Consider the following 70,227-nt stretch of genomic DNA (forward strand, 5'->3'; position numbering starts at 1 on the left):
ACAGTGACACCTGCTGGGGCCTCTGGGAACAGCAGCTGGAGAGCCGCTGGTGTGAGCGTTGGGGGGAAGGTAAGGGCAATTAATAGCACCTCACCACACACCTGGAAGTCTGCCTCAGCTGTGAAACTCTCATCCCCTTTCCAGGAAGAAGCACAAGGAGGTGCAGAGGGATCGGGGCCATTGGAATTCCAACGGGGGCTCCCAGGGAAAGCCAGGGCCCCGGGGATGTGAGCCGCATTCCTCAGCACTGGTGGTTTTTGAACTTCATCCACAGAGTCTGGTTTCTAGGGATGTACCAGAAAGAAGTCTGAAATTGTTCTTTGAATTTCTATGTGAAATGGAATTAGAAGGGCAAAGAACAAGTACACCCTCTGTGTATCTTTGTGTTATATTGCATTGATAAGAGGAAGAAAGGTTTGTAACACTGCGAATGTCAAGGATTGAAAACAGTCCGGGTGATCATAGTAACGTTAATTCTGAACAAATTGGGAGGAATAAATAAGATAATGAAATGAATTAGCACAGTGCCTGACACCTAGTAAATACTCAGTATGCTGGGCAATCATTTGATAAAATGAAACCCACGGTGGAGAGAGCCGTCAGCCTCCCTGGTGAGCCAGGATGGAGATGAGCAGAGCCGCCCACGGCCAGGGGGCGATGGCTTGGTTGGAAGCAACCAGCTGACCTGTGTCCTTCTAATGCACAGGTGTGCCGCTTAGTAACCCCTGGAATAAATAACAAGCCAGATGTGTGAATAAAGAAATCCAGGGATAAGGATTTCAGTTTGTGAAATAACCCTCCCCCTCAGGAAGAAGCCAGTGCAGGACTCCTGCAAGTGTTTCAGATATCATTTGTGTTACCCTCACACCCCTTCTCTTGTCTAATCCAATTCCATCTGTGGTGACGGGGCTAGAGAGAGAACCCAGACTAGCCAAATGTTGGTGCTCCCTGGGCAGAGTTTGGACTATAAGTGGGAAAATATTTGGGGGGGGGTGCTGATGTTGGGAGCTCAGCAGGCACTGGCCCCTGTCTTGGTGCATTACATGTTTCCCCATCTCATCCTCATTGAAGCCCCATGTGAGAGCTGGCATCACTGTCATGTCACAGATCAGGGAACTGCGGCCAAGGAGGCAGCGTGACCTAGCCAAAGTCACAGGTCTAGGAAGTGCTAGAATTTCGATGTGAACCCAGATCCACCTCACTCTGAAGCCAGGGAGAGAGGGCCGACTCTAAAGGGCTGAGCCTGGGTACACAGGACAGTGGTGGTGTCCCCACAGGGCATGTGCCTGGGGGAAGGTTTGGAGGGATAGCTAATGGTTAGCAAGACTCAGTTTCCCACTCATGGGGCAGAGGATCGACCTGGAATACACCTTTAGGGCTGCCATGAACAACTGCACAGGTTGTGCCCTACAAAATGGTACCCACAGAGGAGGGCCCGTTGTATCACAGGCGTATCCGCAGTGACCACTTCCTGATGGTGGAAGTAAAATGCGTGGAGGAGGAGACACCTGTTTCTCAATCACTCAGAGGGGCTGCGTGGGCGGGCCTTTCCCACCGGTACCTGGCAGGTACCTCACATCTTCCTCCACCCTAGAGAGTAAGCAGGTATTGGGGCAACTCCGGGCCACAGCCTGGCAGTGGAGGAACCTGGCGCCTTTTCTGCCCCATCTTGTTTCTCCCGGCAGTCACAGAGGGAACACAGGGAGCAAAGCCTTTACTGTATGCTGGTCCTGCTGTTTCCTCTCAGAGGTGACTGGCTGACAATTCAAGCTTTTGCTCTCCTTGCTGGAGCAGGACTTCATAATTGGGGATGAGGGAAGGACGGAAGGAGAGGGGAGAGGGAGAGTGTGGAGCCCAGGGGTGAGTGGGAGGGAAGATGCAGAGCGTGGGGGGGGGGGTTCCACATCATGGATTTATCTTTTTGTAACATCATAGATCATTCGGGGAAGGGGCGAGCCCCGAGCCTGCTTCCTGGAGCAGTATTTGTTGTGACAAGCATAGGAGTACACCACGCTTCACACAGACGCAGCCCATCAAACTCCGGGTGTATGAAACAGATGACTGGCATGAAGGTGTGTGCAGGCAAAGGGGATCATTCACCACATGAAACAGTTCACCAGGGCGGGTTCCTTCACTAAGGAATTTCAAATGAATTTCCACAAGTTTAAAATATTCTTATTTATAACAGTATTTATTGAATGTTTATTTTATTAGACAGACAAATACATCTGTGGCCTTCTTCACAGCATGCACCCTGTCCCCATGACCACAGCCAATTGGACCTGGTATGGATACCTGACCCCAGGACGACCTGTCCATAACTAGCCAACAGCCTTTGACAAGTCCAGGCAGCACCGTGTGGTGTCCCCTTTTTCCCCTAAGACAAGTATTGGAATACATGGCAGATGCCACTGGGCCCCAAGCCAAGTAGCTGTGGCCCTGTGAGGGTGTCGGAGCAGTCATGACACAGGCTGTAAGTTTTAAGAAGCAGGAACCAGGAGTTGATAGAAGCAGAAGCAGAAAGATGTGTTTAGAAAGGGTGCAGGGTGAGAAGGCAGCACAAAGAGGGAGAGAGAGGGGCAGAGCCCGAGCTGAAGGTCCCCTTGGCGGGAGCCTTAGCCTGGCAGTGCGGCTTGATTACCCTCATTATGCAGCCTTTTCTGTCTTCTAACAGCAGCCTCCTTTCCTAGGATCCTTCCAGGTCACTGTGTGGCCCCCTCCCTGACTCGGCTTACAATAGGAGGCAGGAGGTGGGGAGTTTTAGGGTTGGAAGGTTCATCTCTAGGAAAGAGGGTGCCAAATAGGAGAGGGATGAGGCCCAAGGCTCCCTGGAAGTCTGACTAATCCACCTTGCCAATTATGCGGCACCTACAATGTTGCAGGCACATTTTACACGTTCTCTCATTTAATCCTCACAACCAGCCCAGAGAACAGCTCTATCCCTGTTTCACAGTCAGGGAAATGGGGGCTCTGAGAGATTTTAAGGGACTTGCCTAAGGTCACTGGCTAAGAAGGAAAGCCCCAAAGCCAGTAAAGGCATCCTGGCTGTCCAGGGCCATAAACACTGCTGAGCTGCTTTGTAGGAGGAAGAAGAAAAAGACATTCATCAGTCGTCATCACCGAGTGAGAGGAGAGCTCGCCCGGTACCAGGCACCTCTGGGTGAGGAGGGGCTAGGCAGGTGAGGGGAGAATCCGAAAGAAAGAAGCCTCATCTACGGTCCCCAAGATCGTGCCGACAGGCTGACAAAGCTGTGTCCCGGAATTGAAAGCCATTTAAACTCCCGGCCGTTGGAGGCAATAGGGCTTGGGGAAGGGAGAGCTCTGGGGCTGAGTGTGGGAGGGTTCCTGGAGGGGACGGGCTTGTGGGGCGGGCAGGGGCTGGAGAGGAGAGGAGGAATGGGGACTGGCTGGGCGCCGGGAGGGGAAGAAGGGGCCCTCCGGGCTCAGGAATGCGGGGCAGGAGGGGACGGGAGATGGAGAATTCTGCAGTATGAGGAAGGACGACTGGGAGACCTGCATCCCGTCGGCTCTCTGAGAGCCCTTGAGCGAGTCACTTCCTCCTCTGAGCTTCGCGTTTGCCATGTGCAAAGTGAAGAGGTTGGGGCGACGCCTCTGGGCCCTTCCTGCTCTGCTCTGGTGGGGGTCTCCTGTCTCTTAGGGAACAGCCCCCCCAGAGCTAAGCATCCTCCTTCACCCGCGGCCGCCACAAGCGGCAGCACCGGTCACCAGCAGGGGGCGCTCCTGCAGAAGGCTGGCCGCCGCGGCCGCCCTCAGCTCCGTCTGCCTGGCCAGGGTGTCAGGACAGGAAGGTCCTCCCTTCTCCGTCCCTCCCTGCCCGCTCGGGTCACTTGTCTTCCCGTGCTGTCCCTTTCCACTCCATGTTCTGGGATTAGCTGGCTGGGAGGTTCCTGGAATCCAGGTTCTCGGGCAGGTCACTTCGCTTCGCTGTGCCTCGGTTTCCCCATGCGCAAACCGGGTTGTGAGAGGAAGAGATGAGTTACTGGATGCGAGAGACTTCCAGCCACAGGCTGAAGTAGACGTCCTGCTGCTTCACATCCCCTCATCTTTCCCGGGGCAGGGGATGCTGCTGTTTCCACCCACCAGGGAGCGCTCGAGCCTCTCCCCCGACTGTCAGGGTTACAGTTTGCTTTAAACTTTTATTCAAAGTTCTTTTATGCGAAGGTAGAAGTAATTTCTGGATTCCATATGGCACCTGGCACGGTGAGTGACGCTCAAAAAGTAATTATGGGATGACTGGTTTTTTGAAAACATCTGGATGGAAGCTGCCTCTTCTGAATGGAAGGTGTTCACTTTCATCCTCACATTTCTCACCACTGTTCTGTGAGGAAGGCAGCTAGGGACTGTTATATCCACTTTATGGATGAGGAAACCGAGGTCATAGAGGAAGCCAAGGACAAGGTTAAGTTAGGACCCAGGGTTCTCTCCGTTCAACTACAGGTGTCCCATCCTGTTGTAGTCAGCGACCCCTATTGGAGACCTGTGGTATTACACCCAGGCCATAACACGCTGAATGCCTGGTCAAGAAGAGGAAGGTTGGCACAACCCGGTGATAGAAGCCAAGAGGGAGAGACTGCGGTAAACCTTGACACTGGACCTGGAGGGTGAAAATGAGATTCCAGATCAATAACACAGGGCAGTAAGGTTCAGCAAGACTCAAAGGCATTTTCTATTCTAAAGTCCCCAACACCCTTTCAATCTACGTCACTCCAAGGGTGAACTCAATATAGCAAAGGGATGCTCTGGTAGGGCCATCCCTCAGAATTATAGTGACAAGTGGCAAAACTTGATTCCTCCTCAAACATTTATGAGGCAAATTAGGATGGACTGTGCCATTTGGTAAAGTGAAGAAAGATGGACCGAGAAGTGACTGCAAGATCCAGCTCAAGTATCAACACATCTCAGAAATGCCCTGGACACCCCTTCTCTGGGACAATGAATGGACTGTCCCCTCACCTGGGTTCCCCTCTCATTTGGTACTTTCTTCTCTTTACTGCAGTGCAGTGATGAAACACATGGCCTCTGGTGCTAGCTCCCTGGGTTCCAACCCCACCTCCAAGCTTACTAGCTGACCGGTTACTTAACCTCTCTGTGCCTCAGTTTCTTCATCTGCAAAATATTATGGACCAGATGAGTTAATATTCTTATAGGACTTAGAACAATGCTTGGCACATAGCTAGTACCCAATAACTAGCTTACACTTACATAGAAATGTCGAAATGCTGTATGCATTTATTTACATGTCTTTCCCAACAAACTGTGTGCTCCGCAAGGACAGGACCTGGCTTAAGAGTCTCTTCCTCCCTGGGCTTAGCACTAGATTCCCCATCAAAGTTTGTTAAATTGAATAGTATACAATCATACTTTAGATGAAATGAAGATTTTGCGGTAAAATGGAGTTAGTCACTTTTTTTTTTAAGAGTTAAGCCTAAGCTTACTGTTTCCCAGAAACAAACCAAGGTCTGAGTCTCTCCTCTCCCCAGTTTAAATAAAGACCTCTGGCCGGGCCACTGGAGTCCCACAGTGAGTTCAGAAAAACATGCTGTCGTCCAACTGTCTACTAGTCAAGGCTTTGTTAACAGGCACTCCCTGCATACTTATTAGTCCCTGTAGTTGTGAAAATGTGACCTGTGCGGGCTACCTCCTAAAACCGTGCAAGGGATCGCGTTCCTCCAGGCCCAGCTGCACTGGGAACTTCGCGATGGGATCCCCCTTGTCTCTCTTTTCCCTTTCAGGGGGCGGGAAGGTGCTCAGATGAAAGCAAACGCAGAGGACAATGATGAGAATGCCTCTATTCAGAGTCGAATCTTTAGAATGTTATTTATAGTAAATTCTGGCATTATTTTTTTTCATCTCGATTACTTAAGAAAGCTGTCTTTCTTGCCTTTCTCCTTCCTTTCCTTCTTCCATTTTTCTTTCTTTGGAGCTGTATTAGGAGCCATGCCTTGTGTGGAACACCATCCTATCGTAAAGCACCCCAAAGTCGAACCTTTCCTTGGCGCTTTGCCTGTGGGAAGGCCATGGGGGGATCACAATAGCCGAGGACAGAACGCACGCTGCCCAGCACTGCTCACCCAGCCTCTCTGTGTCTTAGGCTTCTGGACATGTGAACCCCGGGGGCGGGTATAATCATGGTGAGCCCAGTGCCCAGACAGAGCACGGACATATATGTCAACTGACATTTATGAGTTGACGTATGGGGACAATGGAGTAGGCTGTTAGAAATTGAGATTGTCCATCCAGGTTGCTGTCTACCTACCGACCCACCTACCTGCCTACCTATATACGATTACTAGACAGAACTGGGCCCCTCAGAACCCTCTTCCCAGTTCCAGCCATCCTGGTTGGACTCAGCTAGGTGCAACTCACGATGCTAGGCTCAACGTCTTGTCTCTCATGTAGACTATAAAATCAAGGGCAGGGTTTGGAGCCATCAGTACGTCAGGTCTGACCTGTCTAGGCTCCAGTGTTTATTTGTTCATTAATTCAGATATTTAATGATTCCTTTACTGTGGGCTGAAGCTCGGTACCACTAGGGGACAAGATGTGAGGTATAAAAGGAACAGGGGACAGAGTCTAAGTCCTTGAGGAATCTGTAGTGTATACATAGTAGGGGTGTTTGACACCCCCAAACTCAAGGACAGTGTCCATGAACATAGTCACTAGCATAAAATTAAGCTGTGCCAATAAAGTCTTTAGGGGCAAAGTGGTGAGTGAGCAGAGCCGGGAGTGGTCAGTCAAGGCGGGCTTCCTGGAGGGGTAGTGCACCAGGGCAGGAAACATCCCCCCACCCCCGAATATCTTCCCGGCCAATGCTTGAAGTTCTACCATTAGTGATTTATTCTTGTGTGTCTGTCCCTTCCCCCCTTTAAGGAATTTTCTTTCCATTATAAATGTTAAACATGCTTGTAATAGAAAACTTGGAAAATACAAAGAGGATAAAAACATTTTTTGCCCACATTTTCAATCTCCAAAGCACCCACGTTTTTTTTTTTTAACATTCTGGTGTCTTTCTCCACTGTCTTTTCTTGTTGTTTTCAAGCATAGCCTTGAGTCTCTTGCAAGTGGGATCCAGTAGCCCACTTTTCCCACCTAGTTTCAGTCCTATTTCAGTCTGATGTTCTGGAAACTCAGGTCCCCAGTCACCAAGTGCCAGTGAGTTGCATGACATCCAGAAAGTTACTCACCTTTCTGGACTTTAGTGTCCTATCTGTCTAGTGGGGACAGTAATGCCCAACGTGCCACATCTCAGCATCCCAGAGACAAATAATGCCAGTGAGAGTCAAGTCCAGTCCAAATGTGTACATGTAGGACGGACGGGATTGGTAAAAACAGAAGTAGTCATAATGAGGCCACAGCAAAAAAGGCCGGGTCACAGGGAGCAGGGTAAGGACAGGCAGAAGGACAGGTGAGCCCACCCACCCCAGTCCTTTTGGGGCCTCCCTGGGACCAGCTCTTCTGAGCAGCTGTGCCTCAGACCCTGCCTGGGCACTGGTGCCTTCACTCAAAGCTGCTCAGGCATTGCCTGCCCCACTTCCTGTCAGGTCGAGTCCATTTCCAGTGTGGCGTGAAGGTGATTAGAGGGAGCTAGCATGCTGGAATTCCTCTTTTTTGCTAGCTCATGGCCTGGTGGTGAGTTTGGGGGATTGCGTGATTGCTGGGATCTGCCTGGGGCCTGGGCTTGGCTGGGGTTTGGAGTTATGAGGGACCTGGGGCCAGACAAAGATGGATGGTTCCTGGAGGGGAGGAGGGAAAGGTCTGGAGGCACCCTAGAGCTGGATTCTATGCAGCCATCCATCGCAAGCCTTTCAGCCACACGTTTGTGTGTGTGTGTGCGTGTGTGATGCAGGGGGAGAGAGCCCAGCCCCGAGCTGTAGCTGCCTTGGGCTGGTCGGTGGAGACAGGTAGCTGCATGTGGCTGTCTAAGAATGCTTCTCTTGCATACCTGTGTGAACGTGTGGGTCCAGGAGCAGCTGTGGGTCTGCCTAGGAATTTAGACACCCATGGGGGAGGTGTGGGGGAGCCTGTGTGTCACTGAATGCCTGGACTCATGTTGCATAGAGACAAAGTTTGTGTGAGCGTGTATGCATGTGTGTCACGGAGCATGCATCTGAGCCTGGGAAGGGGTGCTGCTGTGAGCATGCATCGTGTCAGTAGGACACTTTCCATCACTGCAACCCCAGAAAAAGGCACAGACCAAAGTTACAAGCTGGCAACAACACTTATGTCCTGAGCATCTACCCTATGCTGGGCCCTGTGCCAGGCTCCGGGGACACAGGGAGAAATAAAATGCAGGTGTGCCCTCGAGGAGCTCACGGGGCAGAGGGGGAGGTGGGAGTAACAAGCCATTTATGGCACAAGGCTGTAAGTCCCAAGGGCCGCCCCTCATGTCTTTCCTCAGGGATCCCACAAGCCCAGAGCTGTGGAGATGAGCTATTTTCCCCACTCTCTCCCCCTCCAGACCTTGAGGACCAGCACTCAGAAGGTACCCGATGCTTCGTGGGAATGAATGATGCAAAGGCCACCGTGAGTCTCACTGGGCCTGGGCAGCCCTCAGTCACACAGCCAATCGGGAGCCACAACCAGTGTGACAGTTCCCCTGGAGCTGGGCTCACCTCCTGCTTCCACTACTTAGAGCTGGGTCACAGGCACCAGCTGCTTAAGCTCTCTGAGCCTCAGTTTCCTCACCTGTGCAATGGGGATAACGATTGCCCCAACCTCACAGGGGGCTCGAGGCTTCAGTGAAGCTATGTGCCGAGCCTGGCACACACGTAGAGCTTGGTACACGGGAGCCGCTGTTGGAATTATTATCAGTAACAGGTGCTGCCACCTGGGCAGTTCTGCGATGCCCTGTTGACCAGAAAGACAGAAGCAGAACTCTGAGCCTTCATGGGCAAGCTAGGGGTCAGCCCAGCAGGCAGAGACCTGCACAGTTCTAACATCAGGAGGAAGGAGCCCGAGGGTGGCATCCGTGCCATTGGCTAGCGGGGGTTCAAAAACATCCATCTGGATATTTTCTGTGTATCTTACTATCCAGCCACAGATATTTCCATCGAATCTTTGGTGCTTCCTCCAATTTCTTTACATCACATCCTTAGCCATCAGATGTCAACATCTAACTTTTATGAAATGTTGAAAATGCATCACTTGGGGAGAATGTGCTCTGCCCTCTTCCCCCACCTTTCCAGGCGGGTGCATGCTTGTGCGTGCTTGTGTATACGGCGCGTGCTTTCGGACAGGAGGGGCAGCTGGGGTAGCTCAAGCTGGACCTGGACGTGCTCCCTCCTCACCGGCCCGCACTCGGGTGCCTTGCGCACGGCTGGGGCTTGGTGGGGACTCTTTCTCCTGTCTGACTCACACTGGTCCAGCTTGGCCCCTCCTACGGGGCCTCACTGAGCCTCGTTCAGGGTCTCACCAGTGGTGTGCTGGAACCGCTCAGACTGGCTTGCAGGGCCCACTGTGCAAATCCCTCCCTAGCTCTGGAGAGCAGGATGACGCCACACTCTATGTAGCTTGGAATCAGCCATGGTGGGAATATTTACAGCACGGAAATCAGCAAACGATACAAATCAGATACCCATCCACCCCCTGAAAGCACGTAATCACTTACCAGCACACAACTGGTCCTGCCTGCAGTTATAACAACCCAACGTTGAGGGCCAGCACCTGCTGGGCCTTTGGCACCACTCCTATCTGTACGAAAATCCTGGGAGATATTTGTCATCACCTCCACTTCATATTTGGGGTTCATAATTTACATGATTTGATGCCAGCTGTCTGCCCACCACACTGGGTTGTGTGCCTCAGTAAATAGAATCATGAGATTTGATAGACTGACAGAGTCGTGAAAGATCATGGATCATCTAATCACTCCACTCATTTGACAAGGAGACTGAGCTCAGCGAGGCTCACTACAGCCGGGGGTGGGGCGTGGGGGAGGTGGGCTTCCTTTACTAACGTCACCTAACATCGCAGCTCCCATCTCCCGGCCGGTCTCCCAGCCCCTCGTCAAGCTGGCGTCCACCCACAAGGCCAAGGTTGCTGTCACCTGACGTTCTGCACGCATGGCTGATTTTTTTGGGAAACTTACATGCAGATCTTGACATTCAGTGCAAGCTATATTTTGTTTTGCTTGATTTGACCCAGTGTTCCGGACTCTCAAAAACATTTTTAATTTCGTTTGGGTCATTTGCTGTATGCCTCGCTCCCTGACTGGTGCCTCCCACTGCCTTGATCACTGCACCTTTGCCGCAGGAATTGGGGGTAAACTTTTAAAAAGAATAAGCCAGAGAGAGAGACACCCATCCGGTCTGACAGACTTTCTGGCACACTGTGGAAAGTAGGTTCCTCCCTGGCCTCCCACCCCCACCGCACTCGACCTGCCCCGCTGACCAGAGAATCTGGATTTTTGTCCCAGGAACGTCAGCAGCGCTTTGTCAAACGCCCACCGAGGGCACGCTTTGCATCTCGCCCTGGACACAGTCTCGCGTTGGGAAAGCGGGTTCTCTTTCCCTCCTCCGCTCTAAGGGACCCCTTTTTGCCGGGCAGCAGGGTCCCCCAGCCAATAGACGTGGATCTCCCGCTCCGGGAGAGCGGCTCTGCGTCAGGACCCGGCCCCGCCCTCAAAGAGTCCCGGGACCGGGGCAGAGACCGGGACCGCCGGGCAGCGGAGCGGACCCCGCGCGGCTTCTCCACAGACTCCAGGCGCCGCCCTCCTTCTACGCCCCCCACCCCTTGTACCTCCGGGGAGAGAATCCTGTGCGTCCCTTCCCCCCGCCCGGGAGAAGCACAAACTCCTTCGTCCCCACCTCGGACCCCATCCCAGCCTCTCCAGGCCCGGGGGGCTTCACGTTCCGCCGCCGCGTCCCCAGGCAGGCGCGGCGTCAGGTGAGCTCTCACCTGGAGCGGGTGGGAGGGGGAGATGGGGGCGGGGCGGGGGCGGGCCCGGGGCGGTGGCCCCACCCGCAACGGGGCGGGGCGAGGCCGGCGGGGCCAATGGGGCGGGGGGCTCGCCGCCCGGGGGTGCCGTCAGCGCCGCTCGCTCCCCCCGAGCGCGCTCCGCCCCGCCCGGGTTTAAAGCCCCGCGGGCGGCTGGTGGCGGCGCTGCGAGCGCTGAGCGGCGCAAGGAGATGCGAGAGGGCGCCGCGCCGCCGGCACCATGCGCCCCCCGCCCGCGCTGGCCCTGGCCGCGCTCTGCCTGCTGGCGCTGCCCGCCGCCGCCGCCGCCGCCTACTTCGGGTCAGTGCCCGCCGCGCCCCCGGCCGAGCCCCCGCAGCCTGCGTCCCCCTCCTCCGGCCGCAGCAGGGCCAACTTTTCCCTCCCGCTGGCCCCAACCCCGCGGGATCTCGAACTCAGACCTTAGTCCCTGGGCGCCCGGCCCCACCTCGCGGTCCGACTTCGCGCCCCGAGCTCCGTCTCTGGCTTCCCTGGCCCCGATCGCATCTTCTAGCGTCCGAATGTCGGGTCCCCTCCGCCGCCGCCCTTCTCACCCCGCGGTGTCGGAGACCTCATCCCGCTCGCTCCGCGGGTCTCGCCTCCCAGCCCAAGCTCCCGGACTCTACATGCGTCTTAGACCCTGACCCCGTCCGCTCGGGCTCTCACTACCCCTGCCTGTCCAGGTGTCCCTCCCGCGCTCTGATGCCCTCTCCGCATCCTCGCTCAGTGCCCGTCTGCCCCTCTCCTGGGCTCTGTCCAGCCACAGTCCTTGCCTCGAGCTCCCTCCCCACGCTCTGCCTTCGCCGGGCGGAGCGGAGACCCGGAGGGCTGGGTGGATGGTGGAAGCGGTTGTTACTGAGGCCCGGGGAGGGGATCGCGCCTATCCAAGGGGAATGGAGGAACCTGCGGACCGTGGGGAGGGTCCGCTGGAGACGCGGCAGGGAACCGTCCGCTGGTGAAACCCCGACCACGTCTCAGACCTGGCGTCGGGTGAACTCTCAGAATGACGAAGAGAGCGGGAGGGGAGGCGGTGTACGTGATTGGGAAAGGAGGAGCAGAGCTGGGGTCACATCTGCGGAGAGAGTAGGGGTGGGAGCGGGGAGAGTTTGGAGCGCAAGTTACAGGGCGATTGTTCCTCCCTCTCTGACCCTGAACTGCAGGGACTTGGGGTGGGTGATGGGGTCGTGGGTGCGAAGGCAATTTCCTGACCTCCACCCAAAGCCTGCTCCCAATATGCAGTCTGTTACTGTAAAGCGCACCGCTTTGTGAGATTCACCCTAAATCAGGGTGAGGTTCATAGTCTGACTACAGCAAAGACAAAAACCAAAACAAAACTGCAAGCAGGTGACCTGCCAGAGACTGCTCTTCAGGACCTGCCAGGGAGGGCATGTCAGGGTCTGAGGTCCCGCACAGGCTGGAGTAAGGGCTGTGGGCTAATTCCAGGTCATGACCCTGGTTAAAGCATGCCTTGCCTGTGGGCAATGGCCTCTCCTGAAATATATGGGGGGAGGCAGTCATCCCAGACCCTAGCTCTGAGCTCAGCTTGCTGGTGACCTGGGAAGACCTTCCCTCTCTGGGCCTCAGTCACCCCTTTTGTACACAGAAGGGGCTGTACTTTATGCGACTGAACCTCTGGATGCCCTCCCAGAGCAGGGCACACGCATGTCTGTTTCCTGATGATTTCAGGCTTGAAGGCACTGCTGCTGCCTCCACAGAGAGGCTATAAGGGTTAGGCACAGACTATCAGGTGGATCCCCACCCTGCCACTTGCTAGCTGTGTGCTCTTGGCCAGGTCACTTCACCTCTCTGTGCCTCGGTTTCTCATTTGTAAAATGAGGCTAATAGTGCTTATTTCATATGAGGGTTATGTGAGTTAGTTATTGTAAAGCTCTTAGAACAGGGTGTAGCTCATAGTCAATGCTCAACTAATGCTAGTGATGATGATGATGATGATTAAGGAGACCAGGTGCAGTATCTTGATGTCCCAGCCCTGACAGGGGTTTCTGAGCCGGAATGGAGAGTAGGAGGACAAATGGCACCTGCATCATCTTGGACACCAGCTCATTTCCACAATTCTTTTGTTTGCTTGGGTTTGGGGGTTGAGGATGGAGCAGGGGCTAGGTGGGGTGGGAAGAGAGGGGCTCCAGGAGGCCTGGACCACCCTGGCTCATGTGGTTGGAAGGGAAAGGAGTTTGTAGGGGTGCCCAGGATTAGAACTGGAGGCCTGTGAAAACAGGGCAGCCTTGGAAATGAGAGGGTGATGGTGGATGAGGCCTGGGGTAGGGCTGAGTATTGGAGCCGTGTATCGGGTCACCTAAGTTTGGTCATGAGCCCAGCTGGGAAGTGCTGGCCACCACCATGCCAGTTGGTAAAGCAGAGAATAAGCTAAAATTGGGGCCTTGCGCTGTCATGGGTTTGGTCTCAGAGAACAGACGGGATTCAGCCTGTCTCACTGAGTTCTCACTGAGGATACCCTGCTGTGACTCAGTCAGGCCAGGTTTTCCAGCTCCCTATCAGAATTTGCTCTCTGGAAGAAATCTCTATCAGTCATACATGCTGTAGTGAGAATGTGAGGCAATGTGCTCTTCCTTTCTCCAGGTCATTTGCATTTGAAATCTTATTTCTATTATAAGATAAAGTGTTTTGGCATCCTGATAAAAGAAAATTCGAACATCAGGAGGGCAGGTGAGGCCAATCTTCTTGGGGTCTTTGAAATCATAGAATCATAGACTTAAGAGTTGGAAGTGACCCCTGATAGATCTCTGGTCCAACTCCCTGCTTCGAGCAGGTCATGTATTCCCATTTTTCAGAGGAAGCAACCATCATCCCCAAACGACAGTGAGCACAGCTGCTTCTGGTGCTTTTGCATGAGCCTAGCGCCTCATTCTGTTGACAGTGATATTAACGTAATAATTAGTATTGCAGTATGGCCCTCTCTCATCTGATCCTCAGATCACTTTTTTTTTTTTTTTGAGGAAGATTAGCCCTGAGCTAACATCTGCTGCCAATCCTCCTCTTTTTGCTGAGGAAGATTGGCCCTGAGCTAACATTCATCCCCATCTTCCTCTACTTTATATGTGGGATGCCTGCCACAGCATCGCTTGCCAAGCAGTGCCATGTCTGCACCCGGGATCCCACCCCGGCGAACCCCAGGCCGCCAAAGTGGAATGTGTGAACCTAACCACTGCTCCACCAGGCCGGCCCCACTCAGATCATTCTTGAGGTCTATAGGATGGGTGTAAATAGTTCCCAAAAGGAAACCGAGGGTCAGAAATGTTCAGTGACTCACCGTATGTCATACAGCAAGTTAGTGGGAGAGGCAGGATAGAAACCAGGGCCTGCCTCCAGGCTGGCTCCTTGCCCTGCAGAGGAGAGCCTCCAGAGCTAATGCTGTGTCGTCCCCACGGGGGTGCGGGGTGTGGGTGGAGGGTAGCCCCATCCCCTGCTGGGTTAACTCTATCAGACCCTCTTGGCTGTAGTGGGATGGATGAGGCCACACCATTCTCCTCGGTCCTCAGCAGTGGGATGGAGAGCAGTGGGATGTTGAGACCTGCTGTGGTGTCAGATGGGCTCCCAGAGGACAGCGGGATGACAGCGGGATGAGAGGTGGACCAGAGGTCAGGGGCCCAGGTTTGTTCTGGCTCTGGACCACTCTGTGTTGCCCACAGTCAAGTCACTGCCTCCAGGGCCTTTAGCACCTGGGGGTCCTAATGTTCCCTAACAGGCTAGTCCTGGCTTAGAGGTCTAGGACTCTTCAAGAGCTCATGTTCTGGCTTGGACGGCTTGGGAATTCTGCAAATATTAACTTTCGTGATGTTTTATAAATGAACACTCACTGTATTATGTGATGAGCTGGGCGCACGACAGACCTTGTCAGCCAGTCCAGGCGTTAAGTCATTCCAAGGGCTTTGTAGCTGGAAATAGTTCCTGTACATGCTACTTTTAAGTCATAGCTGACTATGATGCTGCTTATTAAATGTGCGACCTCTGCGCTGGTTGGTTTCTTTCCTATCTAGGGATGGTGCAGAGAAGTTTACAAAAGCACACGCTTTTGAGCCAGCTAGACCTGAGTTTGAATCTTGGCCTCACCTCTTGCTAGCTGTGTGACTTTGGGCAAATGTCTTCACCTTGCTGAGCTTTGGGGGATGATAATTTCCACCCTAAAGGCTGGCATGAGGCTTAATTGAGACAATGAATGAAAGGGCCTGATTAGGTGCCTAACACAGACTGAGTGCTCAGTGTAACCTCCCTCTTGCTAGTTGCTGGGCTTCCAACCATCTTCTTGAGTTGTGGAAGTGTCATCATTGTGCACAAGCAAAACAAACTTTATTTTATTTTTTTCCAAATCAACGTTACATACAGTAGAATGCATGCATTGTAAGTGCACAGTTTGGGTTTTAACAGACACACACCCCTGTGTAGCTACAACTACATTACAATACAGAACATTTCCATTGTCCCAAAGGATCCCTGTGCTCCTCTGCAGTCAACCCTCCCCTACCAGCCCCTGCTTTCTGTCACTATAGGTTAGTTTTGCCCATTGTAGAGTTCGTATAACAGAATCACATGGTACATAGCCTTTTGTGTCTGAACTCGTTTGCTCCAAATAATGCTTGTGAGATTCATCCATGTTGTTGCCTATATCTGTAGCACATTCCTTTTCACCACTGAGTAGTATTCCATTGTATGGATGTACCACAATGTTTGTTCATTCACCAGTTGATAGACATTTGGATTGTTTCCAGTTGGCGGCTATTCCAGATAAACATTCAGGTACGTGTCTTTTTGTGGGCATATGTATTTCTTTCTCTTGGATAAATATCTAGGACTAGATTGTTAGATCGTATGGTACCTGTATGTTTACCTTTATAAGAAACAGCCAAACAGTATTCCAAAGTGGTCGTACCATTTTACACAGTAATCTACGAGAGTTCCAATTACTCCTTATTCTTGTTGGCTACTGTCAGTCTTAACTTTGGTGATTTTAGTGGGTATGTACTGGTATCTCATTGTGGTTTTAATTTCCATCTTCCCATTGATGAATGGTGTGTTGAACATTTTTTCATGTGCATATTGGTCATTCAAAAATCTTTTTCATTGGGTTATTATATTGAGTTATAAGACTTCTATATGTATTTTGCAGTTTGTCAGAAAATACTTGGAATATTTTATCCCCATCTGTGGCTTCCCTTTTCATTTTCTTGATGATATCTTATGAAGAATAGAAGTTTTAAATTTTGATGAAGTGCAATTTTTCAACTCTGTCTTGTATGGCTTGTGCTTTCTATTTTCTTGCTGAGGAAGATTCACCCTGCACTAACATCTATTGCCAATCTTCCTCTTTTTTTGCTTGAGTAAGATTAGTCCTGAGCTAACATCTCTGCCAGTCTTCCTCTATTTTGTATGTGGAATGCCGCCACAGCATGGCTGACAAGTGGTATGGTCTGCCCAGGATCCAAACCCACGAACCCAGGCCGCCAAAGCAGCGCACGCCAAACTTAACCACTAGGCCGCAGGGCTGGCCCCTGGATTGTGCTTTTTTTGTGTCCTATCCAAGAGATCTCTACCTACCAGAGGTGGCAGATTTCCTTCTATGTTTTCCTCTAGAGGCTTTATCGTTTTACCTTTTTACGCTTAGGTCTATGATTCGTTTTGAGTTAATTTGTGTGTATGGTGTGAGATAAAGGTCAAAGTTTACTGTTTTACGTGTGGATATCCGCTTGTTCCAGCACCACTTGTTGACAAGATGACCTTTTCTCCATCGTCATCTTTGTTACAAATTAATTGATCCAACACGGGAGGGCCTGTTTCTGGGCCTCTATTCTGTTCCATTAATCTGTATGCTTATCCTGTGCCTTTTCCACACTGTCTTGATTACTGTCGCTGTTTAATAAGTCTTGAAACCAAGGACTATCGGTTCTCTGACTGTCCTTTTTTTTCAAGATTGTTTCGACTACTCTAGGTTCTTTGTATGTCCACATAAATTTTAGTATCAACTTATCAATATCTGCAGGAAAGGGGTTGGAATTGCACTGAATCTATAAATCAATTTATAGAACACTGATATTCTAACACTTGTGAGTTTCCTGGTTTATAAACAGCAATCTCTCTCTATTTAGGGCTTTTGAAATTTCTTTCAGGAGTGGTTTGTAATTTTGAGTGTACACGTCTTGCAAATATTTAAAAAAAAACTGTTCCTAAGTGTTTTATGTATTTGGATGGTATTGTTTTTATTTAAAAATGACATTTTTAGAAATCGATTGAGTCTTGAGACAAACAGGGTTGAAGCGAAGACGGGTGAAGTAAATTTTACTGCCTTGGGGTGGTGGATTGCAAGCCAAACATCGCTGATAAGAATCACTGTGTTTGGGGAAGGAATTTAGGCCGGCTTGTCCCTGGCCAGGCTGTAATTCCCCGAGGAGCTGGCCTCTAGTGTTGAGCTCACGGTCAAACCAGCCTCTTCCACGGATGGTGGTGGGGTTTCTGAGGCTGAAGAGGGGAAAAAGGAGGGGAGGGAAGAGGAGCAGGCGACTCCTGGGTGGCATGTCCTAAGGAAGAGTAGTGCTCCTGCCTTCAGGGTTTTGTGCTCAGGGAGAAGTTGGGCTCAGGAGGAGCTGGGCCCTGTGCTGGGAGGGAGACTCCCACCCCAGCATCAGCCTGAGCAGGGTGGGAGATGGCCCAAGGCCCTGCTATAGTGTAAAGAGCACTGGGCTTAGAGTCACACAATCAAGTTCAAATCCTCCATCAACCACGTACTGAGCAGATCAGCTGCTCTGACCTCAGTTTGCCCATCTATAAAATGAGCTAATCCCTACCTCCTAATGTTGTGAGGGTTAAAGAAATATGCATAAAAGTGCTGCAATGCTATCCATATATAGGGAACCCAAGAAGTCTAGGTTAGTCTTAGAGCACCCCAAGCTAAGGAGTGTCTTTGGTGACATCTGTTCCTTCTTCTTTTCACCTTCACTTAATACAGTTATTGTACAATTCACAACAAGTTGAATCCTTCCTGTGCTTAGTACTTTATGTGCATCGTCTCATTTAACTATTGTGACAGCCCAGGAGGTAGGTGCTGGTGTGATTATCTTTACTTACAGGTGAGTCAAGAAAAAGCTCAGAGAGGCCAAGTGCCTTGCCCAAAGGCACACAGTTAGTAGTCAGCAGCACTGAGGTTTGAGTTCTAGTCTGTCAGAATCCAGAGCCAACCTCTACCTCCCTGCTCCCCCGGGAGCTCTGACCCTCCGAGCCCTCCACCCTGTCCTCCACACCCTCCACTTGGCGTACGTCATAGGTGTCTCTTGTACTGCATGTCTTAAACTCTTGGTTTGTTATCTAGTTTTTCATATGTTCATGTCTCCAACTCATGCATAGCACCCCGTAGGCAGAGGTCTTGGGACCCTGCTGTTGGTTGAGTCCCTGCACAGTCCCTGGCATCGTCTGCTGGTCCACAGTGAATGTCTGGGTGGCAGTCCCCTCTCCCTTTTGCTGGCCCTTCCCCTCCCCCAGAACCTCCCCCTCTGCCCCATCACGTTTGCTCTTTCATCCACTCACACTCGGCTCTCTTACGTACCGCTGCTTTGCCACCACATGGCCTCTGTCAGGACAGGAACTGGGAGCAAAGCAGGGAGCAGAGGCTTGTCCCCATCAGACCCCAGAAGTCAGCCACACCTGCCTTCCGTGGGAATCCTGGTGGTGGCCGAGATGAGCTGGGGGCAGGGCAGCCCAGATCCCCTCACCGGAGAAGAAGATTGAAGAGGGAATGAGGAGGAGTCTCAAAGAGCCAGGAGAGTTCAGTCAGTTCTGGAAATTCCAAAGAGACTGGTTTTAGGGCAAGAGCAGAGGAGGTCTGCTTTCCTGACAGTTACAACCCCTTTGAGGACAGACGTGCTTCAAAATTCAAAATTTTTTGGCTTTTGGAATGGTAATATAATGCATACTGTGTATAACATAACCTCCCTAGCAAGGTCTAGGGCAGCACCCCGCAACCAGACACTGTATTATTTTTGCATAAAACATCTGCACAGTGGGTTAAATAAAGACTGTAAATATTCTCACCTTGGTTCAGGTTGGGACTTGCTGCCATATGAGTTCACCACAACCACACAAAAGATCTGTAGTTGTCCGAGCTTTCTGGAGTTTGGAATTATAGAGAAAGGTTTGTGAACCTGCGGGAAACTCCAGAAAGCTCGGATGCCACAAGAGGCTGTACAAGCTGAGTTTTAAAGAAAGACTTGGGCCAAGTTCTTGGCTGGTCCTCACTGGGCATCAGAAGGAGGCTGGGGACAGGAGGACATCAGCAGAGACTGTCTGTACAGCCCTGAGGATGAAGAAGAAAGTGCTAACCACGTAGACCTGATGGTACTATATCCACAAAAGTGGGAAAAGACAAAGAACAAGGATGATTAGAGTGGGATGAGGATGGCAAGTAAGGAGGGCTTCCTGGAGGAGGCAGGCAAGCATCACAGCATGCTAGAGCTGGATGGGGCCTCAGGATCACCTTTCCCATTCCCTGCATTTTTGAATCAAGTGTTGAAAAAGGAAGCGGCTATAAGAGTCCAGGGGATCCCTGAGGGTTTTGGGGCTGGAAACGGCATCCCAGGTAGGGACTACAGCGTGAAGAAAGGCAGGGAGGTTAGATTGAGCTGGCCATGGCAGAGGACAAAGAGGAGACTGGCCTGAGGGCAGGAGCCCTCTGCCAAGGCCCTGACTGGCTCTGTGTCCAGGATGGTCCAAGGTGGGAAGTTGTTCTGGAGGACCCTGCTCCATCCCGGAGGGAGCCGCTCACAACTTCCTCATCACCTGGGGCTGGCCTGACCACCTGGCCCTCCCTACTCGTGTTCAGGGAGTGGTTCCGGGAGCTGAGGGGAGGGCTGTGGAGATGTGTGGGCTGTCCCTCGGACCTGTGAGAGGACAGAGGGGACATCTCTGCCTAGAGAACCTGCATACCGAGGAGCTGTCCTTGTCCCAGACAGGTTGCGCACGAGGAGTGCCCCAGGGGCCGGCTCTTCCAGGGCCCACAGCCCCGCCCGAGCCCGCCTGTCCATGGGGAAGAGGGTGGCCACTCAAGAGCTTGCCAAGTTGCTTAGTTGGTCAACTGACCATGGTTAAATAGCTTAACCGGTTACCCAGGAGCCAGGATCCCATGGTTGGGGCAGAGCTGGGTAGGGGTGTCGCTGGCCTCAAAGAGATACAGCCTCAGCGACTGCTTGCCTTTCTGAGCCTCCTGAGCTGCTCCTCCCGGGTGAGGGCTGGGCCTGTGAGCCCAGAGCTGGGGAGGCCTGTCTGTTCTCAGCTGCTCTCGCCTCTGCCCCACCCCTCATCACCCCAGGCTCCCCCTTCCACTCTCTCTCTTCATACTACTGGAACCTCTCCTTTGATCTTCCTTCTATCTAGCAAAGCATGTTCTCAGGCACTGGCATTGTATCAGACTCTCACACTTTAGTATGAATAGGCAGGCCACTTCTCTAAGTTTTATTTCCAACGTTTGGCTGAAAAGAGACTGAGTTTTATATCTGGAAAAAGTAGCCTTTTAAACAAAGGATCCTTCTCTCCCTTTCTGAGGGCCCACCTCTTGGGCTTCCGGGGAGGTCAGAAGAGTCCTGACTGGGCTTCCTTCCCTCCTACCTGTCTTGTGTTCCTGTCACCCTAGATGTTTGCTGCGGTGACAATTGATTTTGCCTCCCTGAAGTGTAGCACTGAAACTGAAAGCAGAAACCATCAGGCTTATAGAGGGTGTCAGAAGACCCGGGGCACAGTCCCAGCCCTGCCACTAACTCAGCGGGTGACCTTGGATGATAAATCTTACACCAACTCCCAGGGCACCAGACAGGTTAAAGCAGAGACCTGCTCACTTGGCAAACCTCTCGCCCTCCTGCCTTCCCCCAGAAGCCTCTGGGACACCTCCCAGGAGCCGTCAGGGCAGATCCTCTGACTGGGTGCTCTTGAAGGACTTCTCCAGCCCTAAAATGTAATGATTCCAATGGCGTGCATTCGGACCCAGCAGGGAACTGGGGGAGATGTTCAGAATCCCAGACTGGTAGAGGGGAGGGATTCCTCCCCACGGGAGTGACTTTTGGTACCCTCCATGGCCACTGTGCCACCCAATCCATGCATGCCAGGGACAAAGGCTTCCTCTCCTCAGCTCCAGCCTGAGCCTGAGTGACAACGGAGAGAGACAGGAGGGAGGCGGGGGCAGCATTTCCTCCACAGATGTTGCACAAGCCACGCGCTCGAAATACCCGAGATTGTTGAGATGCAAAGCAGGCTTGCTGTGCGGGCTGCTTGCTGCCCACTTATCTGGTGAGCGCACGTCCCGATGCCATCCTCCTCCGTGGCAGCCCATCTTGGCTGCGAAACAGGAAGTGGAGCTGTTCTTGGAGAGACAAAGCCTGCAGCTGGGCCGGCTCTTTTCTCTCTGAGCCAGCGGTGGTGGGGGGCCGAGGCTTGGCATGGGCTCTGGGGGGAGGTGGTGACGAGATTCAGTCCTCGAGGTGGGTCCTGAGGTTAAGAGCAGGGGAGGAAAGGAAGGCTGGATCCAGGAGGGGCTGAGGGGACCCCAGCGAGGGAAGAGTGAGTGGTCTCCCTTATTTCAGTCTGCTGTGGGAGACCTGGCCTGAAGCTGATGCTCAGTGAAGTCCTTTATATTTATATTGCAATGAAGGAGTGAGTGAAGGAGGGTGTGGGGGGAGTTGGCGTATGATAGGAGATGGTAACTGCCCGATTCAGTGGGCTGCTCATTAAGGACATCTTCTTGGAGGAGGTGTGAGGTGCCATTGAGTCCTCAGAGGAGAGAGGAGGCTGCGAGATGAAGGGAAGGATGTGCTGGTCAGCAGCATAAACCTGGGGGCTCCTCAGATGACGGGAGGAGGGGGGAGAAGCCCGGGGTGGGTGTTGCGGGGTCCCCCTCTCTGAAGAAGGACTGTCTGGAGCCATGCGCCCTCTCTTCCTGGGCCAGGCACTGGCCTCTCTAACTCTCCTCTGCTGGGGAGAGGTGGGTAGTGGAGAGTGTGGGGTGAGGGTGGGGAGTGTGTGTGTGTGTGTGTGTGTGTGTGTGTGTGTGTGTGTGTGTGTAGGGGCTTTAGTGAGGGCCTGGAGAGGTGGACTGAGATGCTTGAGATGAAAGCACAAAGGGAGCACTTACCATGCAAATGGCCCTGCAGCGGAAGCCTGTTATCAGGAGCATCTAATGGGGTTTGGCAGGGCCAAGGCCAATGCTCCAGGCAGGGCAAGGCTTTCCTGGTTCCCAGGCAGCTGCCTGCCATTGGCATGGGCCCTGGTGCCAGGCACAGCTCCTGGCCCCTCCAGCTAAGGGTCCAGACACACTGGCGTTACCTGGTGCCCTGGGAACCGCCAGCCTTATCCTGCTTTTCCCACCCACTCACCCACCCACATCCTGGGGGCAGCCTCCTCTGGAGCCATCAGACCCTCTCGAGCAGAAACAAGGATGAGGTAGGGGTGAAAGAACAGAACCTGGGGCACCCGTAGGTGAAGGGAAATGCCCGACACCTGCCAGGTCCTCCCTGGCTAGCTGGGAGTGCTCCCTGGAGCGTTCTCCTGCCTCCTCCCCACCCAAAGGCCTCCCACTACAGGCAGGACAGGACTGGCCCTGATAAGATACTCACCCAGATAGGGCTAGGAGTTCTGATCTGGGTCCCTGAGCAGCTATGGATTGTTCCTTGGGGAGCTGGGCTGCGTCCCCTGCTTCTTGGGGCCACAGAGGGTCTAGAGTACTCCTGAATCCAACCCAAGTTCCCTCCAGACTGGGAGCTCCTTGAGGGCAGGAGCGCCTCCCAGCGCCCAGCACACACCTGGCACATGGCAGGAGCTTAATAAGGACACTTCTCTGGAGCTTACCATGTACCAGGCGCTGTTCCAAGAGCCCTAGAGATGTGAACTCATTTAATCCTTGCCACACCCCTGTGAGAGGCAGGTACTGTGGTTGCATTTTAGGGGGTTGGTGAAGTGCCTTGCCCAAGGCAGCACAACTGGTCAGGGGTGGAGGTAGGATTCGAACCCAGCCTGTCTGCCTCCGGTCACGTGCTCCCGCTGGTCAATGTGTATTTGTTAGATGGAATGAGCTCAGCCGGGGAGCGGACATGTCCCAGGTCACCAGTGAGTGCAGGCAGACCCGGGACTAGACTCCCCAGGCCAGAACCACCTTGGAGGCCTGAGGTCCATGGGTCCCTGCCCTCCAGCAGGTGTGAGCGATTGTCCCAAGGTGAACTCTGTTTCTTCTCAGGGGTTTGGTGGTCCCTGGGGCCAGGTGGGTGGGGTTCTCAGGCCTGGAGTGTTGGAGAGCATGGTTTCTTCAAGGGGAGGGGATCGTGCCCACTGACCCTGGACAGACTGGAACATGCAGCACTGGGATTCTTCTGTGGTCCAGGAGAAACCTGCCCAGGAGATGCCAGGGGTGGGCATGTGTATGAGAGTTCACTGGCACTGTTTAAGGAAATAAGTTGAGAAGTTTTCTAAATTTGATGTCATGGCACTATTTCTTCGAAGGAAATGTGATCCCAAACTGCAACACAGAAAACAAATAAAAGGGAAACTGAATCCTGGAAGGCCCCTGGGCTGTCTTCTCTGGCCCCGCAGGGGTCCCCAGGCAGGGCCAGGAGCCTTCTTTGAGAGCAGCCCTGGGCAGACCAGGGCCCAGCGTGGCCTGGGGCCTCTGTGCGGTTGGCTGCCTTTCCTGACCATTAATCGCTACTAAGTGTCATTACCGCTAATAAAATTAACCGACTTTATACTGGACTCCTGGGGCCATCAATCACAGGGTCTATTACATGAAATTAAAAAAAACAGGTGCCTGTGGATGAGGGAAAGGGTGTTTGTCGAGCCTGGCTCACAAGTGCAGCCTAGGGCACGCTGGTACTCCATGGCTGTCAGCAGGTCGTGATCAGGGACGGCACCCTTGGTTACACAAACCAGCTCCCAGCCTTGACGCTGTGCTCCAGATGGGAGTGTCTCCAGCAAGAACGCAGCTGACCTCAGGAAGACGCCGGAGCCAGGGGCAGAAAAGCTCCTCAGACTCTCCCTCCCACTCTCACCTCTGCTTCTCTCTATGTGTCTGATTTGTTCTTTTTCTCTCTCTTTGGACCAGCTTCCTCTTTTTATCTCCTGAGGTAGAGGCCCAATCACCCAAAGAAAGAAACAGAGAGCAAGCAACTGTATGCTCTCTTAATTAAAATTCCAAATTCCCAGAGAAAGGACTGATTGGCCCAGCTTGGGTCATGTGATCCTCATTGGTCCAATCCACAGGCCAGAGCAGCAAGCACATGTGATATAAAAAATGGCCAACAGGGGCCACATGGTAACCATGGAGATAGAAGGAACAGGTAGGCAGCCAACCCAACAGGTATCTGCAATAGTAATTTACAGGGCTTAGTAAGAAGCACCCAAAAAGTAATAGATGATATAATATAAATTATATATTAGATAATATAGCTATAATGATATAATAATAGCTATTGTTCTTAAAATGGCATTTGAGACAGGCCTTGAAGGATGTGCAGCCCTGTTGGCGAAAATTCCCATGCCTCTCTGCTGCTGTCTCATGTGTCAATCAGCTGGTATGAAACACAAGAACTGTGTGAGCAGAAGTTGCCCCTCACACCAGCCCCTGGTGTGGGGAGGAGGACATCTAAGGGGCTGGATGGCTGCTGCCCCCTTGCTCACTGCAGCCCCCGAGCTGCCCTCCACACTGGATGTCAGTCAGGTGGGGCCTCCTCAGCTGGAGTTGACATCGGATTCTGCTCTGGACCTGCCAAGGGTCAAGCTCGAAGGGTTTCCTGTGAGGCTGCAGGGAGGGGTTTGGGTGTAGACCTGGTGGACTGGAAATTTACCCATTTGCCCCCAGATTAATGATTAATGGGTCCCTGCCCTCACCCTGTCTGGGAGGGGAGCCCAGGGCCAGGCTGGGCCCGGAGGAGCCTGATAGCATCTGTCTCTGCTCGGAGGTTTCGGAGATATGCTCCACACTGGGTTGACTGCACCTGATGGGTTTGGAATCTATGGGCACTTTCTGGGGGCACCTGGGGCCTGGCCAGGATGCACACCCTCCCAGGGGCAGGCAGACAGGGTGGAGAATCCAGTCAGATGTCCTGGCTGGGGCAGGTGACTCCAAACAGGAGAGCCAGGCCCATGGCCCTTGGGACATGGGCCTCTCTGAACACTCAGGGCTTGGGCACAGGGCTTACCTTGGCCGGGGGGCACAAGAGCAGGAGCGACAAGTGCCACATCCAAGCAGGAGCCTTGAGAGACATGACCTGGTTCCGCCTTTTCTCTTTTACCTTGGCCATGAGGCCAGCATGTTCCAGAAAGGGGCTGCTTCCTCCAGCCCGGGTCCCAGAGTGACGTGTATTCCACCCACACTGAGGGCCACCGGGGTACGGGACAGCAAACATTTTGAACTAGGAAAGCATCTTACACATACTTGTGGGGAGAGGAAAGCTGCGTTCTAATCCTAGCCCCGACCTTGCTGCTGATCTGCCGTATGACTCGGGCCAGTCCCTGCCTCTTCATAAAACCTTTGTTTCCTGATCTGCACAAAGAGAAGACTCTGCCCAGGTCACAGAGTGAAGCATCTTGTAAGGGCAAGAAATTTTGAGAAACTCCAGCTAGCAGGAAGGTGAACCAGCATGTCCCAGGCACTGGTACTTTTCATGTGACCCTCCCAGCAGCTCCGGGAGGTAGAAAGGATCACTCTTCACTTTCCAGAGGAAAACTAAGGCTTTAAGTTTACACAGCTAGGAAGAGGCATCAGGCTTAGAACCCGGCAGCCTGACTCCAGAATCCATGGGCTTTGGATAGAGTAGAATGAGAAGTCTGGGGCTGATGGCCTGATGGAAATTCAGCTCCCTCCCCTTCATCCACCCATCTGTCAGTCCGTCCACCCGCCTACCCTTCCTTCGCTCCTTCCCTCCTTCCTTCCATCCAAACAGGTATTCCCCAGGCATCTCTGTGTAACAGGCACTGAGTGGCCAGATGGTTGAAGATCTACCTGGGAAGTTTGGAAGCGAGTTCGGCTGGCATGGGATTAGTGGGCGGCAACATAACGTAAGGGAGAGAGGAGCATCAGGAACACTGGCTGGGAGTCTGCTGTCTACACCCGTCTGTCTGTCCCCTCTCAGGATACAGCTCTCTCCTCTGGGCAGCAGCAGATACTATGTGCACTATTTCCCAAACTTTCCCTATTCCAGCTGCCCAGGGAATGTGGTAGATACACAGATCCCCAGGTCCCACTCCAGGCCACCCGTATCAGAATTGCCCAGTGTGGATCCTGGGAGTTCATATTTTTAACAAGCACCCCAGATGATTTTTCTGATTGGGCAGGTTTGGGAAATAGGGTGGGTAAGAAGAGCAGAGACTTTGGCGTCTGGAAAACTTGGGTTTGAGATCCTGCACTAGCCCCTGTTACAGGCACCTTGGTTTTCTACTGTGTAACATGGGGACATAGCCCCATGGGGCCAGCCTCCCTCCCAGAAGGGCAGTAAGTGAAGCCTCTGAGAAGGCCCCCTTCTCCTCACCTGCCCCATGTCCACAGGGATTGTCATCCTTCGTCTTCCCTGTCACAACCCCTAAAGGTCACTGGTCTCCCCCCTCTCGCCCTCTCTAGCCTGACTGGGCGGGAGGTCCTGACGCCCTTCCCAGGGCTGGGCACCGCCGCGGCCCCGGCGCAGGGTGGGGCCCACCTGAAGCAGTGTGACCTGCTGAAGCTGTCCCGCCGGCAGAAGCAGCTCTGTCGACGGGAGCCGGGCCTGGCGGAGACGCTGCAGGAGGCCGCGCACCTCAGCCTGCTCGAGTGCCAGTTCCAGTTCCGCCACGAGCGCTGGAACTGCAGCCTGGAGGGGAGGACGGCCCTGCTCAAGAGAGGTAGGGAGAAGGGCTGGGGAGGAGGGGGCTGCAGAGGAGGTTGGGGAGGAGGCGGGCTGGGCACGAGGCTGCCCTTCCTGTTCCCTTGGCACCTGTGCCCAGGCCACACTGCCCTTGTGAACCCAGAAGACTCCTGAGTGAGAAGAGTCCCGGGAGTTAATGAGACCCAGCCTTTCCCCCTTTTTGGAGAATGAAGGAGCAAGGAAGACACAGAAGAGGAGGGATAGCTCATCCTGGAGGAGCCCACAGATGAGATGGCTGGTCCCTCAGTCCTCTTCCTCAGCTTCCTCCACACACACACAAACGCACAACAAGGTGCAAGAGCAGATAAGCATGGAAGGCAGTTAACGGTTGGCCAAATAACATGAGACAGGCCCAATTCATTTGTTCACTCATTCACCTGTTTCTTTGTTCCTCACACCCATCGAACCATCCTTCCCCGCTTCCCTTCCATTCCTGTCCTGCCTCCCTCCCTCCCTCTCTGTATCCTTCCATGCCCCCACCCAGGCATCTATTCGCTAAGCATCTGTCGAGGCTCACAGAGAGCCAGGCACTGTGCTGGACACTGGAGGCACAGAGCTGGACAGGACCCCGTATGCCCTCGGAAAGCATACAACCTAGGAGGGAAAACAGGTCATCATATGACTCTATCACCCAGCAGCAAGGGGCTTTCACACAAAGCAGTGGTGGTGTACAGGGGCAGCCAGCCCCCTTTCAGGCCAGCTGCTCTCCATGACTGTGGAGGGTCTGGGGCAATGCCCCGCCCCAGTGTCACCAGCACCCCAGCACCCCAGCACCTTGGAGAGCAGGCAGGAGGCACCGAGCTCACGGGGGAGGCCAGCTTTGGCCATGCCAGCACAGTGCAAGAGTTGCCATGGTCCCAGAAGTGGGTGGCTGGTCAGTCTGGGACAAATCAGGCAGGAGACCCAAGGTCACTCTGTCACTGGGTCTCCTCCACAGTAGGTAGCAGAGAATGCCATTCGAGAGGCATCATGAAGCACAGGAAGCCCACAGGGCATATTTCCAGGGATCAGGGTTCTCAGAAATGGGTTGGTCCAACTTGCCCACATGTCTACATGGAGACACTATCAGTGGTTTAGCCCAGCTTTGCCCATCGCCAGGTGCCTGAGTCACTTCTTTTTGCATCGGAGTGTTCTTATCTGTTCAGCAGAGGGAGTAAGCCCTGTCCTGCCGCCCTGGGAGTCTGGGCACATACTCCACAGCGAATTTGAAAGTTCCATTGAAACAGTAACTGGCAGCCTGAGTTTATGGTGCAGGTGACAGGGAGGCTGCCCCGAGCTGTGTCCTCAGGCTCACATGCCCCTCGTCCTGCTCACCACCGCTAGCATCCCCACCGCCCCCTCCTGCCCTGGGACGGCAGCTGGCAGCCTCTGAGCCCACTCTCCTCCTCCCTCCCGGATCCCCCGGTGCCCGGCCCAGGTTTCAAGGAGACAGCCTTCCTGTATGCAGTGTCCTCGGCCGCCCTCACGCACACTTTGGCCCGGGCCTGCAGCGCTGGGCGCATGGAGCGCTGCACCTGCGATGACTCTCCAGGCCTGGAGAGCCGGCAGGCCTGGCAGTGGGGCGTGTGCGGCGACAACCTCAAGTACAGCACCAAGTTCCTGAGCAACTTCCTGGGGCCCAAGAGAGGAAGCAAGGACCTGCGGGCACGGGCAGATGCCCACAACACCCACGTGGGCATCAAGGTGAGCACATACCCAGGTGGCCCGTAACCCTGCCCAGCCAGAGTGCAGGGCTGGGGACCAGGGTCTGCAGGAGGCACTGGCCCTGGCCCCCAGCACACACACAGAGTGGTCCCAGGATGGACCTCATTCCTTCAACCAGCAGTGTTTGGGCATCTACTCTGGACCATTACTAGGTTCCAGGAAGTAGGGAAGGGTCTTGGGCATCATCAGTGGCTGGGAACCAGCTTGGGACCAGGCCTTGGTGAGGCGGGAACATGTTTGGAGAGGGATCTCCATTCCAAGGACTGGCCTTCCTGCGGGTCCTAGAAACCAACATTGTTTGCAAACTGATGTGGTAAAACCCCTGCCCCTCCTCCATTGTACAAATGGGAAGACAGAGGCCAGCGAAGGGGAGGGACTTAGCTGAGGTCACACAGCAGTGGGAGGACTGGAGGATAAAGAGTATCCAGGTCTATTGGGATGAGAAAGCTGAGAGAGGCTAGTGCTCCAATTCTTTAGGAAATTGAATTGTGTTCTGTGTCCTCATCACTGAGTTGGTATAAACCAGGGCTGCTATATTCAGTTGTGTAAGCTGTCTACTCCACAAGGACTCTGGGCCCAGGGGAGCAGCTGAGGCTGAGACCCGGCTCACATTGCTCTCAGAGAGGCATGCGCGTTGGCACAGGACTGCCTCTGCCCAGCAGGAGGGGAGCCTTGGGCTAGTGTGCATAAAGGTGCCACGTGGACTAGCTTGAGTCCTATTTGCCCCCCTCCTGTGAGCCTGCCCCTGTCTCTTTCCTATCCTCCTGACATTCCCCTGCCGGGGCTAGCGCTCTGGGACAGGTTTATACTGTGGGCCCCACCTCTGACAGCACCTCCATTCTGCCTCTCCTTGCAGGCCGTGAAGAGTGGCCTCAGGACCACGTGTAAGTGCCACGGTGTGTCCGGCTCCTGCGCCGTGCGCACCTGCTGGAAGCAGCTGTCCCCATTCCGCGAGATGGGCCAGGTGCTGAAGCTGCGCTACGACTCAGCTGTCAAGGTGTCCAGTGCCACCAATGAGGCCTTGGGCCGCCTGGAGTTGTGGGCACCCGCCAGGCCGGGCAGCCCCAACAAGGGCCTGGCCCCCCGGCCTGGGGACCTTGTCTACATGGAGGACTCACCCAGTTTCTGCCGGCCCAGCAAGTACTCGCCAGGCACGGCGGGCAGGGTGTGCTCCCGGGAGGCCAGCTGCAGCAGCCTGTGCTGCGGGCGGGGCTATGACACCCAGAGCCGCCTGGTGGCCTTCTCCTGCCACTGCCAGGTGCAGTGGTGCTGCTATGTGGAGTGCCAGCAGTGCGTGCAGGAGGAGCTCGTGTACACCTGCAAGCACTAGCCCTGTTGCCCAGTGTGCCAGCTGGCAGCCAGGACCTCCCGTGGCACCTGGTCACCTCGAAGCCACCCAGCTGTCCAGCCAGCCCCTCCGGGCAGGCACACACAGCATGCATGCACTCACCGACATACGTGCCAGTGCACACCTACTCCTCTCTCCACCAGGCCTCAGTAGCCTTTCCCTCCCTCAACACTCAGCAAAGAGAGGTGCGGGCCCACCCCTGACCCTGAGGATCCCCAGCCTGGCTGAGGACTTGGAGCAGGAGGGCAGACTGGAAAGGATGTGGAGGGAAATAAGGGAGACCAAGAGGAGAGCAGAACTGAGGGTTTGGAGGGGAAAGAGGGGACATCCCACCATCTCGATTCCTGAGATGAGTGGCCTAGAGGCAGCAAGATGTCGGGAGGCAAGCTCTGGGCCAAGAAGGTGCAAGGAGGCAGTGTCAACCAGAAACAAAGGACGGAGTCTGGCTGTCAGTCCAGCCCTCAGGCCCTGCTCAGGTCGCAGTGAGCCCTGGGGCTGTACCTCTTCACTACCCTGTGGCTTGGCTGTCAGAGAGAAGGCGGAAGGCTGGGTGGGAGGAGCTGTTGATTTGGAGAAAGGAAGGCTTGGGCTTGCGAGGACCCGAGTTAGATATGTGCCCTGGAGTCCTGTGTCCTTGATTTGGTTTTTAAAAGATGTCTGCGTGGAGGCCTCATTCTGGTCTTGAGAGCTGAGTTATCGGCACCCACCCAGCCCTGCTCAGTAAGAGCACCTGTGGAGGCCAGATCAGTAGGGAGAGCCGGTCCCCAGGGTGGGGCGCAGATCGTGCACCGAGGTTACACAGGGAGACAGTGACCTCTCCCATTTTCCCTGTGACATATAACCTTTAGTCTCAGGCCAGGAGAGGGTGACAGCCCCCTGGTGCCAGGCAGGGACATGGGGAGCTCAGTTTCTCAGTCTCCCCTTGAGCCCGCTTTGGTCAACTGCTTATGGCTGGGGTCCACCTGTGTGGCCCCAACACAGCTGAAGTTCGTGTACAGGAGGGTTTGTTTATGGTTCTGATTCTCATTACATTTCTACTCTGATAGCTGCTCATCTAATTAAGGGTTTTTTCCCTGGCTGGAGTTAAAGGCGTGAGAAAGTCTTTGCTAAGCCCGGCTCCTTGGGAGCCCCCTTCATTTACTAATGGCCCCCCACTTTGCCTCTTACCTGAGAATAGAAGTGACTTTACTAATTTCCTCTCATCCTGTGGACATTTCCAGTTCTACCAACTAAGGCTCAGTGTGGGAGGAGGAGAGAGAAACTGGCACACACACAAATACACGCACACATGCAGGTGTGCACACCCCTTGGACCTGCCAGGCTGAGCGTTCCTGTTTAGCAGCACATACCTCTCTGATTCAGGACCAAGACCTTGCAGGGGTCACTTTGCTGGAGGCTGCATGCTTCCCCAGCACAGGGCCCAATGCCAGGAGGAGGGGACCTCCCTTGGGAAGACTTTGGCTGCTTTGCCAGTCCTGCTGCGTCCTCTGTCAGCTTCCTTTCTCCCTGAACCCAGAGTTGCTGACCCTCTACTGAAACAGGAAACTTCAGAATTAGCCGAATGTTCAGAAACTGTCAGTGCAAGTCCCAGAAAGAAGCCCCGGGGCTGCCTGAGACCGCCAAGGGTCTGGAGGAGCTGCCCTGTCTTCAGTGGATCAGGATGAGCTTGCAAGATCCTGGAAGGATCCTTGACCGCAGAGGCTGTGATGAGAAGCCAGACTGGCCTGAGGCCCCTCACTGGACTGACTTTGCAGGAAGAGCAAAAAGGAGAGAGGGCTGGCTTTCTGGTTTCTCCCACTCCCCCAATGCGTGGAGACTTTCTCTCTGCCAGCTGATCCATCTTGCCCCTCTGAGACCCCAGCTCTGCTTCCACCCCGGCTCAGCCCAAGGCTCTCTGGCAGGAAGAGGGGGCCTGATCCCAAAACACACCATCTGCTTCCCAACTCTGTGGGCAGCAGGGCTGGTGTTCGGGAGGAGAGAGGGCAGAAGCTGAGGGACTGCAGCCGTGGCTGGCCACTAACACCAACCAGGCCAATGGCACGGGCACAGGCTCTGAGGGCCGCTTGGGCTGTGGGTCCTCCCTGTCCAGCATCTCCCTCTCTTCTCCTTTCTTGCTCCCACCCCTTTCTCTTCCAGTTGCCCCCAGAGGTTCACCTCAGCCCTGCTGGGGCCCCTAGGGACCAGTGACCACTGACTCCTCTTTCTACAGCTTTAAGGGAAACACTCACAGGGTATTTTTTGTCTACCTCACATATATAGTATTTAGGGCGAAAGAATAATTTATATAGCTAAGATATATGAGAAAATATTTATGTTATTTATATAGTTTCTATATTCCATGGGCAGCACCTGTGGGGTCTGTGTGTTCTGCTGGAAGCCATCTGTCTGGGGATATACAGCCTGGCCTGACTGGGGTCCCCACTGACCTGGACACCAGGTGACCGGAGAGGAGATGGCACTGTGTCCCGTGACCGGGTCTGTCTCATTGCTGGTGAGCGAGCATGCCGTCAGTGCATGAGCCCTGGTGGGCTCCATCTGGCTCCTCCTTGTGGTCTTTGTAAAATCTCTGCTCTTCCAGGTCCCAGGCTCCTCCTTCTGCTCTGGCAAAACTGTCTTGCTCATAATGATAATGACAACAAGGATGACCACACCTTGCATTTGTAAAGCACTTTCGATCTTCAGAAACACTTTCGTCCCCTTAATCTCACTTAATTTCCCCCACTATCCCTGTGGGTTCAGTGGGGCCACATTACTGTGCCCATTTCACAGATGCGGCTGAGAGATGCAGGGCTGTGCTCAAAGTCACACTGGAGAGGTTCGTTCAATGGATATTTCCTGAACTTCTGCGTGGGCCAGGCACCATGGGAGCTGACTTACTCTGAGCCTGGGAGCCCCAAAGCCTGGACACACCCTGAGCTCAAGAACCCAAGGAAGTGGCTGCTTCCCTGGCTGTGTGTGACCCTGGCCTTTTGGATCTGGACGGCACATCAGCATTTCCCTATGTGGAGTCCTGGGTCTCAGCGGCTGCAGCTCCCTGAGAGGCCTGGAGAGACGAGGACCCCGTGGAGGGCATGCCAGATGCTCCACCATCGGGCCCACCCTCCTTCTGCCCATGCTGCCCGAGAGTCAGGCTAATCACAGGGCCCCTCCCAGCCCACCAATGGGTTTTGTTTGTTCTCGTTTGTGTTTTTATTCTAAAAATGAATTATTTTCCATTGGCTTTCTGGCTTGTCTTGTAAAATCAGCTGCGCTGGCACACAGAGGCTGCATTCCCACCGGGCCACAGTCAGCTGGCAAGAGGGAGCCCCAGCAGACGGGATGCACGGGGCTCCCCCGTTTACCAAGTACCTCCCTCCTCAGCCCACCGCACTTTGGATGTTTCTGCCTGGCTCTGGTGGGCACGTCGTGTCTGCCCCCTGGTCCAGATGAGCTCAGCTTCCCTAGCATCCTCCACTGCCTGGCAGACAGACCAACAGACAGACTCGTGCCAACCCTGAAGATTGTTTCTTGCTTTCCAGAGTTTCCTTTCTCAACAACCAGGAACGTCAAATGCTTTTTGTCTCAACACATTTTAGAATTACAATGGGAGCTATCACATATCCAGTGCCTGTTATGTCCACCCATTCAATCATCGATCATTTGGGGAGTTCCTGCTGAGCGCCGGGCACCTCTCTGAGTGCTGGGGTGCAGCCGTGAGCAAGACCAAGTCCCCGTCTCGTGGGGCTGACACCCCGGGGGGGAGAGAGACACTAAACCAATAAACGACACGTCAGCTATTTGTACCTATTTTGTCCCGATTTATTGCAATAACCCTGCACATTGGACATGACCACCCCATCTTATGGTTAAGGAAGTGGAGGTTGGGAGATGTGAAGGCTCCTGAATTCCACTAGCAAGCAGTGGTGTTGAGGTCGGAGCACAGAGCTGCTGGCCTCCAAAGGGTGGATTCTTCCTGCTTTACTGCCGCCTTCCCCCAGACCCAGAGGTCAGTAGGGCAGGGATGGATCACCCCGGTTTATGGATTCTGGGTAAACTGAGGCTTAGAAGAAGTGACAGACCAAGTCAGACCGGGCTGGAGCCTGGGTCCCCTCCCAGAGAGGATAAGTATTTCTGGCGCCCTCACCCTATGGCCAGCAATGCAGGTTGGGGGACACGGGGACAATAAGACACAGCAGGAGCCTTTGGGGACTTACGGTCCCACAGGAGAAACGAGAGGCACCGCCACGCAATGGTTGGGGCCATTTATGCTTCAGCCCTGGAGGCCCTCCTCTGGCCACACTGCCTTCCCAGCATGCTTTGGGAAGAGCATGTCCTCAACCAGCTGCTGCTCCTGGGGGTTGGGTGGGGAAGGAGGCCCCTTCTGAGCAAAGGGCAGCAGAGAGGGCTTGTCCCTGCCCTGCCCCAGTTCCTCAGCCCTGCTGGAATCCACATGGGGTCCCCAGGGAGGAAACAGAGGGAGGTCCTGAGTCTGACCCTGAGGACACCTTTATTTCCATCTGCATGCCTGTCCTCGCATGTCCCTTCTGCCCTGTGTCCCCAGGCCTGAAGACCAGCTGGTTCTGAGTAGTGACAGAAGGGTCCACACGCAGTGACAGGCTCCAGGGTACCAAGGCATTTTCACCTGTGTCCTCACTTGAGCCTCACAAGGCAGGCACCCTTCTTCCCTTTTAACAGATGGGGAAACTGAGGCACAGAATAGTTAAATGACTCACTGCAGGCCACATAGGTAGGCAGCAGACCTGAGTCTTTGCCTCCAAACTCTATGTTCTTTCTACCCTACACTGCCTTCAGCCTCCCTCCACCCCCGTTGGAGCCTTTCCCTGAGCCTGCCCACAAACCAGCTCCCAAACAGCCCCTGGGACCTCTCCACCCTTAGCTGCACCACTCTTCCTGGGGGTCAGCACTTACTGGGACAGCCACTAGGTGTGTCCTTGACCATGGTATCCCCCCTCCCTCTTTAAAAACATTTGGCCACATTCGCTCTCTCTCTGTATATGCATATTTATTCTGTTGAGCCATTTGTAAGAACATTGCAGACACCAAGATACTTAAATACTTTATCACACATCTCCTAAGAGCAAGAACATTCTCCAAAAGAACCACAAGGCCAGCATCACATCCAAGAGATTTAATATTGACACAATATTATCTACCACCCATTTCCTATTCGAACTTTCCCAATTGCCCCTTGAAATGTCCTTTATGACTTCTTTTCCTGATCCAGGATCCGCTCAAGAATCAGGCATTGTGTTTTGTCGTCATGTCACTCTAGCCGCCTCTGGTCCGGAATAGTCTCCCTGCCTCCTTTGCTTTCACGACACTGACACTTGGAAGGGTTCAGGCTGGATGTCTTGTAGAATGTCTCTCAATTGAGATGTGTCTGATTGTGTCTTGTGATTAGATTCTGGTTACACATTTTGGCAAGAAGTCTCTGGGGTGGTGCGTGTCCTCCTCTGTGCACGCTGTCAGGAGCCGTGGGATGTCGCTTTGTCGACATTACCGGTGATGTTGAATTTCATCACTTGGTTGAGGTGGTTTCCACCACATCTCTCTGATGTAAAGTTGCGCTTTTTCCTTTGTGATTGATGACTCGTCTGTGGGCTGATGCTTTGAGACTGTGTGAATATCCTCTTGGCCAATAACATTTACCTGACAGTTTCAGCCTTCATTGGCGATCCTTGCCCAAATCAATTGCTAATGGGGATTTTCTAATTCCATCATTCCTTGCCTACTTTTTAGTTGGCATTCTTCTATAAAAAAGAGCTTTCCCTTCTCCCTGACCCTCATGATATTCCTTTTAATCTTCACAATCACCCTAAGGATAAGAATAGTTACTCCCATTTTACAGATGAGGAAACTGAGGTTCAGGGAGCTTAAATTATTTGCCAAGTGAGTGGCAGAGCCGGGATTCAAATTCAGGCTGCTCTCATGCCTGATCTCACACCCACTGCTCTCTGGAATCTTCTCACATTCCTAGGTTTCTTCTCTAATGACTTAGCTCTGAGAAGGAGGTGAGAAGCCGTGCCCTCTCCCAGGAGAATTCTTGTAGCAGGTGGGGAAGGCATTCAGAGCAGCAGTTGTCGGGGAGATTTCCTCTCTTGAAATCATGGAGCAGCCCTGCTCCTGCCTCCCCACCCACCTCCCACCTTAGAGGCCTGGCAGTGCCAACGCCTCCCTCTCTGTTGCCTGGGAGGACCCCCCACCCCGGCCAGCCCTGCTGTTGTCCTTGCTGGGTTCCCAGCTCTGAGGAGCACGACTGTGGTGACCCCCTGTCCTGGAGCTCCTATGGTAGGCCCAAGGTTGATCACTCTGCCCCACTGACTCCCGAAGACTCGTGGAAGGGTCCTGTAGGTCCGACTTCCACTGGGAAAATGTGATTCCTGTCCAGCCAGCAAGCATAACCTGCTGAGCCCTGCTCTAGAAGAGAGGCTGTCAAGGACCAGATGGACTACCTGTGATTGGGGTGAGGATGTTCTGCAGAGAGCCTGGCAGGGTGGGCGCCTCTGCCTCCCTCGACCCTCCCAGTTTATTTCCCACTCTGCTCCATGCATCTGTCACCCGGTGTCCCTTCATGGAACCGCTCACTCAGCAGACACTAACTAGCTGCCCACAGTGCACTGGGCATGTGCCGGGTGCCAGGGTTATGAGACCTAGGCCTGGCCCTCAGAGGGGTCACAGACAAAGAGAGAGACAAGGAAAGAGGTCACTAGGTGCAAAGAGCTGTGAAAGGCACTGACTGCACGGAGCTTGGGTCCCGTTTCCTTGGATCATCTGTTGAACCACCAGGGCAGCTCTGGGGTGAGTGCAACCTTGACCGCCATTTTATAGGGAAGGAAACTAAAGCTCAGAGAGGGTCCCTGCCATGCCCAAGGCCCCACAATACATAGCAGGGCTGGAAAGGAAACAGCCCCTTCATGCCCCTTCTTCCCTAGTGCAGGGTGCGGCTTGTGCAAAGGGCTGGGCACCAGGGCAAAGGCAGCATCATGGAATGGCAAGGATCCCTGTGATGTGGCCAGAGGTATCTTCCTCCCTCTCCCTCGGGCCTCCTGCCTGTCTTCTTTCTCCTTCCCTCTCCCTCTCTCTCCTCCTTGCATACCTGCCAGCTGAGGCAGACTGCCTCTTGGGTGTCTTATCCCCTCTACTCCCATCCCTCCTCGAGTCCCCAGGGGCTGTGGGGCCCACATTCCTCCCCGGCTCTCTCAGGCCCATTAGTGTGTTTACGCTGGAGCTGTCCCAGGGGAGCCGAGCCTGGACCCTCCCCACCCCGCCCCACCCCCACCAAGGAGAGTGGACAGTTGAGAGGTGGAGGCCGGTCAGAGCCACAGGAGAACCTGACCCAGCGTCCGAATTCCTGCCCCTCTGTCTGAACAAGTCCAGGGCGGCCAACGGTAGCCCCCGGGTCCCCGTACCCCTTCCCGCACAGCCCCTCCCGGGGCTGACAGGCCCTAATCTGAGCTGTCTTCGTGCAGCCAGCCCTCCGAGCCCGGGGTCACCTGATGCCGACACATTTTAATTCAGAAGCTGATTTCTGCTTGTTGGCAACATGTCATTTCTGAAATTGCTTTCTCTGCCCAGAGGCGGGAGATGTCAGAGCCGTGCAGGTGTTACAGCAGTGCCGCCCCCACCCCAGCCCCCCCAAGTTCAGGAAGGATTAGGGGGCGTGGGGGGTGCACAGTAGATTCTGAAGCTCTGCTTCTCATGTTTCCCTAAGGGCTGGAGGCCAGAGATGGGGGATGCTGGGAACAGCCTCAGCTTTCCTCTCTTGCCCAAAGACAGAGGCCCAGAGTTGGGTAAGTGAAATTGCTGCTGAGACTGACAACATCCAGATTTAGTCTGTTTTGAACATGTTCTATACAGGTGCCAGGCACCCTGCAAAGTGCCTCTCATGCATTCTCATGTTTGAACCTCAAACTGAGGCTCAGAGAGGTTAGATCACTTACCTGAGGTCACACAGCAAGTATGTGGCAGAGCTGGGACTCAAACCCAGTGAGGGCAACAGCCAGACTGGAATTTGGAGGTCTGGGAAGAGATGGGCCACAGAGCTGGGGAGGACTTGGGGGCTGGCTTCTCCTTTGCTTGCTTCACGCTCTGGCCTAAATACCTTCAGTGAAATTTGCCTGCTCCCCTAACTTCCCCACTCTTGCAACCCACCAAATAGTTATCTGCTCCCCCTTTTACATTTTCTTAGCATTTTGCACATACCTTGATTAACAATTATCTCTTAAAATTGTCCCCCTTTGTTTTATTGGATGAATGAACAAATGAATTTAAGAATCTTGCTCTCCATGCTGTTTCCCCATCCCCATTTCCCACCCCAGCAGCATCCCACCATAGCAGACTTCCTGTTTGAGCAGGTACCACGTCCCTCCCTGACATGCTGGCTCCTCACTTGCCATGCTCCCTGCCCTTTTCTCTCCTCCTTTTCTCTCCCCTCACTCCCTCTTGCCTCCCCATCCCAACTCCTAGAATGCCTGGCTGCCTCAAGAACCAGGAACAAGGCGATGCAGAAGCCTAATCCGGCAGCTCCCACAAGATGAGGGCTGCTTTCTGCATCCCTGGGCAGGGAACGAGCTAATCCAGCTGGAGAGCAGCCTGCTGGTCTCCTTGTAAAGATGCTGCAGGGGCCAACGCACCCACCCACCCAGGGTGGTGCTCGCAGCTCCACCTGCTTCCCAGGGATGAAGTTCTCCCTCCTAACTCTCCCTCCAGCTCTTCAGAGGACCCACAGCTGTGTGTGCTTGCCCCCTGGCCTGGCCAGAGCTAGGGGCATGGCCAGATTGGCTGGTGTAGAGCCCAAGACAGAAAACCGTCTGACCCCCCTCATGCACTCATTGCGTTGGTATCCAGCGTCAGCTTTGAGCAAAAGGCTCCCACAGCTCTCGTTTCATTTTGGTGCTGGCAGAAAGCAGTAGCAGATGGAAGGGTAAAAATAGAGAAAACATCAAAGATCCATTGAGACTTAATGGGCCTCTTCCCATTTTACAGATGGAGAAAACTGAGGCCCAAGCTGAGCAGCAGCAGCAGCAGCAATCACATCCTAAACACAACAGCGGGGTCAGGATCAAGCAGGCACAGGGGACCTGTGCAGTGTGGGGCCTGTCTAGTTCCTGGTACACGGCTCTCTGCTTTGTGATAATTTAGTGAGGGGTCCTATTTATGTGCCAATTAAAAATTAAACTTAAAAAGATGAAATGAGGATCCATTTCACAGAGAATGGGCAAATGTCCTAGAAGAAGGGACAGGCGGTCTTTAAAAGTCAGATAAACAGAGTCGTGGGGTGAGCACTGTCTTGGGAGTTAGAGTCAAGCAGGCAAGTTGCTTTTCTTCTCTGAGCCTCAGTCATTAACATAAACAAACAAGCAACAACAAAACCTCTATATAGATATCCCTTGATAGACAGACAGGCAGAGAGACAGACAGACATTACATACACAGTACTCCTCCTGTGAGCCAGGCACCTTACCAGGCCCTGGGGATGAAGCAGTTAACGAGGCAGGCACTGTCCCTGCTCCTACAGGACAGAAGACAGATAAACAAGTCATCACCACTCAGCGAGATGGAACTGACAGCCCTGGCCGCCCGGGGCTGCTGGACCCGCGGCTGGGGCACCCGGCTGCAAGAGCGGGAAGATGTCACTGTATTACCTGTTGTTGCTTTCAGATTATGAACCATGTGAAAGCATTACTTAACACCCCCCCCGCCAAAAATAAATAAAATAAAAAACGGAATAAAAATTAAGTGTGATGAGTGCTAACAGGGGGCAAGAACGGGGTGCTTATGGGGGGAACCCTGCAGGGTTGGTGCAGACCTGGCCCAGGGGAAGCGAGAGGAGGTTCCCCAGAGGAGTGGCCGCCCAGCCCTGGCCCGAGGCTTACTGAGGCCTTGGCCAGGTGAGGAGTTGGAGGGGGAGGAGGAGACAGGTGTTAGTGGGAAGGTTACAGCGTGAAGTGATAAACCCAGCCTGGCAGGCTCACTGGGAGGATTAGAGGCTGTCTCCAGAAAGTGCCTGGCACACAGGATGTGCTTCATGTATAGTAGCCACTACTATTATTATGTCCCAGTTACAGTTGCTGTTATTGGCAGGGGTTGGGAGAGTCGTGTTGCCACTGACTCTGTGATATATTCCTGGGCCTCTGTGAGTCCCTTGGTGACAGGACTCCTGGCCCTGCTGCAGCATTTTATAGTTTACACGGGTCCAGCCCTAGGCACAAGAAGGCAGAGAGGAGGCCTAAGCTGAGGTTGCCCTGTTCTGGGGGGCCTTGGCTCTTCTAGAATCCGCTCCCCCTCAAACACAGGACCAAAACAGCCCCTGACTTCTGATGCAAGGGACAGCTGCCCAGGTTGTTTCATCTCATAGCACAGACCAAGAAACCTCCCGGTGCTGAGAAGGGACAGAATGCCCTCCCCACCCCGGGCCCAAGGCTGTGCATGGCATGGCTGTGAACCCCAGTGCTGTGAGCACTCACGACGCGCCCAGTGCTGCACAGATGCCTTGCGTAGATTAACTCCTCTCCTCACAGCCACCCTGCGGGGAGCGGGTACCGTAATTACTCCCCATCATACAGATGAGGAAGCCGAGGCATGCAGAGGCTAAGTAACCTTCATGAGGTCACATTCATGAGGTCACATGGTCAGGCTTTGACCCCAGATGGCCTCTCAGCCACTTTCTGGCCTTAAAGCAGAGCTCCCGGGTCTCAACTCTTCTCTGCTTGCCTGCTCAGCCCTGCCTCGCAGCAGGAAGAGGGCCATTTCCTCCAACTTGGCAGAGCCCACCAAGCACGACTAAAACCTTATTTGAGTCCTAGACTTAGGATGCATGGTGACATCAATTACATTCTGAAAATCTGATTTCCAGGGAGGCTGGACCGTCGGAGTTGGCTACGTCTGGATGCAGGATAGGGTGGGGGTGCGTGGCCCATTTAGAGGCCTTCCGGAATCAGGCCCTCTGGGGTGTGACAGCCTTAGCCTGACAGGAACTGCTTCCCTCAGGAGGAGGGGGGTGCTCAGCATGTAGTCCTGACTCCACAGTCACAGACTCAGAGAGCTGTGGGCTAGCGAGGCACAGGGAAGCCGTGCTGGCGGCCAGGTCCTCTCTCTCCATTCTTGGAAGAAAGTGGGAGTCCCATCTTAACCCACAGCCTCATGATGGCCTTGGCAGGGTCCAGCCAACTGTCAGTGGTCATGGCTTCCAGCCCCTGATTGGCTAAACGGACTTCTGATCTCTGACTCCTGAAAAGCTGCTTAAGATCTCTGACCTCTGTGTTCTTGGCCCTCCTTCTCTCTGGCACTCACCTGGCCCCATCATCCATGCCTGTGGGGTGATTATGAATGTACATCCTTTCTTCCCTTCCAGACCCTGCAGGGAGGGGTCCCACACAGCCCTGAATGTGGTAGTTGCATCTCATCGGTCCTGAGCCAGGCCATTGACTTTTGAGCTTTAGACAGCAGAGGAAGGCCTCTGTGAGCAGCGGACCCCAGCCTTGCAGTCCTGATCAGCATTCTTTACTGATGGACCTCTCTGCGCCATCAATAAAATAGGGATAGATAGTAACACTAACATCTACACCGTGAGGATTGCATTCGTTCCTACAAGCGCTCAGAACAGTGTCTGGCACACCGTCAGCTCTAAACAAGCATTAGCTGCTATTGTTAGAAGACTCTGGCCCTCTGGCTCTTGGGCAGCCCCTCTCATTCCACCACTCTGGGCCTGCCTGAGCCTCCATCCCCGAGGCCCTGCCTCACTCCCATGTCTGCTCTGTGTCTCTCTGTCCCCCGTTCCTCCTCCTCTCTCTCCTTCCCTCCCTGCTACCCGCTGCTCCTGCAGCCCTTGGCTGCCTAATAATGCTGCTGTCAGTTCAGATTAGAGCCCATTACGTTCCTTCATCTCAGCTTAAAATTTTTGTGGTTTCCCAGCTCTACCTAAAGTGCTCCACGAGGGCCAAGGGCTGCCCAGCTGGAGGAAGCTTCGGGAGGAGGAATGTGGGTCTGTGAGTTCCCAGGTGGGCTCTCCTGGATTCCTGCTGCTCAGAGATGGGCCTGGAGTCGGGGATGGGGGCGAGGAGGAGTGGCCCCTCCTTGCACTGTGCTCAGGAGACCAGGGAAGGGAGGTGTTGGAATCTCAGCGCCATTGCCTTGGGGTAGACTCCCACCCAGTGTCCCGTGATAGATGGAGCCACACTGGGGGCCATGTCTTGGGCACTCAGTCTGAGAGGAGCGCCACGGTGGAATTCTGCAAGTGGGAGGCTCCTGGCAAAACCACTGGGCCCAGGCCTTGAGCTGGGGTCCAGCTCCCTCGGCCATAGGTGCGGCCTCTCTTCGCAGCCCTTCTCAGACCTCGCCACAAGTCTGCCTTCCTTAGGCCCAAGCTCCAGGGATCTCACCAGCCACAGGGAGCCCTCAGGGAACCTGGGTGAGGCTCACAGGAAGGGACAACAGTGGGAGCAAGGGGACGGAAGGGGGCAGTGTGCAAGGAGCAGGGAGACATACAAACAAGCACTTTGGTGAGCAGTGTGCCAGGCCTTTCGGGGGGCGGGGGGGCCTCCTCTTAATTCCCACAACAGCCCCTCCCCCCGCCAGGTCGGCATTGCTGTCACTGCTTCACAGGTGGGAAACTGAGGCGCAGAGAAATGAAGTGGCTTGCCTAAGGGCACACAGCTGGGAAGGGGAAAAGCAGGATTTGAATTCAGTTTGTTGCAGAGCGTCTGACGAGGAGAGACAGAAGGAGGGCCCCTTGTAGAATCTCGGGGTCTCTCTGGCTAGTCCCATTCCCTAGCAGATCTCAGTGCAGAACCCTGACATTCCACGTCTGGGTCTTCCCTGCTTTGTGACTCGGGTATTATGTGTTGTTGTGCGTAGCGCTTTCTGGTTTCCGAAGTGTCTTCCGTGCTATTATTCCTTTGTTGAGGAGTAGCCCCCCATAGCCCACACGGTAGGCAGGGCATGACTTGTCATCCCCTTTTACAGATGAGGAAACTGAGGCTCAGAGAGGTGAAGCCCCTTGCCAAGGTCACAGGTAGAACATGACCGAGACAGAACTCAAACCAAGGTCTTCAGGGCCCAGATGTGCAGAGTGGGGACCCTGGACACTGGTTTCTCCAATGGACGAGAATCATCATTCACCCCTATGCTCTGCAGAGTTCCCAGCTATGCTGCCCCAAAAGCTGAGAGGCTTCCAATGGATACCCAAGTGGGAGATCTGGTCTGGGCCCCTCAAACCTTCTCCTGTCCTGGTCCATCAGTTCAGTCGGGGGATGTCCGTTGGCCTGTAGAGAACGCTGGGAGAAAATTACCATGAAATGTCTCCCTTTCCACCAGGCCCAACAGCCTTCCAGCTGGAAATGTCCTCAACCACTGCCACCGGGTCCCAGAACCTTTCTGTGCTCTGCTCACTCGGGCCAGAGGATCACCTTGTGCAGGAGCCTTGGGGACCCCACAGCTTTCTTGGTTCTAAACAAAATGGTCTCTCTTTCTAGTGAAAGAGTCCAGTCCTCAGAGTTTCAAAGTCCCTCCCTTTACACTTGGTGGCTGGACATGTCACACCCCTGCTTGAAAACCTTGGCTCTTTATCCATAGGTGTGTTCCTCAGCCTTTGCCACCATCCCAGCCACACCTCCAGGACCCTCAAGGTGCCCCGTGCCCCAGTCAACTGTGCCACTTCACCTCTCCCTGAATGTGCCCACATCTTCTCACCTCCGTGCCTTTGCTTGTGCCAGTCTCACTGAGAACGACCGTCCTCCCTTTGTCCACCTGACTCACTCCTCCCCAGCCTTAAAGGCTCAGCGGCAGAAAACTTCCCGACACCCCCTAGAGTGAAGCACTGCCTCTTCCGAGCCCCCACCGTCAAACGGGTTCTCCTTTGCGTTTGCGCTAAGTGCCCTGTGTCATAGGCAACTGAGCATCTGTCTCTCCCTCCCTCACCGGATCGAGAGCTCCCTGGGAACAAGGCCTGGCTCTCATCCGCCTCAATTCCTGAAAGTTCCTCCCCTTCTTCCTTCCTTCTTCCCTTCTTCCTTCTCTTCTCTCCTCACTCCTTCAGTAAATATTTATTCAGTCCTACACCTGTGCCAAGTCAGGTGTCGGGGATTCAGGGTGAACAAAAAGACACAGTCTAGTTGTCGTGAAGTTTACAATTTAGTGGAGGATGTAGATAGTCAAACATTCATACAATTAATCAAAGGATCGATTAGCACTGTGATAGCAGCTCTGTTGAAGAACTACGGCATGCTGGGTTGTTCAGCCCACGACTACCTGAACTTTCTTAAGAAGCACCTGATAGTGAGGAGCAGGTTGCTGCTTTCGAATCTTTCATAGCAACCCAGCATCGTGTTGACTTGACTCTCAGAACATCCATGTGGCCAGCAAAGTTTCAGCTTGTGGTTCTTTATGAACTCCAGATCCTTTTTAGCTCTCCTTGCTCAGACTCATTTATTCCCTCCACCAGCCATTTACAGAGGCTCTGCTAGCCCAATCTAGTCCAGATCACTTGGGGGTGGAGGATGTCTCCTTGTGGGACATGCTAGGAAGTGCTGGGAAGGTCAAAGCCCCCTTGACTTGGGCACGTTATTATCTGCATGCCGTTTGTGGAATTTTCTCACCACTGGGAGAGGTGAGAACAGCATCAAATTCTGAGTTGAGGTTGGAAGCCTGAAGAAAAATCAAAGTGAAAAGTCTCTGGCTTCCAGAGGCTGGGTAGAGGAAAAGAAGCAAGGGGTCCAATTCATTCTCCTGGGCAAGGGCAGGTCCTCAGAAGAATCGAGCAGGCCAGACAAGCCTGTGGGTCCCTAGTGGGGCCAGATGGTGGACATCATGCTTCCAGGGTCTGTCTGGGGTGGAGACGCCTTGGACGTCTTTGTTGAGACGTACACAATGAAGACTAGCACAGCTGGGTTGGCATAGCTAGCTGCCTTGACACCACAGGCTTACCGTCCGTCTGCCTGTGGTGCTCAGCAACCTGTTCCCCGCTGTGCCTTGGTTTGTCCTGTAACTCAGACCATGATTTTTACCTACTTCCATTCTTCATGGCCAGTGAATTAGCTCCCAAGATTTGAGAATGTTCCAGATGATCATCACGTTTCTTAGGTGCTGCCTCTTTATCATCCGTACAACCAACAAACGCTCATTGAACACCCAGTGTGTCCAAAACTCTGTTGGGTTGCAGTGGCGTAATGAAGTCACCCCAGCATTGATTACTCTAAGCTGATTGTCCCAGTTCCTTTAACCTCAATACTTTAGGTATAAAGAGGAGAATTGAAGATACAGCCCCCATCCTCAAGGGACTTACAGCCTCATGGGACTAACCACGCAGCAATGTGACTGACCGAGTCCCTTTCCTTCTCTGGGCCTTCGGCTCCTGCTCTGTAATAACCAGGAGGATCAGGCTCCCTGACCCGGAGTGCTTGCCAGGCCTCCTATAACTCCAATGTAGGTTCTGCGTGTAAGGTCACCAGGTGATGTGCAGGAATCATTTAAGTCCCTCTAAGACAGGTGCCAGGAAACCTACCAATTGGATAATTAGGCTTGCCCTGACCCCTCATCCCTTGAGGGAGCAGACGTGGACCTCAGCTGCCCTCCCCACGGTGGTGGGCGGAAGCGCTGGGCGCCGCGGGGGTCCCCGGGTGGAATGTGGCCATGGTGGGCGCTGGGACACAGGGCTCGGCTGACAGATCTAAGGCTGCCGCCTGCCACCAGGTCTCCACAGGGCGGCCTGCTAGCCTCCCTCCTGTGGAATGACGAGCCCTGCTCCCCCCTACCTGGCGTTTAATCTTTAATGCAGCCCCAGTTGCCCTCCGGCAGGACCCATCAACCCACCCGCTCTGATAAAAGCGATAATTAGCTCTTTTTCAACTTTTCACTTCTCCCCCCTCCACTCTGATGTGTGAGCATCGGGAGAATTCCAGCTAATGGGCCTGCCCTCAGCCAATTCCCCAGCCCATGCAGGCCGGAATGCACGGGGTCATTAGCCAGGCCTCCCGGGCAGGGGCCTGTGCTCGGGACGTGCTTGCCTGCCCCATCTGGGGTGCCCCAGCCACCCGGGAGAGGGCCCAGCCTCAGCAGAGCAGACCTGCCCAGACCTGCTGGATCCCACCTTCCTCAGCGGCAGCCCCTGCCTGCACCTCAGCAGAGCCCACTGGGAGGTGGCCTTAGGCTCCCAAGAGGCCAGGCTGAGAGGACACGGGGCCATCCGTCCCCAGGCATTGCCCTGCTTCCAGGGCAGGGAGCCCAGCCTGGGTTCAGCCACCGGTCAGTACAGAGGCTGCTGGCTGGGATCCCCCAGCCCCGCCCCGTCAGTGACTTACAATAACTAATTTGTGCACAGCGCCTGTCCCTTACAAAATGCTTCCAGATAGCTTGGCTCAGAGGTGGATACAGCCCAGGGCTTAACCGTACAGGCTTGGGAGCTGCCCCTCAGGAGCACGGGGCAGTTCTGGCTTAGCCCCTCTTTCTTTCTTCTCTGACCAGCTCTGGCCAATGCCCATAGACTCATTGGTCACCTAGTGCCAGAGGCTGCCAGCACCTAGAACCATAGGGCCTCCATCACTAATGCCGCAGGATCACCAGCACCCAGACTGTCCAGGGCTACCAAAGTCTAGAGCCACTGCCTCCAAGGGTCATAAACAGGGCCACTGATGCCTACAATCAGAGGTTACTGTTAGCCAGGGCCACCTTCACCTGGAAACCCAGGGCCACATTCTTCTGGTGCTGTTGACATCTGGAACCACCTAGACCCAGAAGGCACAGGTACCTAGAACCCCAGAAAAGCCCAACCAGGGCTGCCATAAACTAGAACTCCAGGGTCACCCTGAGCCAGTTTGATGAGCCACAGGGTCGCTGATGTCTAGTTCATCCTTGGACTCGTACTGGATTGAGGAACTTTGTAGTAAGGTCATGCCGGCACTCAGCAAATGGCTTTCCTCACATAGGCTCTGGGTGTGGTATAGTTTCCTTTACTGACTCTGCTCGGGGAGGGAATATCACAGAGATCCCTGGGGTGCTTCTTCCACTGCCTGGACCAAAGGCCTCTTCGCCTACCTGGGTCCTGGACTCTCACTGGGTGCTTTCCAAAGAGGAAAAGAAGAGGTGTCACGTGTCACGTGGGGGGTCCTGCACACCCAGCATTCGTCCCTGAACGGGGCTTGTTCAGCAAGGGAGGGAGTGCATGGCTTCCTCATGCGGTCTCCTCTTTTTCCTGGAAGTACTTTGGGGAGTAGGATCATTGGGCTTCCTGGAGGAGACAGCATTAATGCCCCCAGAGACAGAGCAAAACGTTGTCAGGGATGGGTCACTGGGGCCAGGGCCTCCCTAAATCATACTCTCTCCATCCCACCTACCCGAGGGCCAGCATTTCTCCACACTTTGCAGCCTTGGACACTACTATCTGATGGAAAAATGTGAGAAAGGACTTTTCACTTCCCCACCCTCCCCCAGCCAGCAGATACACAGCTTCAGAATGTCACAAAACTCGACAGAAAAAGTCGCAAGCTCTTAATAACTGAAATCTTAGCAATATCAATAAAAAAATGTTGTACATTTAAAATAACTCCCATGAGGGGCCTTGGCCTATACCCCAAGGGTTTCCACTGCTAAGTTCAAGTGTCTCTCAGGAAGCAAGCTACTCAGTCACTCTCCTCCGACTCTGGCCATAGCCTGTGCCCATGGCTGCTCCCACGGGACCGGCCTCCTCTCTGGCTCAGTGGGGCCTCCAGCCACCCCACTGTGTGTGAGGAGGGCACAGGCAAGACCTGTGGGGATGACAGGGCTGGAGGAGAGTTAGAGATTAGGGCGAGGAGGGTAGGTAAGGAGGCAGGTGAAGGGGAGAGACAACCAAACATACATAAAAGTCACACTGGGGTTTCTTGCCTTGTGGAACCTCAGATTCTAGGGGTGATCCTTGTCTAATAGAGCCAGCCTCGACAGAGCCAGAGAGCTGTGTATTTCCACAGTAGTAACGACAGCACCTAGCATCCCTCACACATCGGAACCGTCATACGCTGCTGGTGGGAACACAATGTGGGGCAACTGCTTTGGAAAACACTGCAGCAATTCCTCTAAGTATTAGACGGAGAATAACCACATGACTCAGCAATTCCCCTCCTAGGTATTTACCCAAGAGAATTGAAACATATGTCCGTCCAAAAATTTGTACAGGAATGTTCATAACAGCATTATTCATAATAGTGAAAAGGTGGAAACAAATCAGAGTCCACCAACTGGTGAAGGGATGACAGGTGTGGGGTATCCATCCGCTGGAACAGTACTCAGCCATGAAAAGGAATGAAGCACTGAGGCACGCCACACACGGATGAGCCTCGAACATAGTATGCTGAATAAAAGAAGCCAGTCACAAAACACCACATACTGTCGGATGCCATTCATAGGAAGTGTCCAGAACAGGAAATCCATAGAGATGGAAAATAGTGTTGCCTATGACTAGGTAAAGGAGGGCATGGGACTGATTCCTAATGGGTTTGGGTTTTTGAGGGCAGATGACAAAAATGCTCTGAAATTAGATAGTGGTGGTGGTTGCACAACTCAGTGAATTGTACACTGAACTGTATCCTGTGAAAGGGTGAACCTTACTGTATGTGAGTCCTACCCCAACAGAGCTGTTACTTAGAAAATGCTAGCAAACTATATTAGGTAACTTGATTGGTATCTCATTTAATTCTTAAAGTGAGCCACACCAGAGGTAGAGAGGTGGTCTAGTGGAGTAAAGAGCACAGACTTTCTAGTCCAGCTATGAGAATACAACCCCAACTCTACCCTCTACTAGTTCAGGGACATTGAACAAGCCCTCAACCTTCACGAGACTCAGAGTCCTCATCCGCAAAATGGGCGCAATGGTCCATATGTTATATACACAGCATGGTGCCTGGGGTGTGTAGGCATCATTACTATGACAGATGCTTCCTTCACAATGTCCTCCTATCCTTTCCTACTTCTCCAGCCCCTCAAAGTGCAGTCACCCTTAGAGGCTGAGGACGGTGAAGCATAAGGAGAAGCATTTCTGAGAGGCTTACATCTACTTCTCTCTGTCACCTCGCTCTTGTGTGTTCAGCGTCATGGGACACAGAAGGATGAGGTGGTTACAATTCTAGCTAGTCTCTGTCAGACACTTTTGCAGCAGATTTATGTTTTGTTTTTTTTCATTTCACCCCAGAAAAGTGGTCTGGGCTGTAGATATGATCCATTCATTCATTCATTCATTCATTATTAGACACCATGTACAGGCCAGGCTGTGCTCTAGGATGCAGTGGGGACCAAGACAGTGCAGGGTCTGGCCTTCATGGGGCTGCTATTCGAGTAGGGGGAGGTAGAGAATAAAGAAGTAAACCTATGAATGATGTATCTTCTGATCAGTTATAATGCAATTAAGACAAATAAAGGTGGAAGGGACTTCCTTATATTGGTGTTCAAGGAAGGTTACTCTGAAAAACTGGCTTCTGAGCTCAGAAAGGAGGAGGGCATTGAAGCGGAGGGAGCTGACGTGGGAACAAGCCCGGCACGTTGAAAGAACAGCAAGGAGGCCAGGGCGGCACGGGGGAGTGAGAAGGGGAGACCCTGAGGCGGGCGGGGGCCTATCTCACAGAACGCGAGGTCTGCATTAGGGACTTGGATTTTGTACCTGGTGCAGTCGGCTGCCCTGGGAAGGTTCCCTAGACTTCTTCTGAGGGGGAACTGGAAGGGAACAGCAGAATCCCAGGGAATATGTCCAGTATGGTGTCTCCTCATGCTTATGGCAATGGAGTGAGGGGGAGTCATTTGCAACAAGTCGGTTGGTTCCCTCCACAACGCCCAGCCAGCACACACTGCCTCTGGCTGGCTGGAGCAAAATTCTTACCACGAAGATTCCATCTGGTACCTACTATGGACCCAGCTGGACAAGCAGCCTCCCTCCCTGGATGCTGCCTTGAAGCATCTTCCTTCTGGTCAGGCCACGTGGAGCACATGAGGTTGGGTGGTGTTTTTCGCTTTGCTGTACATCAAGCCTGTTCTTTGGCTGTAAATTGTTTCTGAAGAAACGGAGGCTCACAGATGCTTACTTGTACAAACCTTGTCAGAAACAGATGGGGGTGTCTGTACCAGGGAGGGGGCAATGCACTGAAACAGGCTTTGTCCTCATACAGATGTGGGGTTCACAGTCACTCAGTGGACACCTAGATTGTGTGAGTGTGTCTGTGTGTGTGTACAGACTGAGATAGAGAGAAGGCTGTGGCAGGAAGTGTTCACTTGGCCAAGTTTTAACAACAAACATGGAGCAGTTTGTGGCCAAGCAGTCAGTCTGGAACGAAAAACAAACAGACAGAGCAGGGGACTGAGAAAGGCAGGGATGGGTTTACCAAGCCACTCCCGGGACGCAGGAGGAAGCACAACATGCTCGGCTCTTTCATCTTGTTGCCAACAGACACTGTGAGTAGACAGCTCCCCCTTCTTCTTGGTGAAGAGAACCCGGTTCTGATGACATGCCCATTCTCCCTGGAGAAGGGATCTCCACCCCCAGCTCGGGGTGAATCCAGGTGTGAGCCCCCCTCTGCCCTGTTCAGAGGTTCATTTGAACGTGGGCAGGTGATGCAGTGCTAGTCAATGAGGGTGGAAGGCAAGTTCTGCTGGGACTAGTGGGAAAGGTCTCCTCTCTCTTAAAAAGGGATGCGAGAAGAAACTGCTTCTCTTACGCTTCAGCTATCTACAGTATTGGCCTGCAGAACCCGGATGTGCGGCAGCCATTTTGGCACCAAGAGGTGAGCTGGCAAGCATTTAGGGGTTAGTCAGGCAGAAAGGTAGAAAAAATCTGAGTTCTCAGTGATGCCACTGAGTCTCTGAATTGACCAATTCTGGAGCCTCCTGTCTCTGGCCTTCTTGCTATGTGAGATAAGTTTTCCTTGTCGTTTAAGCCATTTCAAGCAGGGCTCCCAGGTACTTCTATCCTAATCAATACTGTCTCCCTCACTGGAAAAATTTGAAGGTAATGACCATGGCTTCCTCACCTCCAGATCTCCAGCACCCAACACGAAGCCCAGCTTATTGTTGGATGGAAAGATGGATGGATGGAAAGATGGATGGATGGAGCTCACCATCTCTCACAGCAACTTTGTCCCAGCATCTGCTCATCTTGCCCACGCTCAAATGAACCTCTGAACAGGGCAGAGGGATGCTCACACCTGGATTTACCCCTGAGCTGAGGGTGGAGATTCATTCCCCAGGGAGAATGGGTATGTCGTCAGAACTGGGGTTCTCTTTACCAGGAAGAAGGGGGACCTTCCACTCACAGTGTCTGTTGGCAACCAGATGAAAGAGCCAAGCATTTTGTGTTTCTTCCTGCATCCCAGGAGTGGCTTGGTAAACCCATCCCGCCTCTCTCATTTTATCCTATCAAGGTCAAAGTGGACTGAAGAGGCATAAAGTCCCAAACTCAGAAGAACTGGATGAAGCCTTCACCTAACACAGGCCTGAGCTCTGCCTGCGTCTAACAGGAATACTGAGACCCTCCCAGCAAAGGTCTCAGAAAGAGCCCTTTGCCCAGGGCTCCCTGTAAACTCTGCCTCTCCCTTGGAGATAATGCACTTTGGGGACCCCTCCCCGGGCCTCCACCTCCCAACACACAGCACAGGAGCTGTCCACATCTGCTGCAAAGGAACCAGCTCTGGGATTTTGGAACAGGTCTCCCCGTGTCCCAAAGCCTCAGTTTCTACGCTGGATAAAGGGGAACTGCAGTGGCCCTAGTGACCTTCTTAAACAGCCTGTATCACAGAATCCAAAGCTTCCAGGTGAAGATAACGCTTGGAATAACCCACCCCCAGCGAGACAGGGCAGCAGCAAGAAGGCAGTTTCATCCTTCTGCTGAGTCATAAGCTGATCCCTTTGCACATGTTGCACATGTGTGAGACAGCAAGCCCTGGGGCAGGGTGGCATCTATGGCTATGGAAGAGGAGGACATCTTTCTAAGGTCTTATCTAAGGATTGACCCATGACCTTGACCTCTGGGCAATGAACACTGATAGCTAAGACATCGCTCCCCACAGGCCATTATGCATCCACACAGTGGGACCTTGCAGCCTGGGAGAGCCCAGTGGAATGTCAAGCAAACAGTCAAGTCAATAACTGGGTGCTTCATCCCACAGCCCTTGGACCGTGTGTCTGGGCGTAGGAGGGGGACTCTGTGCCTGTGAGTGTGTGCCCAGCCCTGTAGACCGGGGTCTTCCAAGGGACTTGCCCCAGTGTGAAGGAAAGACCCCGCCCAGCAATGACGAAGTGGCCAGGACATCTTTCCACAGCATCTGGGAGGAACAGGCAGGGCCGGATGTGGGCCGCTGACCTTCTCCCTTCCTCCTGCAGAGGAAGCTCCTCCTGCAGCCACCTTTGTGCTGACCACTGGGCGGTTACAAATGCGTTCCCTGCCTGTCGGTCCCTTCCTGAGCAGTGAGGAGCAGCTCACTCAACCCAGCCCAGCCTCCACTCCCGGGAAAGCCAGCCTGGGGAAAGAGCTGCGATCCCTGGCTTCTGACCAGTGCAGGGTGGGGTGGGGGGCAAGGACCAGAGAACATCTGAGGCCTTCACCCGGCCTCTTCTGGAGCTTGGCTCCCTCCCCTCTCCCAGAAGAAAATAGACACAGGGTCAGAAAAGACTTCCCTGAACTAATAGTACAGGACTGCGGAAGGCCTGGACCAGGGCAGGCAGGCACATGGAGAGCATCCCCTGGCAGAGAAGGTGGTCAAGAAATTTCATTTAACAAAACACGTCTATAGTGTGTCTCATGTGCCCTTTATAATTATCACCTTATTTAAACCCCACAACAACCCTATGAGGAAGGTGTTATCATTATGTCCGTTTTACAAACAAGGAGGAGGTTGAGGCACAGAGAAGTTAAGCAACTGGCCCGAGATTGCCCATCTAGTAAGTGGCAGAGCATGGATTTGAACACAGGCTACAGAGTTGACGCTCTTAATTAATATGCAACCCTACCTCCCAAAGGTACAAAAATAAGAGAATCACTTGAGCATCATGTGTTTACTAGGCACCGTCACAGGGTCCTGCCTGGAACACACCACTTGGGAGACCAGCATATAACTGTGCCACGGCTACCCTGCTGTTAGGTGATGGGAGTGATCGGAGCTATATTGTGAAGGTACCCAGGGCAGCTGTATTGTGAAGTGGGAGGGCAGGAGATAGAAGGACGAATTCCATTTGACGGCAGCTCCTGCTATGTGGTGTGCCAGGTACTTTCAAATATGCAATTTCATTTAATCCTTGCAAAAACCTCATGAGGAAAATGAAGGTCAGAGTAGTCAAGTAACTTACCCAAGGATGCACAGCCAGCCACTGGCCCAACCGAGGTCTCTCTGATAGCAAGGACAGATGACTTTCCACTACACCAGGAGTATGCTAGGAGCACTTGCCAACTAAAGGATGGGACTCAGAGAATTCAAGTAGCCTGCCAAGGTCAACAGGCAGCAGGGGGCTGAGCTAGGATTCAAACACAGGCCTGCCTGATGCCTGATGAGCAACTGCCAAGGCCTGGGGTTCTTCTTGGCTCTGCTGTTCTCAGGACTTCAAGCCCCTGGTTGGGGATCTCTTAGGAGGGAAGGACAGGAGGGAAGGCCGTGCTCTTGTCCCACTGACAAGGAGGGCCTGACTGTGGCTGGGAGCATTCAGGGCACCTGAGGCTGACTGACCCCTGGTGTTTCAGGAGGGAGAGCCAGGTGCAGGTGTGGGGCTTGGTGGGGAGGACTGCTGGTCCTCTGCCCCTGTCTGAGGATGCTTCCCACTCTCCAGGCCCAGCTCTCAGCATAAACAAGGTTTTGGAGACCCCCCACTGCAACCCAGCTCTCCTGATTTAAAAAAAGGAAAAATAGGAAAGATTGCCTCTCAATTTGAGTGTTATTTTGTTAAAAGCAGGGGCAGACAAAAAGGCCCCACCAATTTCTGTCTTGCCCTGGGCCCCTTAACCGCAGCTCCAGTTGGGGGTGGGGGGAGCAGGTGTAGGGGAGTTCAGTCCCAGCACTGTGGGTGAGCAGGCGGGGGGCCAGTCTGGGGTGCCGACCCCCTAATCCCCCACCAATGGAATGTGCTTGATTCCAGGAGGCTAATGTTTTGGGGGTGGGGGAGCTGCAGAAGTCCCCTTTAAAAAGCCAAACGTTCAGGCAGGCCTGTGGCCCCGCTGTTTGACGGTTCTTGATGGATGAGCCTTCGACCCTCCTGTGGAGCCTCCTTCTCTCCCTCCTCACTCGCCCCCCTCACTCTGTGAGGTCTGGCTTGTGCAAGGAAGCCTGTCAGTGTTGGGACATGTTGGCCCATGGCCTGCAGCGGGATGGGGCCTCTGAGGATGCCTGCATCTGGCCCTCTCCTCAGAGGGCTCCTCCAGCCCCAGGCCTCAGGGTCTTGGGCGCTTCCCTTTCAAAGCTGCAAAATGATCACCATTAATGTCGCTTGTCTCCTGGAGGCGCTGAAAGTAGGATGAGGAGGCCCTGGCTGCGGAGGACCCAGGGCTGGATCTGGCTTATTGGGGCTGGCTCGGTGGATGTTGTGTGGGGTCTTGCCCATGGGAGGCAGGGGCTATTAGGACCACCCTGGGACTGTGGTGAGTTCAGCTGTGGACCTCTGTGGAGAGGTGGCTCTTGCCTGGGTCCTCCTGGAGGAACCACCTTGGAGCCTGACAGGGCTGGGACCAGGGCGAGCAGCACGTGAGGTTCATAGGTGAGCACCTGCACCACCCTGAGAGGGAGTGCCTCCTTAAATTTTGTGCCCTTGGCACCAGGCTTGCCTCTTCCCAGTCCTGGCCCTGGAGCCCCATTACCTCCAACAGAAAGTCTGATTTGATTGCCCTCATACTCTACACCGAGATGCTTGGATCCAGAGGACCTCAGAGGAGCCCACATGGAGGGGCAATTCAGTGTGGAGAACTGGGGACCCAGTTTATGCATCAGCATGTGCCAGCGCCGGGATGTCAGGCTTGGAGGGGGTGAGTTGGGTGGAGGAAGGACCACCCAGGTCAGCTGTCTGCCCTCAGGAGCCTGCCGTCTCTGCTGAAGGGTCTGCTCTAGGCCAGTGCCGTCCAACAGGATCGGAGCACAAGCTACAAATGTGAGCCACGCATTTAATTTTAAATTTCTAGAAGTCATATTAAAAAAGGAAAAAGAAAGAGGTGAAATTCATTTTGATAACACTGTTTCAACATCAATCAATATAAAAAAGTATTGAGATATTTTCTATATTTTTTTGTACTAAGTTTTGGAAAGCCAGTGCATAGGTTGCACTTACAGCGCAAGTCGATTTGCACTAGCCACACTTCAGGTGCTGGGTAGCCACATGTGGCTAGCGGCTAGCATTGGACAGTGCAGCCCTAGACTGTGTGGCTTGCGTCATGGGGACAGCACCTTGATTTCAAGGAGAGGAAAAAACAGGATACGCCAAGGTGTGGCACGTTTGGGGGCCTTGAAGAGGGGCTTACGGGTTTCTTCTTGGAGACTTTTCAGGCTGGGTTGGCCTGCTCCACCTCCTGGCGTGTTGAAGGCGATCTGGATGCAAGGATGGTTCCTGAGCTCTGGTCCCCAGGCCTGCGCTTGCAGAATCTCTGTCTGCAGGGTCTTGCTGTGTGTGTCACCCAAGCAGCAGTGCGAGACAGAGAGCTGAGCACTGGGCTGGAGTCAGGACGTGCAGGTTCCAACCCAGCTAGGCTTTGAACTCTGTGTGATGTGGGCAGGTCATATTTCCTGCCTGGGCCTCAGTTTCTCTGTGGGGAAATGAGCAGGCTGATTAGGTATCAATTCATTGGTTATCAGTGGCATAGACGGAAATTACTCAACATCCCTGCCTCCCACCTCACACCTGAAACCCTGAATCCTCATTGAATGGACATAAAAAGGGGATGCCACAGGGGTTCCTGCATGCTCAGGGCATGCTCTGGGGCTGTAGAATAGAGGGCTTCTAGGTTGGCACACTTTTCCAGGTCTCACAAAGTTGCTGCCTGCTAAAAATAATCCCCTTCCACATTGGCCTGCCACAGCTCAAGTCCATTCATGGATGTATACTGAGCCCTCCAGAAAGTCAGATCCTCAAAGTACTACTTCTCAACGGGCTCGTGTGGCAGGGTGAGGCACCCTCTTCCGACACGTAGATGGATTGGTTCCTAAGGCCATCCCCTTAAGCCCACTGCCTCTTTAGTCCAGAATGAGCAGATTCTTTGAAAGACAAGAGCAGGTCTTTGTCCTCAAGAAGCTTGTGATCTAACCTGGAGCCTGATTATTCACGGAAAGCCAACACTCATTCGAGGTGAATGCTAACACGCAGAGAACGATAAAGACAAGAGGGTGGAGAGGCTGCAACAGGATGGGTGGTCAGGAAGCCGGCTAGAGGCAGAGCTGGGATGTGAGCCAGCTTGGAAGAGGGGACAGATCACTTCAAGGAGCTGCACAGGCACACAGGTCTGAGAACACACAGTGTGTCCGGACACCCCAGTTGGATGTGTGACTCAAGCCCACGGTTGGGCAGGGAAACAGAGGTTCCGGGTTTGGGAGTAGGAGGTGGGCCAGTCCAGGAAAGGTGAGATCCAGGCCCAGGAAGTTGTAGCAGGGAGCCACTGATGGTTCCTGGGCAGAAGACGTGCATAAGGTGGTATTCCAGGCAGGTGAATCTGAAAGCAATATGCCTGGGAGGCAGGGGGGCGAGGGCGCAACCCTGGAGGCAAGAAATTTACCCAGGAGGCCCAGGACCACCATGAAAATAATTGACACTCATATTAGGGGCAAAGCTCTTCACTCCCCTTCTCATTTAATCCTGCTCCAACTCAGTGAAATACATAGAGTGGGTATTATTGTCCCCATCTGACAGATAAAGAAATTGAAGCTCAGAGGAATTAATTGATTTGTCCAAAGGGACTCAAGGTGGGAAATCAAATTGAGCCTACTTGTATCAAGTCCTGAACTCTTCCTGCTATGCCATGTCTCAGTGGTCCAGGAAAAGGGGGGCCCAAAATGAGGAGACAGAGGCAACCAAGCTTCCCCGGAGGCATGAAGTATGTTTAGAGGAAAGTGGAACTCACTTGAGCCAAGCTTCTCTCAGAAGTCTTCACACTTAAATACTGATCTGGTGCATCTGATCCGGCTGACGCTGAGATAGATGCCCAGGCTGGGAGTCAGCGAGGCCTGAGTTCAAGTCTCAGCTGGCCACTTGCCCACTGTGTAACTTTGGGCTCTTGAGCTCTCTGAGCCTCAGTTTCCTCATCTATAAATTGAGATACCTGTACACGGGGGTTCGTAAGGAATGAGATTACTAGAGCCCAGAGAGATCCACCTCTCAGTCAGTCCCTCAAGTCCAACTGAAGCCAACCCACTGCTCCGTGTGCTGACACACAAGCCTCCTTCTCCCCAACGGTTAACCAGGAGACCACCACCCTACCCCTGCAGCTGCTCCCAGCCTCACGTTCCCTCTGCCTCCCTCAGACTCCTCTCCTCCCAAGGACGTCCACGCACACCCTGTTTCATGTGGCCCCAAAGAGCAGGAGGCTGAGAAGGCGTTTCTCCGGTCTGGCGGAGGGCTTTCTAGAAAGTGCGCTGAGCCCCACAATTGCCTAATGATCATGAGAATCACTTAGCAAGAGGAAAAGCCAGACCTTTGCCCTGGCTCCCCTCACAGGTGATGAGGTTAATCGGGAATTCTCTTTCCCTCACTCAGGGCTGCTGGTGGGGGTCTGGCTCCCCAATGACCTGGGGACACATTAGTCAGCGATAAGAGGGGCTTTCCAGCCCCTTTTATCCTGTTTACAATACACTGGCTCTCCTTGGACAAAACCCTGCCCCCCCAAGCCTTCTCCTGGCTGTTACGGCTACAGGAGACAATTTGCTGATGGACTCTCCGTGAAGGGCAGCTTCCTTGGAGACCCCTCCCCACCTCCCACAGCACCCGGGGCAACATCCCCTCCACCTGGTGGGTCCTGGAAGGGGCCCCAGATGCTTGTTTTTCTCAGCTCATTGCAGCCTCCGAATTCAGAAATGTCATCTTTTCTGTCTGCTCAGCTTTAATCGAAGCGGCTGGGGAGCAAACCCAGAGGCAGTGCGATTATGTTTCTCTGGCTTTGGCGGGACGATTAGGGTTTTGTTGTTTTCCAAAGCAGAAGCCACCAGAGGTGTCTTACTTAGCCGTGGCAAGGCCCTCTTTGGGTCAAAAAGGCAGGATGCTGCAGCAGCTACCTGCAGGGCGGTGTGGGACTGCAGCCTGGACCTCGCTCCCCTCTCCCCTCGTCAGCTTGGGCAAGCAAGTTAATTTCTCTGGAGCTCAGCACGCTTGTCTAGAAAATCAGGATGGTGATGCCTGTGCTGCCTCCCACTAGAGAGTTATGAGCACAGGATAAGAAGTGGTTGCGAAAACACTTAAAGAGGAGGCATTTTGTTTAGCTCTCTGCACTGATTTCAAGTGACGAGTCTTTCGGCAAGAATGGCCCCTCTGAGGTAGACAGTTTATAATTGCCTGAAAGTCAACTGTCAAATGATTCTGGGCCTCCAAAACGGCAGGCAGGCAGAATACTTAGGAGAGTGAGTTGATTAAGCAGAGTCCATTTCAGGGCAACAGATATTTAACAAGCACCTACCTGTACCAGTCACTGAGCTGGATCTGGGGAGATGCAGGGGTGAGAGACACATCTCCTGCTCTCAGGCTGGTGGACAGAATTGCGACACTGGTGGCTGGTGCTGAGAAGGAGCACAGGGTGCAGAGAAGCACAGGGGAGAAGTTCCAACCCAGCCTGGATGTCAGAGGTGCTCCCCAAGATGGGTGAAACCAGAGCTGAAACTTGAACGAGTGGAAGTCAATCAGGCCTGAGGCAGAGGGAAGGGTGTTGAAGCACAGGGAACAGTGCATGCAAAGGCCAGAGGACACAAAGGCCCTTGTGAAAAGAGCTGCAATTAATTACTCTAGTTAAGATGAGGGAAATGGCCAGGGATGTGACCAGTAAGGAGGATGAGGGAAATGGCCAGGGATGTGACCAGTGAGGAGGGCTCTGTCTGCCAAATAAGAATTTTTTACTGTGTTCTGGAGGCACCAGAAAGCTATCAAAAGCCTCAACATATATATGACACCACATCTCTGTCTTAGAAAGATCTTCTGGGCAACATCGAAGAGGGTGACCGGAAAGGGTAGGGAGTGGTTGAGGAATGATGAGGGGCTCTCAATAGGCTCTTCCAGTCTGGTAGGGGAAATGAGACATAGTCACAGCTGGCACCAACTGTGTAAGGTGGCGTTTGAGCATTGGCACAGGTGGGGTAGACAATAGTGGAAAGTGGCGCTCAGGAAGAAACAGGATCAGAAGGTGGACTGGGAGGGGGTCAGAGCCCAGGGTGGGGGAGTACAGGGAGCACAGGTGGTTTGGTAGAATGGATAACAGAATTGTTTTATTCAACCTGTTTGAGATGGCCAGAGAGACACAACAGATTAATTTGGTTTCAGAGATAAGAATTAAATTCCATCAAATTGGACAGATCAAAAATGCTCTTCAGAGCATTCAAGTTTATCATATCACAAAGGGAACAAAGAGGTTAACTATAGATTGGTTTGCCAAATCCTGGAACTGCAGAACCGTGGGGCACCTCTTGAAGTTCAAACAAAAGGAGAGAGCAAGGAGTTGTCATCTTGGTTTTCCTGAAACACTACTTCATTCCGTTACCCAAGGGTCAGAGCCCTCCAGAGGTTCCCCATGGCCACAAGGTGGATGAAAAGCATCTTCCTATCCACAGTATGACTGACTCACCATTTCAGCTTCGTCTTCCTCTACTGCAGAAACCCTCTACTTTAGCCAAGAGGAACCACACAAACTGCCCATGAATACCTACACCTTCCCAAGTTTACCCTCTGCTCGCCAGGAACGCCCTGTGCCTGCCTCTCCATACGTCTTAATCCTTCTTGTACTTCAAGGTCCAGCTGAAATCTCATCTCTTCTGGCAAGTCTTCTTTCATCACCCAAATTCAAAGGGACCTCTTCCTTCCCTGCATTCTGACAGAACTTCACTTTCTTTACTACTCACTACACATTCATACATCGTCTTTCACTGATAACTTTTCGTAAGCCCTGTACCCTGTCTGTCCAACTAGATGACAAACTTTTCGGGGTCGAATATCTAGTGCTACATAACAAACTACACCAAAATTCAGTGGCTTAAAATATCATCCATTTCACCATATCTCTTGATTTCCTGGGACAGGAATTCAGGCATAGGCTCATTTCGGTGATTGTTCTGTTCCATGTGTGGTCTGCAGAGGTCACTTGGTGGGATTCAGCTGGTGGATAGACTAGCATGGTGGGTACAAGAAGGCTTCAATTACATATCTGGTGTTTTGACTGGAAGACGGCTCAGCTAGGTATGTTGAGTGGAGTACTTACAGACATGGCCTTTCCAGTACCATGGCCTCAGGGTAGTCAGAGTTCTTCCAAGGTGACTCAGCGTTAGCAAAAGGAGTGCCCCAAAAAGCTGAGTGGAAGCTGCAAGACTTTTATGACTTGGCCTTGGAAATGCCAGAATTTCACTTCTGCCACATTCAATTGGTCAAGCAAGTCACTAAGGCCAGCTCAGATTTAAAGGGAATGGAATTGATTCCGTCTTTATTGGGAACAGTGGCAAAGAATATGAGACCATCTTTATTCTGCCACACCATCTTGTCCTAAGACCTAGGCAAGCAAAGTCCCTGGCCCAGGTCCCAGGCTTCAGGGGGCCTCACGCTTTGGAGTGCTACTTTTGAATTTTTCTAAGTCCTCTTCAGTGATGGGGGTCGTTCTAGTCTGTTTCTCCTCTTCAGGGTAATCTCTAACCCTCCACCCCATGCATGGGGTTGACCAAGTGCCCTGAAAAGCTTCAGGACTCATGCCAATGGGTTGTCCAGGGCAACCTGGCAAGCAAATTGCTTCTATTGGCTAGCACAGTATTTCTTTTGTGGCATTGCACAAGTTCAGGCCACCAGAATGGTATTGACTTGTTGATTTTGGGTGATTCTCATTCACATTGGATACAGGATGAGTTCAAGACTCTGGGCTACTGACAGTCTACTGCTGACCCTTGAGTTTTAGCCACCTGTGTGGGTACATGCCATGGCTCTTGCCAGCCTGTGTTCTTACCACAGGGCTGCCTCCAGTCTATAGCACACCAGAATAGTAGGGGTGGCATCATCCTGTGCCCTGTGTGGGGCTCCCCACCTCCACCTGGTAAGGATGGTCATCCCACCCCCTCCACAGGCTTTGTACCACATGTCGAGCAGTCCTCCAGAGGTGGCCATGCCTATCTTCTCCACTTGAGACCATTACTCTGCCGACTGACTTTTACAATCAATGTCCTCTCTTTCTTCTGACAAATGTAATGACCCCATGAACCACTGGGTGGTTCTTAAGCAGGGCCAGGTGAGGGCCATATATTCCTTGCATGAATAGGACTTCTCTTCTTGCTCCACCCATGGGTCCCTAGCCTAACCACCTTTCTCCCCTGACAACTGGCTTCAGTGTGTGGAAGACAGGGGTGCAGTCAACACTGGAAGAGATCATATTCTAGGAATGCAGGAATCAAGGCCTAAAGAATTCAAGAGAAGACATGGTTGGAAGAAATATTATTGTACATTTACACTACAAAATTCTGAGCAGTGAATTATTATTCATATTTACCTGCATACTCTAGGCAAAACATGGCATTAGTGTCATCATCAATGAAACACAGTAGCAAACTTTGGGTCATTGGAAGTCAGCATTCATGGGCAGTGTGAAGGATGATGCAGCATCCTGAGTAAGGACGTAACCATCGTTAAATAAATAAATGAAAACTCAGTTGAGGTATCATCTCCTCTTTGATGCCCTCCTGAATCCCCAAACTAGGCTAAGTGTCCCTCCTCTCTCATCCCATAGTTCCTAGTCAACTGTATCCCACACTCACCACATAGTATTCTAATTATCTGTGCAGATGTTTCCCTCCCAGTATATTAAAGAACTTCTATGGCAAACTGACGTCTTGCTCATCTTTGTACCCCACACCTTGCATTGTGCCTGATACATACTATGAGCCCCACGAATATATGTAGGATGATTCATGGAAAGAGACCACTGGACTAAGTCAGGTGGACTCTGGTGAGCCTAGAAAACAGTTCTAGGAGAGGCTGGAGAACAAGGCACCCATGCAGAATGTTGGCAGTGTACACCAATTGTCCAAGCAGTTTAGCCGTAAAAGAAAAAGAAATGGGATAAAGGTTAAAAGTTCAGGGAGATGGACTGGTGGAGTTTTCTTCTCTTTAGAGGAAGGCCCAACCATACAAAGGCCTAAGAGACTGAGACACAGAGGGGAGGTCCTCTGGACTTCAATTTCCTTATCTGCCTTACCTGCCTCACAGGGATGCTGTGAGGTCCAAAGAAGAAAGAGATATAGGCATAAAAATTCTTTGAGAAAATTTCTATCTAACCTCTGATAACTTCCAACTACCTATAGAATAAAAATCTATACATAAAAATTTAAGCATTACATTTAAGATTCCCCATGATCTGGCTCTAACTTTCCTTCTAGTACTATTATTGCCCCAAGCCCCCCAAACCAGCCACAGGAGATCTACCTTTTTTCCACTTATTTGCCTTTGCTCAGGCTATCCCCTCAGCCTCAAATGCCCTTCCCTTCATCTCCACTAAGCCAGTAAAATAAACATTTACAGAGTGGCTAGTGTGTGCAAGACTGTTAAAACTCCACTGATTCTATTGATTCATATCTTATTTAGTCCAAGAATCCTTCTTGCTCTTCTCCAAAGAAATGGTATTTTGTATCAATTGTAGCACTTACTCTACCTGAAAACATAGTTTGAAGGCATAGTTAGTCCTCAGAACGGACTACGAGAGATGAGAGATTTGAGGGCTGTCTTTCTACCCCCAATATCTGTGTCTGGTAATAGTAGGTGCTCACTAATAAATAAATATTAGAATAAGTGCAAAAATGTTAAGGATGTACATGGGTGGACAGCCTCTTCGGACACAAAACTGGGTGGGATCCAGCATACAGGAAAACAGAAGCATCAACTTGTCAAAGGAAGAGGAACATCTCCTCCCTTGGGAGGAACTGCAGATAAGCCTGGGAGGATGGAAATGGGTTAGGTCTATGTGGAGAGGCCGAAGCGTTCAAATCCTTTAAGTCCTAACTCAAATACCATCTCCTACATTAAGTGTTTCCTGAATCCCCTACCGGAGCCGAACCCCAGCTTGGCTCAATCTCTGGACTTTCTAGCCTGAAGATGTTTATTTGTACACATATCTTATTTCCTTTCCTAGATCGCGACCTCTTTGAGGGCGGAGGAAGCCTGTTTCTCCACAGCACACATGACACATAGTAACCACTCATTCATTGCTGGTTTATTGGATGGATAAATGGGGGGAAGAGGGGTGGGCGGGAGAGTGAGTGGACAAACTTGAGATAAGAGAAGCTTGCGCCAGAGACTGCAGTGAAGAGCGAAATCTCCAGACCCACAATTAAACAGTTTAATTCGAAGCCAAGCGAAACCCTCCCAGCCTTCCTCCACCAGCGCAGAGCAAGTACCCGCCTGCTCTCCTCTCACCTTGCTCTGAGGACCTCACGTCAGTACTCTGTGACTGCCCTCGCCAATGCCTGACTCAATGCTGGAGACAACCTCCTGTCAAAACCTATACTTCCTCGTCCCCCATCTGGGGCAGAACCTCTGACTACACTTAACCACCTTCTCCAGGCTTCTTTTCCCGTTCCCTTTCGCCTGTCTCGCCCCCACTGGTAGTCGGGCGCACGTGGGGGCAGCCCCAGCCGGCTTGGGAGTGAGGGTCCTACGACCGGAAGCCGGAAGCCGGAAGGGGGGCTGTGAGGACGTGTTCTGAGGGAGCCCGAGCCGGACCCGGCGGGGCCGGCGACATGGAGCCGCTGTACCAGCAAACGCACAAGTGAGGGCCGCGTCGGGGCACGGGCAGGGGGAAGCCAGGCTGGGCAAGGCCGGACCCCCGGGCTGGGGCTTCGGGCGTCAGCCAGTGCGGAGGCCGAGTCCTTCCGTCCGGGCACTGCCAGGGACAGCTCGGAAGTGCTCCGTCTCTGGCGGGATGCCCAGGTCAGCGGTGGACCGAGGGTCCGGCGTGGTGCCCGGGGACATTGGGCCGGATGGCGCCTAGCATCTTCGAGGCCTTGACTACCTGCTGGGTAGAGTAGAGGAAGGGAAAGTCGCACCTACCGGTTGTAATACTTTGTCCAGCACCTGCCAACTCAGTGCTCTGGGTTGATAAACTGGTGGGCAGTCAGGGCCCCTGCACGGAGGTGTTTACTGTTTAGTTGGAGAATCAAGGCACGTACGAAAAAAGATCTAACGTGTGGCAGGATGAGATGGAGGGTAAATGAGCAGTATAAACAGGATCTCCTTAGGCAATTTAGAAGGATCCATCCCTGAGCTAAGGTCGTCAGAAAAAGTTTCACTATAGCTCAGAGCTCCTACATGATGTCATTCCCTACTCTTGACTGACTCTAATCTTGTCGCTGCTACACTGTGATTTTTTTTCTTTTATTCTGATTTGGTTTATTCTAAAAACCTATTTTTATGGTACAAGGAAACCGCTATACAAGTAGCGTTCGGTATTCATATTTAGTTACAGGTTACCTTTAAGGAAATCGAATTTTGGGTCAGCTTCTCATAAGTTAAATTCCTTAGTTGTGTCCGTTGTTCATATTGTCCTGCATTTTTGGAACTTGCTGAGATGTGTAATTCAGTATGGTAATCGAGTCATACCTATCTAATTTTTTTGACAAAAAGTTTGTATGACTTGTTTTTTGTATGATTTTATTTTTTATGTTACATAAACCCTATGTAACATAAAATTTGCCATTTAAAAGTTAACCATTTAATTTTTCATTTTTAAAGTTACCGTTGTCATTTAATTTACCATTTAAAAATTTAGCAATTTCTAAGTGTACAATTCAGTGACATTCACAATGTTGTGTAACCATCACCACTACCCATTTCCAGAACTTTTTCATCATCCCAAACAGAAACTCACATACCCATTAAGCAGTACCTCCCTATTCCTCCCTCCCCCAGCCCCTGGTAACCTCTGTTCTACTTTCTGTCTCTGAATTTGCATATTCCAGGTATCTCATATAAGTGAAATAATACAATATTTGTCCTTTTGCGTCTGGCTTATTTCACTTAGCATAATGTTTCCAAGGTTCATCTATGTTGTAGCATGCATCAGAATATCATCCCTTTTTATGGCTGACTAATACTCCTGTCTGTGTGTGGTGGGGTATACACACACCCTCATGCGTGCACGCACACACACACACACCACATTTTGTTGTCCATTCATCTGTTGATGGACACTTGGGTGGTTTCCATCTTTTGGCTGTTGTGAATAATGCTGTTGTGAACATTGGTGTACAGATATCTAGTCTCTGTTTGCAATTTCTTGGAGTGTATACCTATACTTATCATGTTGTAACAACTTTCAAATTTATGCGGTCGTTTTGTTGTGATCAAAACACTTAAAATCATGTCCCCAGGGCCTGGAAATGAAATAAAATTGGGGCTCCCCCCTCCCTAATGAATTCACAACAAGGGAAATACTTAGGAGCATTAGGAATAAGAGGATGATGATCCTCTTACTGTTTCATTTTCTAACTTTATGGGTTTCTTTCTTTCTACTTTAGTGATGAAATGTATGGTTTGGATGGATGAAAATACAGAACCTGTTTTGTAATGGTATTAGAGTAGCAGAATTTGCTCCTACTGTGGGGAGCCCTGTTCACATAAAAATTATAGGAACTTAAAAAACTAGACCTGTGAGTCAGTTGGAAAAGGAGTGAAACAGAAAATCATGCTCATGTTACTAAGAAAGGGCAGATCTTTTACAGTAGCAAGGCACAGTGGGCTGAGTAGTGCCTTGAAGTTAATCTGTGATGTGCAGTCTCACCTGCTTAGTTAATTTGGTTAAACAGTGTTGCTGAGGAGGCCATGACCCAGTTTATTATCAAGAATAATTTTGTTCAGAGAGTCTCAGACTACCTGTTATCAGTGTAGCAGGTAGTTGGTCACAGAGTAATGTGAGTAGCTGAATTCTGTGTAAACTTAGGGAGAGTTGGGATACTGAAATACTAAATGGCGTCCCAAACAAGATTTGTGGCCGAGTGTGGATAAACTGCTTAGCTCCGCAGGCCTCCAACAACTGAGCCTCGGGTTCTGTGGACCCTCAAGCTCTAGCAGGGCTTGCCAACTTCTCTTGTCGAAGGCCAGATAGTAAATATTTTAGGCCTTGCAGGCCATACAGTCTCTGTGGCAGCTGCTCAAACTGTGCTGTTATAGCAGCAAAGCAGCCATGAGACAATATGTAAACAAACAGATGTGACTGTATTCCAAGAAAACTTTCCGGACAAAAACAGACCGTGGGCCAGATTTGGCCTACCACTGTTTGGCCCTCTTCTAGGCAGTCACTCGTTCATTCAGTGAATATTTATTGAGCGCCTACTATAGGTTGGGCACCATTCCCAGTGTAGACAGTACAGCCGTGCCCACCAGGAGTTTACCTTCTTTCACGCTGCAGTATGTTCTCATCTACCTTTCCCCTTAAGTGCTACGCCAGGACTGCGAGTTCTGGTTCTAGACCTCTTTGCCTTGTTTTCCTCAGTTATAAAAGGATAGTTTTGAGCTGGTTAAACTGTATATAATACTCCATAATACTGGCGATTGAATGTCTTTAAAAGGAAGCATATGGAGTCCTCTGAGCATCAGCAATTAACTTTTGCAATTGCAGAAATTAATGACTGTGGCTCAATTGACACAACAATAACAGAACATACTAATTTTACTGGAACTTTGAATCCACTTTGTGGTTATCTCTTGCCATGTCCCCGAAACTACATTGGAATTAGATCAACATTTAAAATTATGTATCCTGAAAACTCCTGCACTGCCTGAACAATGAGTGGAAAAAGGTGAATATTACAATAAACATTTTACACTTAAATAATGCTGCATTAGGATGAACTTTAGTAGAGGAGCTAATAGCCAGGCTTCTATTTTTGAGATCCCGGTGGTTGTGAAGGTGCCCGTATTTGTCCCCTGTGTAGTCCAGGAGCCTTCAGTGCCCTGGACCTTATTATCCCTAGAGATTCTGATTCAGTAGGTTTGGAGCACAAGAAGCTCTATTTTTATTTCTTAATTTTTTTATTGAGGTTATGATTACAACATTTTGAAATTTCAGGTGTATATTGTTATTTGTCAGTCACCATATAGGTGCTCCCCTTCACCCTTTGTGCCCACCCTCCATCCACCTTCCCCCTAGTAACCACTAATCTGTTCTCTTTGTCCATGTGTTTGTGTATCGTCCACATATGAGTGAAATCATACGGTGTTTGTCTTTCTCTGTCTGGGTTATTTTGCTTAACATAATACCCTCAAGGTCCATCCATGTTGTTGCAAATGGGACAGGATTTTGTCATTTTTTTATGGCTGAGTAGTATTCCACTGTATGTATATACCATATCAAGAAGCTCTATTATGAACAAGCTCTCCAGGTGATTTTGATGAACAGCTGGGTTTAAAAACTATTCCATTATCTCAAAACTAGTTTTTCCTTTTTTTGATTTTGCTTTCTGATGAGAGGCTGAATATAGTAGAGGCAAGTGAGTGGGGTGAAAGTGATCAGATGGTTCCCACTACTTTTAAGTTAAGTAAAAACAAACTTTTGTGTGATGCTGTATGGGTTACACAGCAATTTTATTTTGCATTTGGATCTGTGATCTTTTAAATAGTTGTGATTATTAGTACCTTCTTTAACAGTTGAGGAGACTGAGGCACCAGGGAGTTACATGACTTGTTCCATGTCCCTCAGCTATTACGTAGTGGAACTAGCACTTCAGCCCAGATCTTTTAACTGCAAAACCCTGTTTCCTGCTCATGGTGGTCAGAGGCAGCATGAATGCAAAGTAGGCGTATATGATGGGGGCGGGGATAGTTCTGTGGACTTTTAAAAAGCAATTACATTTTAAAATTCTTCCCAGATCTTCTACAGAACTTTTTAAAAAAATCAGCAGCATGGGGCCGGCCCCATGGCTGAGTGGTTAAGTTTGCATGCTCTGCTTCGGTGGCCCAGGGTTTTACTGGTTCGAATCCTGGGCACGGACATGGCACCACTCATCAAGTCATGCTGAGGTGGCGTCCCACATGCCACAACTAGAAGGACCCACAACTAAAAATACACAACTGTGTACTGGGGGGGCTTTGGGAGAAAAAGGAAAAATAAAATCTTTAAAAAGAAAAATCAGCAACGGTGACCCTTGCTTACTTGCTGCTAGGTCTCTGCTTAGTTATGTAGTCACTCAAACCTCCCATGGGCCCCAAGCGAGACAGGGCTAGGACTTCTAATTTCTAGTGTACACGCTCCCAAGTCATGCTTGTGTATCACCTCTTCCTTATTGGCTTCGAGTGTGTTGTCTGAATTCCCAGTTCAGTTTAAAATAGATTTACCACTTGGCATATAGTAGTTCCCACCATGCTATTCATACTTGCTTTGTTGTTTTGCATTTATTTCCTGTCAGGCGTGAAATATAGAGATTGGAATCACTTTATTGGTGATTTCTTTTCTAGTGCATTCAAAGCAAATAGAGATTGGGTGGGAACAGTCAGTAGTGTTTCCCTGCAACTTAAAGTTTATTCGTTTTAGCTTAGAAAATAGTAAAAGCCAGCTGAAGAGTGTTTATAGGGTTTTGTGGGTGTTGGCATCATCTCTCCCTCTGCCCTCATAGAATTTAAGAATTGAAAGAAGCTGGCAAGGTCTTCCGTTCCAACTCACTTTGGTCAGGAACACCCTTCATAAAACCCAAGACAGTTCATGTATCCTGTGTTTAAACATGCAGGAGCTCTTTATTTATTTTTTTTTCCTTTTCTTGAAGAGATAGTTCATAATTGTTCTTGGGTTTTTTCTTGTGTTGAGCTGAAATCTGTCATCTTGAAATTTGTGCCTTTTGGTTCTGGGTCTCCCTTAAGGCTCAGCAACAGAGAACAAGGCCATTCCTCTTTCTACATGTCAACCCTAGATATTTGAAGAGCACCAGCCGCCCCATTTTAATTTAGTTTTTTCTTGTCTTTTCTTAGAGGCTTATTTTCACTAGCTCTTTTGACCATTCCTCTTCATGACTTGATTTCTTATCTCTTCCCCAGTTGTCGTGTTCATCATCCATTGGGAAACCTTTAATTGATTTTTTTCTTAATCTTAAGTCACAATGCTTTTCATCCCTTACAAATTTCATCTTACTATTTTAGCCTAAATGAAAAATGTTAATATATGTTTTGTGGTACAATGTCTTAACCACTTATTATCGCACAGAATCGTGCAAATTTCATAAGTTGGTTTTTTTTTAAATGTTGGACAAAATGTAGAGTCAAAGGCAGTCCTATAGTGGGAAGCTGGAAATCTTTTCTAGCATCCCTTGGGTACCATTGTTTAGCCTGCAATGAATCCCCCATCCTTAAAGGTTAAAATATTTGTCAAACTAATGGGAGAAATGTGATATTTCATTATTCTTAATTTGAATTTTCCTGATTGCTAGTAAAGTAGAGTGTCTCTTCATATATTTATTGACCTTTTAGATTTCCTTTTCTGTCAGTTGCCCTTTGCCCATTTTAAAAAATTGCTTTGTTTGACTTTTCCTATTGACTTGTAACAGTTCTTTGTATATTCTGGACATTAGTCCTTTGTTATTTGCCACAGATATCTTCCAGTCTCTGCCTGTCTTTTTATTTTCTTTCTGGTGCCTTTGGTGTAAAAAAAAGTTTTTGTTTTAATGTAGTCAAATTTATCAGTCTTTTGTAGTTTGTGGGGTTTGGGAAGTAGTTGGTTTTTTTTGTCTTAAGAAGTCCTTCTTTAATCTGAAGTTGTAACATGCACTCCTATATTTTCTTCGGAAAGTTTTAAAGCCTTGCTTTTCACATTTAAGCTTTAAACCATCTTGAGTTTATTTTTGTGTATTACGTGAGGTATCTTTTTTCCATATGGATAACAAACTGAGCCATCAGCATGTATAGTAATCCATTCTTTTCCCACTGATGTATGGCACCAAGTCACCAAATATGTAGGACTGTTTTTGGCCTCTCTTCTTTCCTCTTGGGTTAGGGTTAGGGTTAGGGTAAGGGTTTCTGTCTGTCCCTGCACTACTACCCTATTGTTTTAATTATTATGGCTTTGTAATAAATCTTAATAGCAGGTAGGACAAGTCGTTCCTCTCATGCTTATTCAGAGTGGTCTTGGCTATTCTTTGCTCCCCCTTTTTAAAATTACTTTCCTGTTTCCATCGATAATGCCATTAATTTTCAGATTTGCTTTGTTAAGCTACTATT

General features: G+C 51.9%; 2 protein-coding genes and 1 long non-coding RNA gene across 6 annotated transcripts in view; 2 read left to right on the forward strand and 1 right to left on the reverse strand.

The window, feature by feature from the left end:
- Positions 1–2,170: 2,170 nt before the first annotated feature.
- Positions 2,171–10,947, reverse strand: LOC111775768 (uncharacterized). Its single transcript, XR_002811751.2, has 3 exons — positions 10,759–10,947; positions 8,707–8,868; positions 2,171–4,615 (listed from the first exon to the last, which is right to left on the reverse strand). It is a non-coding gene; the product is annotated as an uncharacterized lncRNA (long non-coding RNA).
- A 170-nt stretch (positions 10,948–11,117) lies between these two features.
- WNT9B (Wnt family member 9B) lies at positions 11,118–33,680 on the forward strand. Its single transcript, XM_070226083.1, has 4 exons — positions 11,118–11,256; positions 26,567–26,823; positions 28,264–28,529; positions 29,407–33,680. The coding sequence occupies exons 1-4, from the start codon at positions 11,177–11,179 to the stop codon at positions 29,878–29,880; spliced, it is 1,077 nt and encodes a 358-aa protein (XP_070082184.1). The 5' UTR covers positions 11,118–11,176; the 3' UTR covers positions 29,881–33,680.
- A 29,680-nt stretch (positions 33,681–63,360) lies between these two features.
- The window catches only part of GOSR2 (golgi SNAP receptor complex member 2), a 19,838-nt gene continuing 12,971 nt past the window's right edge, over positions 63,361–70,227 (forward strand). Inside the window, exon 1 of one of the 4 annotated variants that reach the window (XM_001487945.6) lies at positions 63,361–63,796. In XM_001487945.6, the coding sequence (XP_001487995.1) occupies positions 63,768–63,796 (29 nt within the window). In that variant the 5' untranslated portion in view covers positions 63,361–63,767. The remainder of the gene's footprint in view (positions 63,797–70,227) is intronic. The other 3 variants (XM_023652346.2, XM_005597305.4, XM_014739593.3) reach the window with 3 other exon arrangements.

Source organism: Equus caballus, chromosome 11 (assembly GCF_041296265.1).
Source record: "Equus caballus isolate H_3958 breed thoroughbred chromosome 11, TB-T2T, whole genome shotgun sequence".
Classification (NCBI taxonomy): domain Eukaryota; kingdom Metazoa; phylum Chordata; class Mammalia; order Perissodactyla; family Equidae; genus Equus; species Equus caballus.

Bases quoted from the DNA above. Each gene is read 5' to 3' on its own strand.
- WNT9B (XM_070226083.1), top strand. From the start codon at position 11,177: ATGCGCCCCCCGCCCGCGCTGGCCCTGGCCGCGCTCTGCCTGCTGGCG. The intron at 11,257-26,566 runs GTCAGTGCCCGC...CGCCCTCTCTAG, and splicing joins GCCGCCGCCGCCTACTTCGG to CCTGACTGGGCGGGAGGTCC. The intron at 26,824-28,263 runs GTAGGGAGAAGG...TGCCCGGCCCAG, and splicing joins GACGGCCCTGCTCAAGAGAG to GTTTCAAGGAGACAGCCTTC.